The sequence below is a fragment of the Juglans microcarpa x Juglans regia genome, chromosome 3S, assembly GCF_004785595.1.
Source record: "Juglans microcarpa x Juglans regia isolate MS1-56 chromosome 3S, Jm3101_v1.0, whole genome shotgun sequence".
Lineage (NCBI taxonomy): Eukaryota > Viridiplantae > Streptophyta > Magnoliopsida > Fagales > Juglandaceae > Juglans > Juglans microcarpa x Juglans regia.
Window position 1 is genome coordinate 10,961,295 of NC_054599.1, and position 60,948 is coordinate 11,022,242.

General features: G+C 37.9%; 1 protein-coding gene across 2 annotated transcripts; it reads right to left on the bottom strand.

Annotated features, from left to right (window-relative positions):
- Positions 1 to 24,881: 24,881 nt before the first annotated feature.
- Positions 24,882 to 54,335, bottom strand: LOC121258195 (NADH dehydrogenase [ubiquinone] 1 beta subcomplex subunit 7-like). Of its 2 annotated transcripts, XR_005939358.1 has the most exons (3): positions 54,326 to 54,335; positions 40,096 to 40,554; positions 24,882 to 25,124 (listed from the first exon to the last, which is right to left on the bottom strand). XR_005939358.1 is itself a non-coding variant. In XM_041159588.1 (2 exons), the coding sequence occupies exon 1, from the start codon at positions 40,424 to 40,426 to the stop codon at positions 40,115 to 40,117; it is 312 nt and encodes a 103-aa protein (XP_041015522.1). In that variant the 5' UTR covers positions 40,427 to 40,550; the 3' UTR covers positions 24,882 to 25,124; positions 40,096 to 40,114. The 2 variants fall into 2 exon arrangements, 1 of the variants encoding a protein (XP_041015522.1); XM_041159588.1 differs by lacking the exon at positions 54,326 to 54,335 and having other exon boundaries at positions 40,096 to 40,550.
- Between the last annotated feature and the right edge of the window lie 6,613 nt (positions 54,336 to 60,948).

The window sequence follows — 60,948 nt, forward strand, 5'->3', positions numbered from 1 at the left end:
CATACTAAGTACGACTCTCAAATAAGCACTTGCACCCTCAGGCACTTATCCCACTACGATCATCACACCTTACTAAAACTTCCTACTCTTGTTCTCCAGTTGAACCATCAAAATTATCTGAAAAAATATAGAGATAAGGGATGAGTTATCAACAACTCAATAAGTAGATGACATATACTAGTGTGTAAATAAGAGCATTTACAGAGTTCAGAATGCAGAAACAAAATATTTTCTTTCAGAATGCAAAATCAGAATAATATTTTCATAATGCAGCGTCAGAACATGTTATAAAAAATATTAGAGCGAAAGTTCGAAAATATTCATAATCAAAATCTCTTTGGCATAGGATAAACTGAAACATCACATCTTATCTTATCATATCAGAACAAATACCATGTTTAACCCCTGTGATAGGGTTGTGCAAACCCCGGTAGCTAACCGAGCAGAAACAGAATGTAAATCTTCCCCTTATTCATTCTCGGAGCCTCGAGTGTGCAGATAGGAAAGACCATGCAGAAAACCACTTTATTTCCAAAGTGGGTACACCAAAAACAGAGAAGTTGGTACCAACCCGAATAGAGGCCACAGTTTTACACCCATGGTAAGGTTATAATGGAACAGAAACAGAAACAGAATGTTATGCCAGAGGTTTTCAGAAATTACATCAGATCATATCAGAATACAAAAAATCTTCAGAACAGAACAAAATCATATCACAACATAATTTATGCACAAAATTTCATATTCGTTCTCTTTTCAAAGTTCAGAAACAGAATGTCAAAAAATAAGCTCATGTCTACACCAGTCATGACAGAAAATAATTTCTTCTTAAACAGAATTTCATGAGTAGTGCAGCACAAATAACTGAGGTAGTTCAAATTTCTTCTCATAATCAAATATGTATATTTTCTAAAAATAACATCAGCTCATTTTATTTTAATGCAAAGTCTAGCATAGGAACCCCGTTTACCTGGACTTCTTAGCTTTCTCGAAATTTTCCTCAAAATTTTGAACAATAATTAATCGTCACCTATAAAATAATCACTTAATTTTCGTAAATTTTCAATTAATCACACATTTCGATATTTAAGCATAAGCTTCTAAAATAACCTATTTTAATCCTTCAATACCTAAAAATCCTCATAACCTTAAAATACCATCATTTTCTAAGACCATCAATATCCACTTAATCGAATTCGTACTAAAGAAGAAAATTTATCGAATAAGTATTATGATAATTATAGAACTCAGTAAAAATTAATATTCAAAATATCTAAAATACCAACAATATTTTATAAATAAAAAGAATACATTGGTTACTAAAATTTCCATAAAATAAGTCATGAAAAACTCATCTCTTAAGAAAAATAGGTTTATTTCCTTTGACTAACAATATTATCAAAATACAATATAATATTTATTGAAACTTAAAGCAAAATCCCATTTAAATATAAACCCAAAAAAAAAAAAAAAACTTCGCACCCGAAAACATTAGGTTAAAACTACCTTCCATATATATATATATGTACGTATGTATGTATATTAGGTTAAAACTAGTAAGTACCCAAGTTAAAACTTTACTTATATATATATATATGTACAAATATATATATATATATATATATATATAAATACCCTTATGAAGAAAACTAACGATGAACATACACATGAATAATAGAAATGCAGCGGCGACAGGGACTCACAGAGAAGGTAATGTGCGACGGGACTGGCTAGAGAGACTGTGTGGCGCGGCTGAGGAGCAGGAGTGCGGCAGAGATGCTGTCGAGTTGGGCTGAGCACGAGAGAAAGAAAGAGAGAGCAACCGAGAGGGAGTGAGAGAGTGCTGAGACAGAAAGAGAGAGTGATAAGCAAAAGAGAAAGTGATGGGGGAACGGAGAGAGAGTGATCACGGCATGAGAAAGAAGATAATACCGAGAAGAAGATAGGGTTGTACGATGGCGACGTGTAGTGGCTCCGGACGAGAAGAACAATGAGATGTTGATGCTCTGCTTTCGAGAGCTAAAACAGAGTATGCCTTGTGTGTTCCTCCTTCAACGGCTGGGTGACGGTGGTTGGCTTTCCGTGGTGGTGAGGACGGCTGGAGGGTGGTGCGTTGTTGCACAAAGGAGTTGTTGTCCCCGAGTTCGTGTGGTAGGGCAGCAGCCTCCCAGAGAATCAACTCGGTTGCGTTACGGGCTTGGCCAGCTTGTGGCAATGGAGTGGTGGTTGAAGACGGTAGCAGTGCCTGGAACTTGGTAGAGGGTTTGACGGAGGCTGAGCCGCAGTGTAAGCATGCTACGAACTTATGTGCGTGGTGGAGGCATTGGGCTGATTTTCGGACGGTGAGAAGAAACTGAGTTATGGTGTTGCGGTATATATATATATAAAGGTTATTGAACGTAAAAAGAAAACCCTAGAGCCGTAGGAGACGTGCAAGTGCAAGGGAGTGAAAAAAATACCTTAGATACGTGCATGGCAATTGGCATGGAGCCATCGTGCTTGACATGGGGCCTATTCTTGGTTATCAAGGGCTTGGGTCCGATAAAAACACTGGGCCATTTCAAATATTTGGCCATGTTTTGTAGTGAAAAAAAATAAATTAATAAATAAACTATTAATAAATGGGTTGCTCTTGAAGTTTTGGGCTTCGACTGATCTTAAAAAATATAAATATACCTAATAAATTCCTCAACCCTTAAAAAAATTTTCCATTCGACCCTAAAAATAATACTCAAAAATTACTGGGCTCTTTCTACGTATAAATCTAAAAACCAAAAATTTTTGAATTGCTGGACTCGGATGTTACACCTTGAGCCCCTTCTATTTTGCTTTCCTTCCTTTTGTAACCGGGCTCTCATGTAAAAATTGGCTTGAAATTTGAAAAAATTGAATTATTTTTTATGTTTTGGTTGGAAGTTTAAAAAAATTGTAATGATTAGATGAAAAAATCTAAAATTTAAAATTGAAAAAGATTTGTATTTGAATGGTTTTTTTTATGTTAAGATGAAATCAGATAAAATGGGATGAGTTGAAACTATTGTATGTTAAATATTTTTTTTAATCTTATTACTATTCACAAATTTTTCATTTCATTTCATCGCATTTGTATAACCAAATGAGGCCTAAGTATTCATTGTCTTATATGAGAGTGTCACGTGAGTTATAAATCTCTTATAATAAACTAGTTTGTATTCCTAGAACGAGAATTACAATGAGTAGGAAAACCTATGTTGTTGCTTTTTTATATCAAAGCTATGCTTGGATTCAAAAAATATATCAGTTCATTTCATTTAATTATTATAATTTTTTTAAATTTTTAAATAAAATATAATAAATAATTTAATTTTTTTAAATCTCAAAATAAAAATAATATTATAATAATATTTTATTCAATTTTTAACTTTTATTTTATCTCTTCTCAATTCATTATACTAAGTTCTCCTAAATATATAGCGTAGTGCACAAAAATCAAGGAGAAGCATAAAAAAGGTTCAACGATATTTTTTTTCTCAATACAAGAATATAAAGTTACTATTTATATACAATTTAGGCATTTACAAATTACTTTTTTTTTAAAATCATTTTGATGTGTTTGAATTAAAATGAAAAACTATTAGTATATTAATACACGTTGTGTACAAATTATAACCGTATTATTGTTCTTAATAAATGCAGGAAGTGGAAAGTATTTGCCAACCCAAAAGTAAGGAACTTTTAAACAATAAAGGATCGAGTCCCAGACAAGTTTTTAGAATGACCCATCAAAATCTGAGGGAAGAGGGAGAGCGATCAATGGATGAAACAAACAACAACTTCTGGTTTAGTGGCTGCCAGCCTAATTGTTACTGTTATGTTTACAGCAGCATTTACTTATCCAGGTGGCAGTGACAACAAAACAGGCTTTCCTATCCTCCCAAAGGAACCACAATTTAAGAATTTTATGGTCACTATTTTCTTGTCGCTCTTTTCTACCTCAATTTCAGTATTAATGTTTCTGAAAATCTTCGCGTCACATTACGAGGAAGAAGACTTTCTAATATCATTATTCAAAAGTATAATATTATATACAGTCATAAAATACGTAAATGCCGTCCAATCATTTTAAAAAAGAGTGAAGTTTATTATTAAAAAATTAATTTTTTTTTTCATGTAGATCTCTTATTTATTAACTTTTTTCAAATTGATTGTACTGTTCTTGTACGTTCATTACTGCAACTATTATTTCTTTTTTAGCAAACTTATGTTGCATATTTTGTCATTTTTTCTATTTTAGATTTATGTTCATTCGGGTTATATTATTTTATCGTTCTTTGTTTTATATAATTTAGATAGTTATATACTTTGGCAAAGGAAAAACGATTGAATTTCCCTGAGATCTTATCTAAACTCAGGAAAAAAGAGATGAATGAAACATGTCTCAATTTTTCTAGTAGTGATATTACAAAATCAACTTTATCTATCTTCTTCTACTCTAAAAATGCAAACCCAAGAATATAATATGTCCAAATGCAATAATTACTCTGGGAGTACTTTAAATTGTTCTAGAAGACTGGAACTGTGTATGCATCTAGGATGGATTCGATTGGGGTCTTTTTGGTAACAAGAAATTCTCAGAAATTCTTTCTTTTATGCATCTTTTATACATAAAAAAATTAAAAATAAAATAAAATCTTTTATAGATATTAGGCCACTCTTAGGAGCAAAACGTCCCAAATTATGATTAGTCTCGTTTGGTTACACAGAGGAAATAAGTTAAAAGTTAAAAGTTGAATAAAATATTATTAGAATATAATTTTTTTAATATAATTTTTATTTTAAGAATTGAAAAAGTTCAATTGTCTATTATATTTTATATAGGAGTTTAGGAATGTTGTAATAATTATATGATATGAGATTAGATACACTCATCTACCAAACCAAACAAGGTCACATGCACCCACCTGATAGTATTGAGCCACCATGGGATACTTTGCTAGATTCATGAATCACACCATGTTGGCCAAGCTAGCTAGTAGTAATATTATTTTTGTTCTGATTTTCTGTCGTTGTTTTCTTCCTCAACTTCAATATTGATGTTTTTGGGAATTCTCAACTCGCGTTATGCAAAAGAAGACTTTCTTAGATCTTTGCCCAAAAAAATGATAATAGGCCTTTTCGCTCTTCCTTCTAATCTATTACAACTATGATGATAGCCTTTTTTGGTGCTTGATTACTTATGTTACATGGATAATCATGGATCGTCACTCCTATTATTGGTTTGGTTGGTGTTCCTATTTTTCTATATATATTGATGCAATTCCGCCTTCTTGTTGACATGCTTGATTCAACCTATGGACTGAGCATCTGCAATAGAAAAATGCGGCCATGGCTTTAACCATTTACCTTATTTGTTGTAATGTTGTATTAATATATGGCATGCTAAACAGAGGATGATTATTTTTCATTGGGATAGATAGCTGAACTTATGTCGCATACTTTTTTATTCCTATTTTACAATGAAGACATGAATTAGGTCTCAACTTCTTTGATATGATTAAAGACTCAATAAATATTATAAGATTAGTTTTATGTGTTTATTCCTCTCCCATTCCAATTCTTAAAATTTATGTAGGAAGTATAAAAACATTGTTTGGTTATACAATTCAGATGAGATGAGATGAGATATTTTGTTGAAAGTTGAATAAAATATTATTATAATATTATTTTTTAATATTATTCTTGTTTTGAGATTTGAAAAAGTTAAATTTTTATTATATCTTGTGTGAGAGTTTGAGAAAGCTATAATGATTATATGAGATAAGATGAGATAGTTTGTTTTTGTATAACCAAACCAGTCATCAATCCAATAATATAATTAATATCCCAATGCAATAGATCAATCTAGGATTTTAACTATATTGAGCTAACCATCTCACATGGGATCCTCCCCTCATTAGCATCCAGCCCTTTTAGCGCTTTCGATGTGGCAATTAGAAATTCAAGATGTATAGCAATTGCAATGCATAGATCATCCACAGGAGAACTTATCTTTGTTATTACTGAAAAAATCAACAGCACAAATCCTAACTTTGGAGAAGTTACAATGGCTAAATTAGCTCTTGAAGAAGCTCATGCATGGGGATTAAAATATATCATACACCGAAGGAGACCCCAAGGTGGTGATGATTTCAGCCATCAACAAGCCCTTGTTAACCGCAGATTGGAAGACCAACTTGGTATTGACTAATACCAGATTCTTTCTAAACTTTTTTGACAATTGGAGTGACTGAAAAATGCATCGATCTCAAAATTAATGTGCCCATAATGTTGCACAAATATATTCGGATGCATACCCCTTCACTACAAGAAAATTGATTTTTTGGGATGAAACTTTTTAGGGACGATGTGATGCCCTTAACTTCTGCTTGGGATAGAACAGAGACTTAGAGCATTGTGACATGTAACATAAGGTTACATACCCCTGCTCAAGACAGTTAATATTCAATGCATCCTATAAATGTATCTAGTAGTATGCAATAACTGCAATGGAATAAGGGTGACTAAATAAAACTTATGCTAGAATAAACTAAAACATTCCAATTTCATTCATAACCATCATTAGTTCAAATAATAAGGTAGCATAATCTTAGGACAATTATTCTTGTTAAGAAGTCTCCATGACTGTGGCGCCCCCAGCCCTCGCTTGAGATTGGACGGTGACTAAAATGCCGGGACATATAACACACGGCTACACACCTCTCGTATATGACAGGTAAAAATGCATTGCATCGAAGTACACTAGCAGTATGCAATGAAAATTGCAGTAGAAAATAATAAAAGTCAGATAATTTAAGAAATGTGATAAGCAATTGCGAAGCACATGGCACCATTATTAACAAAATAACCCAACATTGTCAATTTCCCATAAACATGCATCATATAAAGATATAGTATTCCAAAAACATAGAGTAATTTTAAACTTCCAAAACACGGGACTTTCTCAAAACATTGTTCCTCAAAAGTTGAGACTTAAGTCATAAGTTTTTCTCACAAAATATCTTAGGTCCCCATCCTTTTCCCTTTTTTTTTCAAGAGGGCTCGGGCTTCATGTGCTTCTCTAAGATCCTATCCTTATCTCGATTGTTGCGCCGTTTGAATTCTTCAATAAAATTGAGTATTCAGGTAATCTCCTGGTCGATGACCTCGACTCACTCTAGGATGGAGGGCTCAGGCCAACTTATATCCATCTTAGGCACGATCCTCTCCAGAGGAGGTGCTGTTCTCTTCCGCTTGGCCACAGATGTCGTCTTCTAATCCTGTAACAACTTCTACCATTCTAGTTGGGAAATTAGTGGAAATTACCACAATGAGATTTCAAGAAATCTCAGCAAGTAAACACATAATATACAATAGTTAACACAAACATACAAGAGTTATATCATGAAATTTGTGCATGGACATGTACTTGACCTATGACTTGACTTATACATTTGACCATTTTTCAAAGGACTTGTAACAGAGATATTGACATTTTCAGAAAACATCTTTAACTTTCCTCTTTTCGTTGAACTTAATCAGAACTTGCCTTATCAGAACATATCACAAGATTCTCATCAAGTGATCCATAACATATGAGCTCTTATTCTTGTTTAGAAGGTGGACACAATACGGTTCCCCTTTGCACCGCATGTTCCTGCTGGTTACCGCACCATCAACGATCTGTACACCGTGATGAATACGTCATAAACAGAGTCATTTCATACTAACTCGACAGTACTCCATTGGGTTATATGCCTTATGCATCTACTAGCGTTAGGCCCTTCCTTGCTCCGGAATTCTTTAAAAGGAATCCATTCGAGGCTAGTCGACAGTTCTTTGTCGACTCATGGGTTACCACTATATTCTTAAGCACTCCAAAGTGGACATAGGAGTTCCACTAGGACATTCTCCCGCCTTAGCACTTGCAGGTGTGACAAAACTTTTAGACTGTTTTCTTAGAAAACACTTTTTGAAAACACTTCTCCCCAAATGCATGTGACTTGAGACTTAAGACATACATTCTTATACTTGACATATGACATATGAAATGCCGTGTATGAAATAATCGAGCATAACATGTTTAATTTATGGCATGATAACATAGATCATATGAACTATCAAAACACATACATTGAACTATGAAAAAGGGCCTTGGCCGAAACATATAAGTGTATAAACATAAAGAATCATCACTTAAACATGCTTCAACTTCAAACATATTGCTTAGAAATCAAAGCATAATGAAATAAAACATAAAATCATGGTGTTTGGCTAAGATCCGAAACTTCTAAGATATGGTATAGCCTTATCATCAAGTATCACAAATTAACAACATTGTTTTCCTTAGAACTGAAACATGCAAAGACATTTTTGCCATTTTCATCTTAAACCGAATCATACCATTCATATCATATTCATATTCCAAGATCATATAATATAAGCATATTCAAGCAAGAAAATAAGAAATAGTAATCAAAACAACCATAACAACAACAGGATTTACACAAATATATACAAGTATTAATTGAGAGCAAGTTGAGTGTGTACTTATAAAAATCCACGAAATGAAATATTAGCAAGTTGTAATCCAAAATGTATTACATTAGAAAGAGTGTCTAAAAACCTTATTTCAGGTTCTTGAGTGTGGGAGGGTTTCTAGGGCATCACTTGATCTTAAACTGTTAAGCTTTTAGGGTTTTTAGGTAAAAACTCCCTTCACTTCACTCATGTTTTTATACAAAACTCAAAGTAGGGTAAGAACACATGGTGGAGGTCAAAAACATGAGGATGAACACCTCCCACCATTTGGCTTCAAGGGCTTCTTGAAAATCTTAAATCGTTTTTTCATGAAAACGTATTGTGTTTCACCACTCTCAAATTCCTTTGAGATTTGAATCTCATTTTGAGTTGAAAAAGTGATATGTGTGTGTAGGAACTAAGAGAAAACCGAGTCTTACCTTCTCTCTCTCTGAAGGTGGCAAAATCTTCTCTTGAAAAGAAGTCTTCTTTGTTTGGTTGGAAAAAAAATGCGAGAAGGCGTGAGAATCTTCAAGTGAGTATGTGAGAGTTGTGTGGAGACAGTGAGGGTTCATGCAAATTCTGAAAAAATGGCAAGGGAAAAACCCATAGGTGTGTACTCCCTCCTTTTTATAGTGGTCTCCTCACTTCCCCCTTGGTTACCTCCAAAACCCTTGCATGAGTGACAAGTTGCAAGTGTTTCTTCTTCCTCCTTCTCTTTTGCCAAAAAGACTCTTAGAATCCCACTTTGGATTGCATTGGGAAGGGACATGCATGGGTGGCGTGAAGGGCTTCCTCTCCCTTGGCCGAAACCCTCATTTTTCCCTTTATGCCCATCTTTTTTCTTAAGCAAATGAATATTTCCTCAATGGTCCTTTTGTAAAACGTCTCATGCCTCTTCCTTTTCTGAACAAACAACCTTTGGCATGAGTGACAAGTGGCATAGGCATGTGCCTTGTCCATTACCGCGCCTTCTACTCCTTCCCTCTTTGTTGCTTCATCTTCCATTTGCTCATTCCCAAGGTGACTCCTCATGTGTCATTGGTCTATTTTGTAACCTAAATGACAAGTGGCAAGTGAAAGGGTGCTTGGGAGTGTAGTGGCTGAAATCCTAAGGGTATATTAGTCATCTGATGCAAATGTCTCTTCATCAATTCTTCTAAAAGCTTATTGTATGGTTGACACTTGGCAAAATCTGACAAATTTCAAAATCCTTTGTGTCCCTTCAGTTTCCCATGCAAATCTCCTAGAAAAACCACATTTCTCTTCCCTAGGCTCCCCTTTCCAAGAATATCTAAATTAAAACTCTAAATTGGGGCAAAACAATGGGTCTAGAAGTGTGGGAAAGGGTTGGCCGAAAATCCTTTAGTTTCCCTAGGTCCATTTTGTCCCTTTATTCTTCTAGAAGGCTTCTAGCATGCTTGACAAGTGACAATCCTCTAGGGTAGGCATGCAAGCCATTTCTTCGTTTCCCTACACTTCTCTCTCTACCCTTAGTCCACTATCAAGACTAGATTCATAGTGCAACACATGTATGACACATGGCACTAGTGACTAGGGTTTGGGTCATGGGCTTAGGGCCATTGGGCCTGTGTTTCTAAATAGGGCCGAAATTATACAAGACATTCTAGGGTTACTCATTTCTTGGGCTCAAGTTACTAAATCAAAGATTTTAAGATCTTTCCTTTAACTAAAAAAAAAACTAAGGCCCTTAAAATACTATGGCAACTAGGAATTAAATCTATGAACCATGCTTAGTCAAGCTCGGGTTATCACAATGACTAAATCAATTGCTTCATGCATTCTAAAGCACGAAGGGTTAGGGCTATAAACATCAAGATGAGGTTCAATCTTTGGTCAAGGGCCGCCTCCTCCTCAATCAGTCGGATCCACTGGTCCATCTTCGTCAAGTCCAGACACAACTTCTATTATTCCGAATAGAATGATAGTGGCCACAAGAGGTGAGATTTACTTGAAATCTCAGTAAGTTAGACAACCAACGTGCACAAAGATAATTTCATCACATCATTTTTAGCATTTCACATTAAATCATAACATTAATATCATAACGTATGATATTGTCACAGTTCTCCATATGTACTATGATTACCTGCTGGTGACCATAGTACAACTCATGTTGAAACTACCTTGTCTGTAGACTCATTCTCAATACATTGGTAACATAACATAACATCATTATATCATAACATGTACACCCATTAGCCTTGGGTGTCATAATACTTGACTTCACTCCGACATTCTTTAAAAAAAATCCATTCAAAGTCCGTTGACTATTCTTTTATCAACCTAGGGGTTATTACTCAATTTTTACTCACTCCAGAGTGGAGATAGGAGTTCTACTAGGATAATTATTCATCCTAACCTTTGGGGCTATAACAAAAATTATTTTCATGCTATGCTTGAAAAATCTAGTTCATGACATGTGCATATGTAGTAAGTTTTCATATGAAAATGACATTTATATGCAATATGCTAAAATGGAGAAAATGTCACATGTCATGTAGGCAAGTAGTCATGTACTCAATGTATCATATAACATGATGTTTCATGCTCAAAATGATAATTATAACATGAATGTGACATTTATCAATAAATCATAAATAACTTATCAATGTATAAGTTAGAGGCCAACTTACAAACTGCTTGAGTTTGGAAAAATGTAGCAACTGTAATCGAAGTTGTACTAAGTTAAGATTTGAACTACTACGGAAGATGTTCATAATCAAAAGGTTTAAAATAAGTATTTACAAAAATGTCCCTAAACTTTTCAAAAATTGCCACTAAGGCACTAATTTTCAGCTATTTGCAAACGAATTTCAAATTCAACCAAACTTCATAAACCCTATATTTTCGATATTTTAAACCATCTATACCCTTAGAATTCCAACGACCAAAGTGGAACTAGTCCAAAAATACTCAACACGTGGCATGCACTCTAGTTGATGCCTAAGTGTAATTTCAACTATTGATCTATGACACCCCCAGCCCCACCGCTTGGGATTGGACGGTGACTAAAGTATCGGGACATATAACTCAAGGCTATATACCCATACATGACAGTTAAGATGCAATGCATCTATTATATTCTAGCAGTATGCAACAAATTGCAGCAGAATGAGTCATTTAAATGTTGTACCAGAATAAAATTAATATCCCAACTTTTTCATTCATAGCTTTAAACCTCACTTCTTAGTAATGGAGTACCAAACTCCTTATTTACACTTTAACATAACAAATATTGTCTAAAAAGACCTTAATAAAAAAATCATTAAAACATCTTTCTAATCTCAGCTATCTCCAAGTAGGTCATGACTAAATTTGTTCTTTTCTACGGGTTGAACTCATCCTTAGCCTTCATCATCATCCTGACTCGTTACTCCTGGTCCTGCTAAAGGATTTACCATTCCAAGTTGAGAATAGTAGTGGAAACTACCATGGTGAGATTTCGAGAAATCTTAGTAAGTAAACAAATAATATACAACAGATAACATAAACATACAATGGTAAACCATGACATGAATGCATGGACATGTACTTGATGTAAAACTTGACTTATGCAACTTGACCTTTTTCGGGACATGAAACAAAGATCCTTAAGACTTTTCAGAAAAACATCTTTGATATCATTTTCGTGTTGATTTTTAAACATTCATATCATATCATCATGTGAGCTCATATCATAAAAGCTCATTGCCTTATTCTTATAACACGTGATAAATACAACATGGCTCCCCTGAGCACCGCGTGTTTTTGCTAGTTACTGCACCACCAATGATCCTTACATCGTGGAGTATACATCTTATTCATATTCATTATAACACGACAATACTCTGTCGAGTTATTTGCCTTAGTCATGGCACCCACTAGCTTTAGGTGCTATCTCGCTTTGGCATCCTTTTTAAAAAGATCCATTCGAGATACGCTGACTGTTCTTTGTCGATCCAGGGGTTACCACGCCATTCTTAAGCACTCTAGAGTGGACAGAGAAGTTCCACTAAGACATTCCCCCGTCCTAACAGTTGGGGTCGTGATAAAATATGTACTGACTCCTCATTCGAAAAATATCATTTACCCAAATGCATGTTATATGAGACTTGAGACATTCTTTTCTTTTCATAAAACATGTGACATATGAGATGCCATGTATGCATGAAAACAAGCATAGCACATTTCGGTTTATAGCTTTACAACAATAGAACTTTCATATGCATAACATGTTACATAGGCAAACACTTAAAACATATCATAAACGAAATAACAATGATCAATCCAAACATTTACACATAGATGTGGCCGAAAATTTTAAGACTTGCAAAAGCATATTGTAAATCATCATCTTAACATAAAAGGAAATCGGAAACATCATAGACCATTGATCATGGCAAAGTCATCATATAAAACTGAAACATTATACACATTTGATCATGGCATGGTCTTCATATAAATCCAAAACATCATACACATTGGAACATGAAATAAAGAGCATACACAATAGCAACAAAAGATGCAAAGTTTACACAACATATACAAATATTATCCGAGGTAAGTTGAGGGTCTGCTTACAAACTTTTCCTTGCTTACAAAGGGAATAATCTTCATGGGCTGAAATAAAAGTGTACTATCATTAGAGAGTTCCTCAATTGAAAAATAAACTTATAAAATCTAGCAAGAGTTTCATTTTAACCCCTTGACTCTAAAACATTAAACATTAAGTTCTAAACCTTCAACATCATCGTCAAATCCTAAATTTCTCCATGCTTAACAACTTTGTTTAGTATCCATTCTAGACCCGTTTCCAACCTCAAAATATGTTTCCTCAGTCATCTTACCATAGAAAATACCTCATTAGGAAAAACCAAAAATCATTCACTGTATTTGGCCTAATGTCATACTTGAAACCACCTTACCTGAAATTAAATACTCAATCTAATTCTAGGACAGAACTCCAAAGTCTGTTCATCCTTTTGATTCACGCGACATATGACCAAATCTAAGAGAAAACACCATTCAACACATATTTGGTCATCAAACCTTAAAAATTGGGACTTTTATTTTAAGGTATCTTGCTTCCTTTGTACTTGTAATTCTTAAAACATCGAAGCATCTAAAGTTCTTCTAAACATGGTCATGATCAAGATCACATTCTAAGATATCGAATCCACATAAATCAACATACCTTAGTGAGAAAACTCAAGACATGCATTTTGACAGTTTTGAACGTATGAAATTCTTACATCTTGTTTTCCTCATAGATCATAACCAAGCAATTCATTTCCAAGTCTATTCTAAGTCCTGAAGCATCACATCATTCAAAAAATTTGATCATTAGGAGATCAACTTCAAATCAATATTCAACCATCAAGATATTAACTATGACATGTATTATTGATTCTAGATGGCATTATAAACCCTAATACCCTTGAATTTCGTTCAAGAACCTTTCATCCAACCAACAATTTTGTTCTAAGCTTATACAAGATTTGTATACACCATGGAAGTCATAAAAATTCAACTTTTGTCAAGCTTAAACTTGGCTAGCAACACCAAATACATTGTTGTCACCTGAAACTCATAGCCATCGACACCATGAATCGACTTCTTTCTTTTAGAAAAAGCTTCCACTAGAACACTAACACAACTCTCTAACATCTATTAAGAAAATATACAGAGGAAGATTACTCACCAAGTCAAAAATCTTGAAGAGGAGGCTCGGTTTGAACTGCTCTAACCAACAACTCATGCTTTTCACCATAGTTGTGTGTTATGCTCTTGATTCAAATGTGATGCAACCAAAGCTTTAGAGTGTGCATGAATAGAGAGGAAAAGAAGAGAAGAGTGAGTGATTTTCATGTAAACTCCCAAATCAGAAGATAAATGGGTGTTTTTATACTAAAAATAACCCAAACTCTCTTTCTTCTTACTCTAGCTTTATTGTCAAGTGGATGGCCTTAGATTTTGACTATTGCATGTTGGACAAATGGCATTTAGCTAATACATGTGGGACAAGTGGCGCACTAGTTAATGCATGTGGGACAAGTGGCGCACTAGCTAATGCATGTTGGACAAGTGGTGCACTAGCTGATGCATGTGGGACAAGTGGCGCACTAGGCTAGGATATAGGGTACACAAATTTCAAAAAGTGTTCTTGAAAAGAATTATCTTGCCAAGTGGCGTGGGTACTTGAAAATTTGAAATCCTCTTCACCTACCCCATAATTGCTTTCCTAGAAAACCTAAGAACATTTTGCATGTGTGCCAAGTGTCCATTATTGCAAGGGATAGGGATTTTCGGAATCCCCTTTGCCCTAATTTTCGAAACCCTCTCATCATTGCTTTAGACATTGGGAACCAAAGGGATCTAGGTGCATGGATGCCATGTGGCACAAAGCTTTTTGCTTTGGCCGAAACTTCCCCCCTTCTCTTCATCATTGCCCTATTTTTGGAAATGTCACAAGCTCTTATGTATGAGCGACACATGGCACAAAGTCTTGCCTTAACACGAAACCCTAATGTCCTTGGCGTGTTCCCCATACGATCTAGGTTCAATGAACCTTCAAGGGTAGGTTAGTCTTTTAGTCAAAACCTTGAGTGGGGATCTTGGTGTCTTAGGCTTTGGGCGTGTGCATGGTTGCCATTTGGCACTGGCGTGCATGTGGTTCTTGCCCTAGCCGACCCTTTCTCTCTTCCTCTTGTCTTCACTTTTCACTAAGATTCTTCTAGAATCCTCAAAAGTCGTGTGTGCCATTTTCCAAAGCCCTCTCTTCCTTTTTCTCATGATTACTCCCTTCTAGAGACTCTCGTACTTAGCGCATGCATGACAAGTGGCAAAAGTAGTGGTTGCAATTTATGATTGGGCATGTAGACCCGTTGGTTGAAACCCTAGAGTCTTCTTTAGACTTGATTTTTTTGATTCTGTTTTGTCCCATGTGCCTCTTCCCATTTTCTCATGATTGCACTTTTTTAAAACTCCCACACTCCATGCATGCGTGACATATGGCAACAATGGTTGTTGGCTCTTCATAGCTAGGTGTGTAATCCTTTTTCCAAACCCTAGAGCCCCTTATAACCTTGTGCTTCTGATTTTGCACCTTCTCTAAGCACCCCACATCATTGTATCTTCTACGAACTCACACACAAGTGCATGCATGTGTCATGTGGCTCTTAGCCTCTTCTCTCTCTCCCACTTCTTCCACTTTCATGTCCAGGTTCAAAGTACCCTGGATGTAGGTTTGCATGTTGGCCATGTGGCAGGTGGGTAGGTGACATGGGCGTGTGCCCTAGGTGTGTGCCGAACCCTACATCCTCTTCCATCTCCTTAGCTTCTTCTAGAAACCTTCAAGCATGTTTGCCAACTGGCATCAATGTGCTAACCAATGTGCTAAAAGCCTTTTCCTCTTTCAAGTAGTCGCCTCCCATGCCAAAACCCTAATTAGGGTTTTTCCCTAAACCCAAGGCCCTTAGTGGCCGACTTTCACTAGCCCGTGATGGGCCTCTTAATGGGCTTGGGCACCTCTTCTCTAAGATGGCAAGGCCCTTGATGCTTTCTATATTCTCTACATGCCAAAACTTGGACAAATCTCTAAGTGGGTTAAAATAAAAATAATGAAAAGTAATAGACGAGGACTTGGCTAAGTCCGGGTTGTCACATGATCCCTATGAATTCATGCATATTCAATTTTATTTAGTTAAAAATAATCACTATAATCCTTAAATACATGTTAAAATCTTAATTTTGAGTGAACAAGTTCATCCCAACACTTAATCATGGCTAAAAACCTTAATCTCTATTAAACTAGTCCTTAAGCATGCATGATATCTCTTAATCTTTTTTATCAAGAAAAGTTTTAAAAACTGAAATTAAACATGCATTTCCCTTCTTATCCTGATCACAAGGTTTTCTAAATGCTTATAAATCAAGCCTAAGTGAAATAAATCAAAACTCCATAAGTTAAGCATGAGTTAATCAAATTGTGCATGCATTGATGATCAACACAAGATAGAATAAAAACTTATCATGGAATGCTTCTAATCTCAAAATAAAACCTTCAATGATCATTCTAAGACATTAATACATCATATCAAAATATGCTAAGACATACCATAGCTAAAATTTCTACTTAAAACAATTTAAACACTTAATCCATCTTTAATGAACCCGATTTTGAATTAAGCATGGTAACCTTTTCTAAACTAAATCAAAATTCACTTCAACACTTAAAAGTACAACTTGCCATGAAAACTAAGATCTAGGGTAAGAAAACTTACAATTTTCATGGCCCTCTAAAGCTCTCAACACAAGAATCTCTCAACAACTTCCCAAGAACACTCAAAGACACTCGGTTTACACTCTCTTGCACACTAAGGGGAGAATAGCTCTCAATAAATCAAGAGGAGCTTGGAGAAGAGGTGTGGAGGAAGTGAGGGAGTGGAGGGGGGGGGGGGGTTTATAGTGCTCAAGAGGGGAGGGGATGCCAGCCATGGTTCAAGGTGATTAGGTGAAGTGGGCGGTGGGTAATAAGTGCCACCAATCCGGTTGTGTGTCATCCTTGTGTAGTGAATAGTACTCTAAAATCACCATGATTTCATCAAGTAAGGTGCTGCAAGGAGGCTAGGGGTGCAGGTCTGAATAAATAAATAAATAAAAACCAAGTCATGATGCCATGCCATGATGCGCTAGGTAGGGGTTTAAAAAAAGTTGGGCAGATTTTACTATTACCTTGTCTCATCTTCTTGGATTTGTTTTGTAGGTCAAGAGTCTATGGATTTTTAGGTGAAGGAGTGATGCTTGGTTGGCTACCAAGTGATCATGAAGTGGCAGCTCAAAGAAGGGGGTCAAATGGAGGTGGTTGTCGAGTGGTGTTTTGCATAAAAGGCCAATTGATTTGGCTCTATTTGGGGTGGTTTGGAGTCAAAGATCACCATGGTGATGGGAGGGGCTCTTGGGGATTGAAGGAGAAGGGAGGTGGTGTGTGGTGGTGGCTCAGCCATGAGCAGAAGTGCAACAAAAAATCAAGCCATTCGATTTCCATCCAACTAGTGTTTAGGTGCATTCAGTTTGGGGTTTTTGGTTTGGTTCTTGGAGCCAATTTCGTCCACCACTAGGTCTACCTTGAGAAGGGTATGTTGAAGTGTTAAAAGACAATAATGCCCTTGAGAAAAAGGCACAAAAAGTTTGGGCTAGGGGATGTTTAGTCAATTGCACACATGGGTGCCGATTGGTGTGGATTTAGGGTTTTGACATGTCATTACCCTTAATGACATGTGCGGAGTTTATCTAGGTTTCTAATATGATTTAAGAATGATGAAATTGAATAATAAACAAGAAAATTTCAGATAAAAAAGGTGAGAAATAAGGAAATTAAGTTTAAAACCATGAAATGTTTATTGAATTTTTGGGTTAGATCCATGTTTTAGTTTGAAGATCCATGTTTTATTGAGTTAGGCCGAAGATTTGATGTTTTTGGGTTAGATCCATGTTTTATTGAGTTTTAGCCATGTGATTTTAAGTTTGATGGTTGGATCTTCTTTAGGACACATTTTTAAACCATGAAATGTTTTAGTTTGAAGATCACATGTCTTTAAGTCATGGATCAAGAGATTGATCAAAGTTAGCTGAGAGAAAAGTTTATGTTTTTGGACCAAGTGTAAAACCAAAAACTTGATGATTTAAACCGTGGTTGATCTTAGGATGATGTTATGAATATGTTAGAAGTAAGATTTGATTTTTTTTGGAATTCTTGGAGATATTTTTATTAAGGTCAAAACTTGTGATTTAATGGATTACTTTTTGTTAAAAAGTTTGGGTCTTTTTACACAAAGTTTGGTGTTGATGATTAGTTTTTCTTAATGGATATTTTAAGTGTATTTTCAAACTTAGGATAGGAAGATCCTTATTACAAAATTTTGGTTTAATCATGTGTTTTGAAAATAGAAGAACTGCAACCAAATCAAGAGAAATGGCCTATGTATGTTTTGGACATAGTGAGTTTTCCATACTTGTAAATGGTTTTAAATTTTTCTGAATTGGTATTTGAGTCTAGGACAAAATTTACATGAGGAATGTAAATTTTGGTAATTTTTAGAGTTGGGATGTGAAATCCTTAAGTTAGGGGTAAAATGGTCATTTTACCATATGTATAGAGTAAAAAAAGTTGTCTCTTTTCACATTTCTAATTTTTAGTTAAATTAATTTCTAATTTTTAGAATACCCTCTTATCTATTATACGAATTATTCTGTAGCGAAATATTTATCTGTTACACAATATATTCTATCTCATGTTACTATCTATTGCAAATATGTCACATTACGTATGCCATCTATTATACGTATGTCATGTCACGTAATATTCACTGTCACATGTTATGCTATGTCACAAAATGTTGTCTGTTACATGTTATGCCATGTTACAATATATTGTCTGTTACATGTATGCCATATTATGAAATGTTGTCTGTTACATTTATATCTCAAAGTATGTCATGTTTGTCATCTTTCGTTCATGTCAAGTTGCGCTATGTCAAGACTTTTGTCTTTTCGTAGTCATATCATCCCGTCTCGAATACTGTTTGTGTATCTTGAGAACAGTCTTGTTAAGTTATTCATGTCAATTACGACGCTAAGCACTAGGATGGGGTAATATCCTAGTGGAACTCCTTTGTTCACGCTGGAGTGTCTAAATAGGTGTGAAATTCACTAGGTTGACGAACTACAGTCAACAGGTTGCGAATGGGGCCTAACTAGCTAGTCACCGGAGCGCGCCAAGCACTAACACAGATGGAGCCACACTTTATTTTATGTATGTCCACAGCAAGTGTGGTACAAACAATTCATAGGGCCACAACAACTGTGGAGCATACACTACGTGAGACACAACAATTGTGACACGTAGAATACGTGGGGCCACAACAACTGTGGAGTACGTATTAACGCACTCATTGCTGGTATAGACACTTGCATTGTGATGCGGTAATGGCAGGAACACACAGCTCAAGGGAACCCATGTAGCATCCATATGGTGACTTTATTAATTAAGTCTATTGAATAAGATTCCAAGTTTATGTATTTCACATTCAAGTCATGCTTCACGTTATGTTATGTTAAAGTTTACGTTCATGTCAAGTTTCAAATTCATGTCAATCATGATAACCCCATGAGATAAGAACACCCCATGAGATAAGAATATGCAATCATGGTAACCCCATGAGATAAGATTACGCAATCATGGTAACTCCATGTGATCAGAATTCGCAATCATAGTAATCTCATGATATAAGGTTACGTAATCATGTTAATCCCATTAGATAAGAATACACAATCATAGTAACTACATGAGATAAGATTACGCAATCATGGTAACCTCATGAGATAAGACTACTCCATCATGGTGACCCCATGAGACAAGAATATGTTTCAATTTCATCTTTATGTCATGTTATATTCATGTTCATGTTGTGTTCAAGTTCACATTCATGTTATGTCATGTTCATGTTCATGTTGTGTTCAAGTTCACATTCATGTTATGTCATGTTCATGTTCACGTTATGTTTTAAGTTCATGTTTATGTTATGTTGTGCTCAAGTTCAGGTTATGTTCAAGTTCATGTCCAAATTATGTATGTTCACGTTCATGCTATGTTTCAAGTCCATGTTATGTTTCAAGTTCACGTTCATGCTATGTTACTAGTCCATGTTATGTTTTAAGTTTATGTACATGCCATGTCACGTCAAGCTAAGTTTCTGTTTCAGTTCAAGTTATGTCATTTATGCCATGCTATATGTCAAGTTATGTTATGCTTACTTATGACTTTGATTATACATTCATGCTTTTACTGCCATGCATGCATCATTAACCTGTGTGGAAGTTTCCTGTTAACTTGTTGAAATTTGTAATCAAATCTAACCGTGGTAGTTCCAACTACCATTCCTCCCGAATGGTAGGCAATGTGTTAGGATCAGAGCAGGAAGCAGATACTGGCAGACTGGAGGAGGTTGACTAGACGCTGTAGACACAACACGGAACTTGCAGCCTCCATAGTTAGGTCTTTGGATAGTATTCTGACATCGTTAGTTGAGTTACGCGAGTTACTCAATGAACTAGCCCAATAGTGTATTTTGGCAATGTAATTATGGAGTCAGGTCTCCGTTGTTTTGAGATTACAGTCTCTTGTGACCCATGTTGTAATCGTGGATGCTTTAAGTAGGCATGGTTTATGTTTTAACTATTTGAAATATTATAAGTTTGGTGCATAGTATTGTTAAAAACAAATTATCCGCTGCGAATATTGCATAATGCTACATGCATGTTAGGAACATTGCATCTTATATGTCATGAACCAGGACAAGTAACCATGTGTTGCATGTCCCGACGCTTCGATTATCCGTCCGATCCCAAGCAGAATCTATGGGCGTCACAACAGAAGAATTAAAGAAAATCCTTACCCTATATCTAGAGTCAGAGATAAGTCAGAAATGACATCTGACAATCCCACCCTATTTAAAGGACCTAAACATGGGACGAGATCTCACTTTTGAGACTTTATTCACCAAGAGCTTTTGAAGTCATCTGCTTTGGAAAGAAATGAGCATAGAGGCGACGAAAGAACTTCCAACGTAGGAATGTAGGTTAGCTTCTAAAATAGTGATGGGTAATGTGGGATGAATGTTGTGAGTAAGAGACATTGCATTATCTCTATAACTTCTCTCTTCCATTTTACAAGCATGAATAAATATTTCAATCATTATGTTTATACTTAATATTTACGTACAAATTTCCAATGTTTTGAATGTTTCAATGTTTTAATTGTTTTCAATACATGACTTTGAATCCCTGTGTGGGAACCCATTATTCCTATGTGAGAATGTCTTTCTCTGTGTGAGAAGTCGGTATCGTGAATCTGCATTAATGGGACAGGACGGAGAATTCTCGAACCATTTCATGAAGTGTTGCAACATTCCTCACACGAGAATGAGAATGCCTCGTGGAGATTAGGGTGGAACGGTGTCAAGTTTGGCAACACCTGATAGTCAGGATGTGGAGATCCCCTAGCATATCATGTGGCGGTGTCCTCGAGTTGGTCGATTGGGTAGAAGCATCCCCAGTGCTAGGGGTGTACAGGAACCGTCGGAACCAGTCGTGAACCGATCAGACTGACCACCAGAGCCGGCAAAGAACTTGTTGGTGAGCAAGAGGAATTAAGGGAAAACCGATATTAGCAATTCAATGCCAGTTTGAACCCCTGGGAAACCGCTGAACCGGCCAACCCATTCTATTTATATATATTTTTTAATATATGTATATAAAACGACGTCGTTTTAAGACCTGGAAGTTAAAAAAATATATATAATAGAATGCCAAACGGCGTTGTTTCAAAATGAATTAATAACCCCCCAACCCCTCTTCTTCTTTCCTTCCTCGCGTTGTCTTCTTCCTCCCTGCAACTTTCTTCTTCTTCCATGGCAGACGACGGCGCGATGCTTCTTCCTTCCACCTCAGTTCCTCCTCCTTCACAGAAGATGCCGATGGTAGACTGAAGACCACACAGACGCACGTCGAGACCGATATGCTCGGTTTTCTCTCCCCAAACCCACGATTTCGGCCAGGTCAATAGACTCATGGCAGACGTCAGTAGTGTCTCGGTTTTTCGCCGAACCCATCAGTGTATAGCCTTACCCGGTACAACAAGTATCTCTAAGTGAGAAGTCTGTGTGACAAATATCTGCCGGTGTGGCAAATACGTGCATGTGTAGTGAATATCTATGTGATAAGCACCTGTGTGGTGGGAAAATGTTATTGGAGCTAAAACAGGCCAAATATTGGTTTTTACATGTTTTATACTTATATTGGAGATGGATCATTCCTCGCCATACTATTACTAATGTGTTTCCATATTTTGCATAAAGAAAGGGCAACGTCCCGAGAGGATGCTACCTTGTCATGCCTATATATGTACATGTATTAACTGAGAGGGTAATTCCTCATTGTGTTTGAGGATGCAAATAACTATAAGAGTGAGGATGATTCCTTGCCACCCATATGTATTTGTCTAGTATTTTCATGAAAAGTGTTCATAGCATCTTCAATTGCATTATCTCATTAGCAATCTTATCATAGATGCCTAATCTACCTATGGTTTCGTTATTGGGGCCTTAGATTTTGATGTAGGATCAGACTCAGAATGACGCCTGAGGAAGAGGTGTCAATCCCCCCAAGTCTTAAGTATTGAGACTAGTACCTGCCTTAGTGCCAGTACTTGTAGCTACCTTGTGCCTTCTATTAGGATATATAGTATTAAGTTTAGTGACTACATGTAATTATTCTGTCACCTTATGACGACTAACCTTATATAAATTTGGATGGTGCAATATTTGAGATATAATGAAGGGTGAGAAGCCCCTTTTTGTCTTGAAGTTTAGTACTCTGGCACTTAACACTTAAAGATGTTACCACAACGCATTATGCTTAAATCTCCATTACGATGTCATAGACAAATGTCGTACACGTGTACATTCCTCTCGAAAATTACACGCCTATTTCATTTCCCTCTTGGGTGTTGATTGTTGGCCAGAATCCTTGGCATCACGAATCCTCGCCTAGACCTTCATGAGGAACCGAGCGCCACAGGGAAAAACTATGGATCGCAAAAATCTCCAACCCTAACACATAGGGGTTAACAGTGTATAACAAAGAAGGGATGAACCAAATCCCCCTACATATCTTAATGAGTGGAAATGAATGAATTGCTAGTCCTTGACCATAGGAGGTTAAGGATGGTACCATGAGGTTGGGATGGATGGCAACATCAAAATGCATAACTGGCAATGCACCTAGGGATGACCCATTCCTGAGGTTTCAATTCTTAAGCCGATTGCTCCGTGAAGAATTATTGGTCGAAATCTCCAATCCTAACACACAGGGGTTACTAGTGTGTAATAGAGAAGGGATGAACAAAATCCCCCAACTTATCTTAATTACTGGAAATGAATGAATTGCTCGTCCCTGGCCATACGAGGTTTAAGGATGGTACCATGATGTTGGGATAGATGACAATGTCGGAATGCATCACTGGTGGTGCACCTAGTGATAACTCATTTTTGAGGTTTCAATTCTTTAATCGATCGCTCTAGGAAGAACTATTGATAGCAAATAACACGGGAGTTAACAATATGTAACAAAGAAGGGAAGAACAAAAATCCCCCAACTTATATTAATGACTAGAAATGGATGTATTGCTAGTCCCTGCGCCCCCCCTCCCAAATAAAATAACCAAGATAAATGCTAGGAGCTGTTATCTGGTTTTGTCGAGTTGAGCCACTAATGTTAGGGGTAGGCGAAAGCCCCTCCTAAATTTTGTTAACTTAGTAATATATAGACTTGTTCATCCAAATGCAAATTCGGATACTTGACTATACTCGTATCTACTTTCGAGTTTGCATATACACTCCAGGTACCAACTAGTTTAGTTTTAGGCTCAGTGGATACTCAGTCTTACCAAATCAACCGAGTTTAGTTACAAGAAGCTATGTTAAATTTGATGTTTTTGCCTAGAAGTACGAGTTTCTATAATAGAAAACGAAAGGAATTGTTGAGCTAAGAGTTCGTATATATTTCTTCCCACGGGAGTAAATCGGTTATTGGTTATTTAAATTAAGAGGATTTCAAAAATTTCTTTAGCATTGCTACTGGGAAGTGCATCCTCGTTCGAACACCGACTTGCAATGTACGCTTATTGGTGCTATTCTTCCTTGAGTTCTTCTATTTCCTGGCTTTATTCACCCTGAAAAAGGTATACGGAGGGTTCTAGATTTTGACGTCTCTCTCGGTTGCTCAAATATGTGAAATGTCTAGATGATCCTGGCCTTTGTTTTAAGCAAGCATGCAAGTCTGAACAGGAAATATATAAAGCTCAGCCTAGCTGAAGTATTTGCCTCCTAAAAAAAAAAAAAAAAACTAGATCCGGGCCTACTTGATATTTTTTTCTGCTTAATGATACATCTGAGGAAATTTATTTTTTATTTTTAAAAACCAAAATGGTGTCGTTTCATGCACAAAGTAAATTTTCTTTTAAAATAAAAAACTGGGTTGCGGTTATCGGGTTTAAAAATCCGATACCCACATTCCTTAACCATACCCGTCCCCTGGAATGGGCAGGTAGGAAATCTGGTCATCCGTCTGGATAAAACCCGAGGAGATGACTGCCTGTGTGAACCAGGTTATCCAGGCTCTAGATCGAACCGAGAAAAAACCCAGCCCAGACGAAGTGTCACAACAACTAAAACATATCATTCCTAACCTGAATAGAAGTCCAATGCCAATACCATGCGGATGCAAAGCTTAAACATAGTATTACCCCTTTCCAAGTTACGGAAGAAATGGAGAACAGCGGCCAAATATACATCACAAATATCATTGTGATAAATTTTATTCCATATGTTGACAAAGGGTTGCAAACTCAAAAAGAAGCAGCAAAAAATAAGTCACGTACTTGTTTCCGAACAACCAGTTTCAGTTAACTTCAAATCAATACCGGTGAAAATGATTGGAGCATCCATGTCTGAACAGTTTCAAAGCTCCTGCAAGAAATTAGCAGTGTTATGCAGGAAAAAAAAATGTGGTAAACCCCTAGAAGAAAGGGAAAAAACAAGGGAAAAAACAAACCAAAACAGTAGACAACCAGAGGAATGGTTAACAGTATTTAGGTGCAAGGAAATGAATTAGTCAAGAAACAGCTTCCCCGTTTTCCTTTTACTTTGCTCTATGCCGAGACAATTAGAAAAATGGGAACGCAAAAAGATGGGTTCGAAAGAGTGAGGGAGAAGTCTCTTCTTCGCGCATTCAAAAAAGTTTATAACTAAAACAATCATTGTCAATGTAATAGCATCGAGCTAGGAAAATTAAATTTTGGAGTAAACAAAAAATGGTAGTGTGCCTCCACGTGCTTTATTTATTTATTTTTTTTTTGGGGGGGGGGGGGGGGGGGGGGGGGGGGGGGGGGGGGGGGGGGGGGGGGGGCTGGTTTTCAGGCAAGATGATATTACCAATAAAACCAAAAAATACACCTGAAGGAGGTTTGGGCTCCAATGAACACTCCGAACATAAATTATATGTTGAGAAGAAAAACAGTATATGACATAGATGAAATGTAAAATCTGAGTAAAATTAGATTCTGACTGACAAATGTCTTATCAGTAGCCTAACAGAACATATCAAACACAGAGAAAGCATTGTGTCTAATTGTCACCCTCAAGCATTGGATTCAAAGTTTGGGCTGACCTTCAACTATAACCCATGGTCAGATTTGTCGTATTTGATTAAATATCTATGATTTAATTTTTATATATTGCTATTGTTTGATTTTATAGATATTTGGGCTTCTAATTATGCATAATATTGAGTGTGTTGGGTTAGTTGGCTTGCTGTCCAGCCCACTGGGCAGCTTGTGCCACCAGCTTGGTGCCCAAGTTAATTGTGTATACTTGACACATATTTATGGAATTTCCCCAACTCAAAATGTCAGATTTTGTACATATTTACAGGGCTGCTAACAGCCCTAAACTCTCAAGACTTTTCTTACGTAATTTTTTTTTTTTGATAAGTAACAAAGATTTTATTCATATGAATGAAATAAGCCTGTGTACACAGGAAGTATATAAAAGAAAACACCTAATTACATTCTAGCTAAGAAAAGAAACTCATGGACATTGTTTCCGTCAAGTACAATGGCTGAAAACCATAACATTAAAGTGCGCATAAAAAAATTCTGAAGCTCCTCCATTGTGCGTTCCCTATCTTCAAAACATCTCTCATTCCTCTCGAACCATGTGCACCACATGATACACAACGGGATCATCTTCCACACTGCCGCCACTTGGGGACTACCTTGAAGCTCCTTCCAACAGGCCAATAAATCCACCACCCGCGGAGGCATTACCCAAGTAATATCCGTTCTTTGAAAGATCTCATTCCAAAACCCCCTTGTGACCTCAAAATGCAAAAGTAAGTGATCTACAGATTCTTCCTTTTTTTGCACAAATAGCATCAATCCATCACTATGATTCCCCTCTTTCTTAGATTGTCCGTAGTCAAGATCTTCCCAAGAGCGGCAGTCCATACAAAGAAAGCTACCTTAGTTGGCACCCGTGATCTCCAAATCCTCTTCCATGGAAATGATACATGGCCTAGAGTTGACAAATCCTGGATTCGGTGCTGATTGCTAATGAGTGCTTGGATCATTGGTTGCGGGAAGGAGTCCCAGGTATTCTTCGCAAACTTGACACGGTAAAGGCTTATGACCATGTGAATTGCGATTTCCTTCTATACTTGCTTGGTAGGTGTGGTTTTGGTGACAAGTGGATTTCTTGGATCCGTTGTTGTATATCTACCGTCCGCTTTTCAGTATTAGTTAATGGTACTTCTGCTGGGTTCTTTAACAGCTTAAATGGTTTGAGGCAGGGGGATTCCTTGTCTCATCTCTTGTTTGTCATTGTCATGGAGGCACTGGGGCGGTTGGTGAAGGCTGCTGTTGGTGGAGGTTTTTATCCGGTTTTTCGGTGGGTAATGGCACAAATGGTACTACTTCACTCTCTCATCTTTTATTTTTAGATTATACACTCTTATTTTGTGATGCGGATCCTGGTCAGATTCAATCTCTACGAGCTCTCTTGCTATGCTTTGAAGCAATGTTGGGACTTAAGGTTAATCTTAGTAAATCCGAGATGGTTGCGGTGGGTGCGGTGCCTAATATTAACAACTTGGCACGGTTGATGGATTGCAAGGTGTCGTCCTTGCCTATGAATTATTTGGGTCTTCCGCTGGGGGCCAATTTTAAGGCTCGAGCCATTTGGGATGGGGTGGTGGAGAAAGTAGAGAGGAAGCTTGCTGGGTGGAAATGGATGTATCTATCGAAAGGGGGTTGACTTACTTAAATTAAAAGTTCATTAACCAATCTCCCAATTTTTTTCCTTTCGCTCTTTCCTTTGACTACAAGGGTGGCGACTAGAATTGAGAGATTATTCCAGTCTTCTTTTTTGTGGGGGGGAATGGGGGAGGAAACCAAATTCCATTTAGTTAACTGGAATAAGGTTTGTTCTCCTATTTCAAATGGAGGCTTGGGGATTTTCAATTTGTGAACGTTCAATAAAACTTTATTGGGCAAATGGTTATGGAGGTACCACTTAGAGGGGAACACACTATGGAAGGAGATTATTGATTCTAGACATGGGAAGGGATGGGGAGGATGGTGCTCTAAGGAAGTAAGAGGGAGACATGGTGTGGGCTTATGAAAATTTATTAGGAAAGGTTGGCAGGGCTTCGAAAGTCACATAAGATTTGTGGTGGGAGATGGTTCCAGAATTAGATTTTGGCATGATGTTTGGTGTGGAGAGTGTGCTTTATACAAGAGATTTCCAGCACTCTAGCATTGCAACTAACAGAGAGGCCTCTGTTATAGATATGAGGGTATTCTCCCATGGATCTTACCAGTGGAATATTCTTTTTAATAGAAATATTCATGATTGGGAACCGCAGGCTGTCTCTGATTTCTTTGGGTTATTCTATTCTATGGGAAATATTACGGCTCAAGAGGATAGGTTGCAATGGAGGGCTAATATAAATAAGGAAGGTATTATGTGATTGCTAGAAATATAACCTGGAGAGTTTCCAAATCTGTTGGGCAAGGATTTCAAATTTCCTAAAAGCATTAGGCAAGATTTTATTCTTATTAGCATAGGAATAAATTAGGGAAGAGGCTACCAAGATTTTAGGACTAACTAGGAAGGAAGTTGACTCTTGAAATAGCTATCCAGCCAGCAATTAAAAGCTCCAGCAATCAATCCCCACCCATTATAGCAAGTATAGGAGATCTTTCCTTATTCAACTCACATGGAAATTTCTAGAATTGAGGGATCGGCAGCCACATTAGAAACCCAATATTACTCGATCAAAATTCGTAAAGGGAAAGCCAGGATTATGCCAATATCCCCTATGCCAATATCCCCTATGCCCATACCACCCCTTAGGTCTAGAAACCCTAAATCATTTTGTACCTAAGCAAAACCCTAACCCCAGCAGCCTCCTAAGCCTATTAGCAAACAAGAGGCAGCCCCATACACACACTTGTGCTGCCCCTCTTCCTTAAGAGTAAACTCTAGACACTCCACTAAGTTTCACATCATCAAAGTGTTAAAAGGATTCTCAAGGCTGTTAGCACCATTGTGTCACCACTCTCTACCACCCTAAGCTGCTAGAATCAGGAATATGCCATTAAGCCACCTATCAAATAGGCACGATAATAGCAATTTCAAGTGAGTATTTCTTACTCTCATTAGGTAATTCCAATCCTAAGCTATCTCTCATAGTATTTGCCTATTCACAGCCCAATTTCTCAAGTTCTCTACACCAAAACACTTAAATGCCGTTTGGATAGTGAGTTGAGATGAAAGTTGAAAGTTAAATACAATATTGTTAGAATATTATTTTTTAATATTATTATTGTTTTGGGATTTGAAAAAATTGAATTGTTTATTATATTTTGTATGGAAATTTAAAAAATTTGTAATGATGAGATGAGATGAGATGAAACACTTTTACTATCCAAACGGGGCCTTGGAGAGAATCTTCTAAACTCTGCTGCACTATAGGTAAGGACTTCTCTTCCATAAATCAAAACTTCCATGTCCTAAGCATTAGAAATTTCCCTATGTTATATTATGGAAGTTTGGACTTAAACTCACACCTTAGTGGCATTGAAAGGACATAGCCACTAATGGGGCAGCCAAGTGTTTCCTCCAACTCCATGTCGGGTTGGGAAATGTGAGAACCACCCAACTTCTAGAAGCACTGAGAATCTAGGTTGCTGCCGGCAGCAACCTAGACAGCACCTAGAACCCTACCCTTACCTAGTATTTCATGTAGAAGGGCTTATAAGCATGCATAACCAATTCCTATGCATGCAATGTGACACCATGGGCAGGACACAAACAAAACACATGCTGTCAGGAGGCTCACAGCAACATCACACAGCTAGTAAAGTCATGGATTTTCATGTTCCACTTGTCTAGAGATTAAGGGATACACTTAGCACATGCATTACACTTTCTCACAGCATGTAAAGTGTCTTTAGGTATGTTTTGTAGCGCATAATTCAGACTTTTTAAGAAGGTAGAAATTTTAGCATATAGAGCATAAGCATGAACAAGCATTCATCAAGCTATGATTCCTTGCATATTTGACATATTGCATTTAATTTTTAGTCACTGTTATATGATGCACAGCATAAAGAGACCAGAGAAGGGAATTTTTTGAAAACCACATGGCATACCGAAATATGGCATGCATGATTTTTTAAAGTTTGTCAAAATCTCTCTAAAGCTTTAAAAAAGGGGTTGCTGAACAACCCCCAATGACTCTAGAAGCCACATTTGAGCATGTTGGCATCTGATTTCGTCTATTATAACAATGGGTTTCAAAAGGTGCCATCTAGAATGGAACTAAACATATCTTAAGGATCCCTAGGATATCCTGTCAAACAACTAGTATCTTGTCTTTTGCATTTTTTTTTCTCCATCGGAAAACAAAATTTCATTGATCATAAGAATAGCCAAGTACACAGAACATATAGAAGAGCAACACCTAAGCGTGCTAGTTTATGATACAAGAAATTCATGAAAAATCATGCCATGAAAATCATTACAATTAACCAATGGAGTAAAGTATTGGAAAAGAAGTCTTAATCTTCAAAGTTTCTTTCATTCCTCTCCATCCAAATGCGCCACCATAAACATATTGGAGCCATCTTCCATATTGTTGCAATTTGAGAGTGCCCCGAATGCCTCTCCAAGAAGCTAGGAGGTTGATTATCCTTCATGGCATCACCCAAGCTAATCTTGTCATAGCAAAGACTTCATTCCACAGAGTCATGGCAAACCCCTCCGCACTTTTTGCACATACAACACCAATCCATGACTATAATTTGGCATATCCGTAAGTTGTCTAGAGTGAGGATCTTCCCCAGTGAATCCATCCATACAAGAAATATGGACTTAGGGGTTCCTTTGTCTTCCAAATACTCTTCCATGGGAATGTGTTCATATTGTGCGTTGTCATGCCTTGATAGAAAGAGTGGATTGTGAACTTCCCTTTCTTAGAAGGGCACCAAAAAATCTTGTCTTCTACTCCCCCATCAAACAGGGAAAGTACACTAGGTCATAGAAATCCGTAGCATCAACTTCCCAATCTTGTCATCTAAGATGAATGTAACATTCTATTGGGGAGTATCCTTGGATAGGATTAAAAGATCCGCAATCAAGACTTCTTTCATTCTTGCTACACCCAAAGGGAGGCCCAAATATTTCATAGGAAGCAAAGATATCTTGCATCCCCAAATGGAAGTCATGCTCTCCGCATTAGGAACGCCCCCCCACCAAAACTACTTCTGCTTTAGCCAAGTTCACCTTCAACCCGAAGCAGCTTCAAAGCATAAAAGGAGAGCCCTCCAAGCTAGAATTTGATCATGGCTAGCCCCACAAGAGATTAGGGTATCATAGGTAAAAGAATAGATTAGATATGTTAGAGAGTGCTGGTATTTGCCTCCCCACTGAGAATTTGGACCATTAGGCCCAAACCCACTAGGCCCATGTAAGGATGAGCAAGCCCAAGTATTATCCTTGCCACGCCCATAGATAGCCCATGAAAGTGAGCCTACATAGGTTATACCCGAAACCTACTTGCACTACACTTCTAGTCACAAGCACAAGTCTAATTCTAATCCAACTACAAGTCACCTATTCCTACTCCAACCACAGCTCCTAAGGCTCCTAAGGCAACCACAACACCTAGGGCAACTATGACTCCAAATCACATTCAAACTCTCCACTAAACCCACAACATTAGGACTACCACACCCCTTGGACTCTACATATGGTCATTGTGAGAAAGATGTTGCAGGATGGGACTTGACTCAGAGAGGCAAATCAGAGGCCTGCACAGTTTATGAGATATTTAGTTTTATGCTTTCAGTCATTAAATTTATTTTGATAAGCACGTGAGACTTGAATGATTTTCATTAAGGGCTTCCATAGACTCTCTTTTATATTTTAAGTATTTAGAAAACAATAACATTGTTTTACTTTATGGAATCTTTTATACCTGGTGCTTCCTTAAGAAGAAAATTTTAAAGTCAATGTTAGTAGCACATCGGTCCCTCTATTTTCTAAAAATGACATTGTTCTTAACCCTAGGGGGACAGGGTGTTACACAAGCATTCGTTGGCAATAAGCACCGAGTCAAGAATTAGCCTAACTTAGACATTTTGAGGCTTTGATATTAACTTCTCCATCATCATGCTCAATCTATTCGCCAAAACTTTGGAGAGAATGTTCTACATCCCATCCCGCTCACCAAACCAATGGAACAATAATTTTTTTACCTCTACAACTCCAAGTTGTTTTGGCATGAGCGCAATAAAAGTTGCATCAAGGCTTTTTCCAAACCTTCAATTTTCATGAAATTCATAAAAGACGCCTAATTATATCTTCTTTGAGCACTTCCTAACATGTTTGGAAAAAAGCCATAGAGAAGCCATCCAGACTTAGAGTTTTGTCAATCACCATGTTTTTTAGCGCTTTTCTAATCATTGTCTCTTTAAACATCCTTTCGAGTTGTTCTACTTGTGAATCAAGAGAGTCAAAAGTAAGACCATCTAAGCTCAATCTCTAAGAAAATTGTTTGGAGAGCACATTCTTATAATATTGACAATGTGATCAGTGATCTCGGATTGGTTGGAGGAAGCCACCCCATCAATTATCAACGTCTCTATGGCATCGTTTCTTCTATTTGAGTTAGCTACTCAATGGAAGAACTTGGTGCATTTATCCCCTTCATTCAACCCATGCTCTCGAGTTTTGTCTCCAAGATATTTCTTCCAACAAAGAGAGACTTTCAATATTCGATCCCTGTCCTCTTTAGATAATTCTCTCTCCTCCACTCCCTCCAATCACTTGATTCGCCAAAAGGGAGTATTCTTTTGACCTTCCACATCGCCTAACACCTGCTCATTCCAAACCTTCAAATCTTTCTTAAGAGACTTCTATTTACATGCCAAGATATAGCTTGGGTTTCCATAGAATTGGTTAGAAGACCACCACTGCCAGACTTTGTCGAAAAACCCTTTTGACTTTAACCACATATTTTCAAACATAAGGTATTGGGCCTCCATGAAGACCTCCACAATCAAGAAGGATAGGAAAGTGATGTTAACAAAACCGGGACAGTCACTTTTGAAAAAAATCTGGGTGATGTGCTTTTCATTCTAGTGATTCCAGAAATCTACTGATCCTTGACCAAGAGGGGTGTTCTCGATTGCTTTGGCAAGTGAAGGAGGCACCTGCAAGAGGAATATCCGGTAAATCTTGTTGAAGTTACGATTGTTGGGTTAAAGCTAGAGCCACCCGATCTTTCACTTGGGAACTAGGTGATGTTGAAGTCGCCACCAATACACAATTGTAAGTCCCATATGCTGCTTAGTCCTACCAACTCATCCCATAATAAACTTCTTGCACGATCTAGATTAGGACCACAAACTCTTATGAAGGCCCAATAATATATATCTACAACATTCTTGAATCACTATAAAGCCCCCCAAACAATCCACTATCTTTTCCTCCACACTTTTATCCCTCATCATTAAAATGCATCTCAATGCTCCATTAGATGGTAAATAATACCACCCCACTTGATTAAAACCCCACAAACCCTAATAATGTAGAGGAGATAAATTCCAATTCAATTTCTTGCAAGCATACGATGTCTATTTTCCATTTACGTATTTGATTTCTAACTTTGAGGCGCTTTTCCTTCTCATTCAGCCCCCCTTCCAAGAAACAATTTATGGTTTCAAAAAACAACCTCCATTACCCTTCCCTTCGATCCTCCACGATTACGGCTCCTCTCTCTTGGTCCATCATTGACTGTCCAATTAAGCCTTTTTAATTCTCTAGTTCTTTTCTTAGCTGAATTGACCTCACTGGGTGAGCTAGAATGGGTCTATCCAGCCTCTATGCTGCAAGGAGAGCTATGAATTGGTCCTCAAAACTGTCACACAAGATCCCCACACAATGTTGAATCTCCTTTGCTTTGTGTAAGACCCATTCTAAGACCTGGATATTGTTGTTGTTGCTTGGGTGTAGAGAAAATAGTATAGTAGGTTCTTCCATGTATACCACTTCACTGACCATAGGACTTGTTTGTACATCACCCATCTAGTCTAATAAGACAAAACACAACACCTGCCAATACAATACCTCAACCCCATTCGAGTCAAACTCTACCAACACATTGTCTAGAATTTCCCTTTCCCCCGTGATACACACTTCACAAATCCCTTCCTCAATTTTCACATTTCCCAAACTCAATATACCTTCTATTTCCAAAGACGGCACTTTCTATCTGAAACCAATGTATTATCGTCGATTTCGACAGCCTAGGCAATGATTTTTACGTAAAAAACCAGCCCAGCTTCTATTGTTCTTGTTGTTGGCACTGTTGCCACCACCCCATCGACCAAGATACCGGCCATAGGCTCACCTTCATCCGGTGTAACGTGGGCTCCGATGGTTTTTTTTGCAATTCTGAAGGAGGACCCAATTTCAAAGATTGAGTTACCCGAGTGTTTGACCCACCATCGCCGGGCAAGATGGCCTATTAGGTTATGGGCTTTTGTGATAATCCGGACCTAGTTAGATTTCATCGGTATTATTTTTCGTTGCCTTAATATTATCTTAGGGCCATGAAAATTAGGTCTAGATTGATAAAGGCCTTGGACCTATAGTTTAACATCCAAAGCCCAAGAGAAAGGGCAACTCAAACCCTAGCATTTTCGGCCAACTCAGTGGGCTTGAGCCCAAAAACCCTAGAAAAGCCATAGGGACATGCCCAAACCATGATACTTGAGCCATTTGTCACGCATGTAAGGCCCATGAATCTAGACATGATAGTGGGCTTAGGGGAGAGAGAGAAGAGTGTTTGGGAAGCCAAGGGAGGCATGCACACCTACCCTAGTGACAAGTCATTGGGCTTGCCACATGTCACTCATGCATGGAGGCTTCTAGAAGGGAAATCATGAAATTCACCTAGAGGAGGCCAAGGGCCACTCGGCCAACGCGCCCCACATCCACCAAGAACCCCATCTCACGCCACTTGTCAATTGTAGAGAGTTCCAAGAGATCTTACATGGGGAATGACACTTTGGGAAGACCAAGAGTTGATTTCCTAAGGATTTGCATGGAGAACAACAAGAGACTTTCAGATCCCTAAGCCACACGACCACTCAAAGGGTATTTTCAGACATTGTGCCATTTGTCATTCATGCATTGGTGAAGGAAAGATTCTAGAAGAAGCATCACACGAAAATTACTATTGTAACCCTAGGGTTTCGGCCACCACATCCAATCACTTGCCACATGTCATGTTTAGAGTTTCTAAGAGGCATAGGAAAGTGGGAGTCACCTATGGAATATGCATAGGAAGAAGAAGGTTCTTACTTGGGGGAGAGTACGGGTCACGCATGGGGAAGGGGAGAGGCACCATGGGGAAGAGGAAAGATCCTCATGAGGAAAAGAGAGGGGGACGGCACTTTGAGGGACTCCACACACCAATGCCACTTGGCATGCATGCAACACCCACTTTCTTGGGAAGATGAAGAGGCTTTGAGGTAAATTACACAATTGCACATAGGATTCATTGAACCTGGATGTTGGAGAGGGGCTTAGAGGGCATTAGGGTTTCAGCCAAGGGAAGAAAAGGAAGAGTCATGCCACATGTCCAACATGCATTGGCTCTTGATTGACCAATTGGCTTCAATGAGGTAGGCTATATAAAGACCACATGCCATACAACCACCCCTTTTCTTCTTGTTCATTTTTGGATTTCTAAAGCATTCTCTCTACTCCATCTCTCTCACGCCACTTAGAGAATTCTCCAAGTCCAAGCACCATTTTCCCACACTTTCCTTCCAACCAAACAACGACCATACACTCTCTACACTCGAGGGAAGGCCACAGTTTTAGGAGAAAATCCACAGTAAGAACATTACACTTCGATTCCTTTCTTCTCACAATCACACACGCCTATTCCAAGGCATAGAAGATCTCAAAGTGACTTTGAGATTTCGAAGAACACACTCACACACACGGGTTTAATGGGCCATTTCATCTTTAAAATGACCTAAGGTTTCCAAGGAAGGGAGACCGAAAGTTTGAGGATCCAAATCCTCAAACCAATCGGCCATATCACTTGAACATCTATTATGAGTTCGTGACCTAGCAAGGGTCAAGTAAACTCAAAGGTTTCATCTTCTAGAAACCTATGGACAGAATATTTGAAACAGGCACTTCGGGCGAAATGACCAACCCTAGTTGTCCCTTGACACACGCACACACGGATTAGGGTTAAACCCTTGTTCTAACAAGTTGTATCGTCCATCACAGCTTGCTAGCATTTTCTTTGAAGGACTTTTGTAAGTAAACTCTCAACCTAGTTTCGGTTAACATATGTATATGTTTGTATGAATCCTTTCTTTGATTAATAATGCATTGTTTGTTATTCTATGATTATTTGATCGAATATTTTGTTGTGAGTTGTATAAGAACATGCAAAGACTATGTGTTTCAGCTTGCACGTTTGTATTGCCATGATTTACATGTGTATATGTTTTAGAGTGCATGATGCCACATTAGGGTTATATGTGTAACAATGTTTCGGCATTTCATGATGAGTTGCCATGATTTCATGCTCCGATTATCTTTGCCATGATCTTAGGTTATTATGCTTCGAATTTGGTTCATGTTAAGATTGAATTTTTACATGTTAATATGCCCTATGAGTTTCAGCCAAGCCTTGTTTGTCTATGCTTGGATGGTTTGTTTTTGTATTTTATCATGCCATGATTCGAATGTGTTACGCTTGATTATTACATGCACGACATTTCATACGTCACATGTCAAGTGTAAGAAAGAGTATGTTTTAAGTCTCATGTCGCATGCATTAGGGTAAATGATTTCTTCAAAGTGTCTAAAAATGTTTTATCACGGCCCCAAATGCTAGGAAGGGAGAATGTCCTGGTGAAATTCCTATGTCCACTCTGGAGTGCTTAAGAATGGAGTAGTAACCTCTAGATATAACCCTAACTCGCTAGGGTTAACAGTGGGTACCGGCCTACGACAAGTGAAAGACAAGTTAATGCATTTCATGTACAGATCAGGTTCATGTTCATTTTAGTTACGTATGCATTTATGAGTATGCATATTTTTTACGAAACCTTATGTTTATTATGTTTATTGTATGATGTGTTGTTTATTGAGTATTCGACTCATTTTTGTATATTTTTATATTTAACCACCTCAGGTGATGATCTTTATGAGAATGAGACTGCAGGATAGTACTTGACCCAGGGAGGTGAGGTAGACGCTTAGACAGTTTATGTCATGCTCAATTTTAATGATTTAAAGTTTAATAAGTTATTTTGATGAGTACATGAGACTTTATTGATTTTAAATAAGTGCTTCCATAGACTCTCTTTTGTATTTTAAGTATTTAATAAAGATTGGCTTGTTTATTTATGGAATCTTTCGTATATGGTGCTTCATTAAGAAGAAAAATTTTAACTCAAAGTTTAGTAGCACACCAATTTCCCAAGAACCCAAAAAACTAACTTCATTGGGGAGCGGGGTGTTACAGAGAGAGAGTGAGAGAAACCCAAGGGTTGCTAAAGGTGTATATAGGTGCCTTAAAGTGAAGAGCATTGCAGATAAAAATTTTTCTTACACATAAAGGACATGTTTTTTTTAATATGAAAACCTGTAAAGGACATGTAACCTAGTGCACCTAAAACACGAAAAGTACACGCTTTTTTCAAAGCGCTAAGTATTGAAATGCACCATTTAAATAATGAAACTCCTTTCGTAATTGCTCAACGTGTAGAGCACCAGAGGAAAAATGCTTCCTAGCCATGAAGCAAAGCACATGTAGTTAAGTTGACTTAAAGCACAAGGTCGTCTATGGCATGCTAAGAACAAAGATCCTTGTGAGCTTTTGCGAAATAATGCTTTGGGTTTTCTCATAGAATTATGTAGAACCCTAAAATCCAGTCTCAATTTTCCTACTAGAATTGCAGAAGTTCCATCATTTATGGTTTCAGATTACCTTGTCCATAATATGTCCAAATGCAATTGCAAAAACCTTCAAATTGAGACAGGGTTGGGGTGTTAGAAGGCCAATTTGAATGATGATCTAAACTCTCCTTGAAACCACAAAATAAATTTCGAAGTTGTACATGGACAAAAGTAAGAAAAACAAACTTGCTATCTACTACCATGAAACATTGACCTTTCAATATAAAATGATCCTCAAATTGGGTCGTTAACAATGGCATCGCATTATCAAATGGCATTAACCATGAATTATGAATGTTAGAATTCATGGATAATGGAATCGCAAAAATATGAAATGATGCAAAACTTATCAAATGTCACTACCCATGGATTACAAAAATTAGAATTCATGGACAATGAAATAACATAAATGAGAATTGTAAGACCAAGATATAGAAACTCAATCCCCATTGACATAACTTATACCCTCAACTTATGCCCAAATGGGGGGCATGCTTTTGTATGCATCACTAAACGCTATTTTTGACAATATGATTTCATACCACCTAACATCTCCTACTCAAACATGCTCCACCCTGACATTTCTCCAGCATGCTGATAGAAAGAGTGGTAGCACCACCAGCACTTTCTACCCTATACAACCGTGATCTGACAATTAACAAAAATAATGGCTGGAGATAAAAAGGGTGGTTTTTGTAAGAATACCTAGTCAACCTGCCCCTAGTGGTGTACTTACACAGAGTGGAGGAAGATTTTAGTGCTAGAGGTAGGTGGGTTGGGGCTGGATCTTCAAAGACAGGAGAGGGGGGGGGGGGGGGGGGGGGGGGGGGGGGGGGGGGGGGGGGGGGGGGGGGGGGGGATGGACCATCTATTTTGACCAAAAAATGAGATTGATGTAGTGATTCTTTCCTAAAGAGAAACATTCAGCATTTGTTCCTTCTAAGGTACCCTTGTTGTCCATAATAATAACCCATTTCTGTGGCAGAATATTTGGCAAACAGGTTCTCTTGAGAGCAGACTTCTTTGCTTCAATGGCCCCTTTAGCAAAGATTCTTACTATGGAAAATTTAAAGAAGATACATCATGTTGATTGTTTAGTGCTATATGGGTAACAAAAGTGGGTAGTCCGTCAATCTTCTGCTTCATTGTGCAACTGCAACTGCAATGTGGAATAACTTTTTAAGGCAAATTGGTTTGACTTGGGTCACACCCAGAACAGTTGTGGATCTATTTTATGCCTAAAGAGGGTTAAAAGTGGCAACCTCCAGACAGCAATTGTGTGGAAGATGGTTCCTACATGCCTCATTTGGTGCACTTGTGGATCAATTTCATGGCCTAAATCTAAACAAACTTTCTTGTTTTATTTTCTTCTTCTAGATATGTCTCTTTTGTATACTTCCTATCTGCTTGTTTTGCACACAACAATGAAGAATTATTATTTACAATAAATCATTCCTAAAACGAGGTTAATAAAATGAGGTTAATCTTCAGTCCAGCAAGTTTGGGCAGTTTTTTAAACAGAACAGACTTTGGGGGACGACCAGCCATTCAGGTAGCAGTTGAACCAGGCCATTCTGTTGTTTGGAACCAGCTGAAACAATCAGTGTAATCAACAAAAGCAAAAACTTTTAGGCCAATTAATCAATTCCTATCTTCAATGCTTTTGTTAAATACCCAACCATTGATCCAAAAGCCCTAGGACTGTTGGATATTAATTTGGTTAAACCTTTAACCCTCAAGATCATAACATTCTATCACGCTTCCGAATCTGACGTCCACGGCAGTCCACTCTATCAACATTGACTTGGTGGTAGCCCTTTCCTTTTTGGCAACTTCACTCATCTATCAATATTCAATGACTTAACACTATGCTCATACATAGCACCAAAGCATTTTAATACAACCTATAGGTCGCCCCCTCCTGGACTTGAACTCATGATGCGATCCCTACTCTGATACCAATTGTTAAAGACCCAATCATTGATCCAAAAGTCCTAGGATTGTTAAATATTAATTTGGTTAAACATTTAACCCTCAGGATCATAACAGCTTTGAATAACATTACCTTAATTATCAAATAAAAAAAATTAACACACAAAACCTAGACTAAACACGAATCACCATTAAGAACACGACAGCGTAACCATCAAAATCTTAATCAATCAATCGGTTTCTCACAAAAGATAACAACAGAATCCAACAATAAATCACCCACAACAACTCCCTATATAAGCCAAAAACCCATTAATTAGTAGACTCCATATACAAAAACACCTGAATTTCCACAACCAAACCCTAGATTACAAACCTATGAATTGAAAATGTGTAAAAAGACATATGGAGAAGACAACAAAGTATTGTAGGATTCAGATTTACTAACCCATTTCGGATATTCTAGTCTAAGAAGCCTGGGCAGTTTTGGGAATGAGAGGAAACGGCTGTTTCTTCGTCTGCTGTTGCTTCAACTTGGCCTCTTCTTCACGGATCTTCTGCATCTTGAGCATCCGCTCCATGACGAGTTCGTACTCGCACTTCTCGTAGGAGTGGCGCTCGGTCTCGCACTTCCAGGGTAGGTATAACTCGGATTGCCTGCACTTGTTGAGTGGGATCAGAAGGTGGGCGCATTGGTCTCTGTATGGAAGCGGGACCTTCGCCTCCACCATCTCAGCCTGCGTTGCGATCATTTTCTTCGAAGATCCCTCCACTTCCATGGCTTTGCTAAATTGTTTCTGTTTGTTTGGGTGCTCTGGGAATTGTTACTTCGCAGTTCGCTGTATGCTTCGGCTACTCCTGTTCGAGGCTTTTCTACCGAATGGGCGCTTCGCTGGTGGCCTTTGGGCTTGTTTTGGGCTTTGGCTTTTGGTAAAGAGTTACACCGTGCCGCCCTTGGTTTTATTTTTTTTTTATATTTTTTTAATATATTTAAATATTTTTAAAAAATAAAAAAAATATACTAATATATTTAAAATCACTTCTTTAATCACTAAGTAAAGAAAAAAAAATTTGACCAGCGATCAAATTGAGCAGTCATAGTGGGGCGGCATAGTAGACTTTCTCTTTGATAAATATGCCGTTTATTACCATATTAGCAGTGGGATTACGTGCGAGATACGTTTGTTCCATATTATTATAAAATAAATTACTCTAAAATATAAATATTCAGTATAGAAGATGAAAATTTAATAATAAGGTCTATAAAGATAATATAGCTCATTTCAGTTAAAAACTACTAATTCAAACAACAATAAGTTTAACCAATCTATGACTCAAACCCAGAACCTTCAATCTCATGAAGTATTGATTAAACTGAATCATTGCATATTTTATACATCTAGAACCAATATATTTCAATTATTTCATGACATTATTATTGGTTTTAGATAGAAAAAATAGTTAAGAGGCATAAATCCGAGTTGTGAATTAAATTGGTTAATAGTATGATTTATGCTTAATTTTATAACTTGTGATTTAATTGAATAATGTTTCTTCACATGCACAACACATATTTGATATTCTATTCTTCATTTTTATTTTTTTTCAGGTTTCTATTCTTTTTTAGGCCAATAAATGCACAACATTAACAGACCAAAAATGGAAAAGCAACGTCTTTACAAACAAATGAAGGACCCCTTCAATCCCATTGTGCACGTTTTACCCATTCAACATTTCTAGATGCCTACCAATAAACTATTCTGCAGTATAATTCAAGAGAAGCTCAAATAGATGAAGTATATGGGTTGCAAAATATAAAAGTAAAAAGAAGAGTGGGCTGGCCAAAAAAAAGCAGCAACTTTACTTGAAAAAAGCAGAGTTTTGCGCAGGGGTATTGATGGAAAACATAAGTGTCAAACATAAAATAATGTTTATTACAGTTATATATCTATAGCCTCTTTTAAGTATAAGGAAATATTTGTTTCAATTATTCTCTTCTACTTACTATTTAGAAAAAAAAAAATTGGAAGTTCATGTAAAAAATATATGCTTCCCTTCTCATATTTTACACTTCTCTTCTAAAAAAGCGCCTTAATCGTATCAAATACAAGAAGTATTCATTGTTTGCATACTCTATACTATCTGAGCCCGGCACCCTAATGTACACTGCAAAACTATTTTTTTTAGGGCTCTATTTTGTGGGATGTGGATGAGTTTTCATCTTTATATTTGTATGTACAATGTTATCCCTGGTTGCATTTTGGCATGGGGGTTTTGCAACGAATAATAATCTTCATAGTTAGCTAATTTTGTCACTTTGAATATTGCATATGCAAAGAAGATCCAACAACCTTAGGTTTGTCTTACAATGTATAATGATTGGGGTGCATTCCTTGTTGCATGCTATGATTGATAAAGATTGTCAGGCTAAAAGATTCACTAGCACTAAGTAAAAATTTGAAAACCTGATTCCGAATCTGATTTTGCTCTAACTCCAACATAATGGAGTCGGAATCAGAGTCGGAGTTGAATGTGTTGTTAGGCCAACTCTGACTCTAATATGATCTGACTTTATGCTCAAACTCCAACTCCGACTTTGCCCTCTAACTAAATTTGGAAACTTGATTTCGAATCTAATTTTGCTCTAACTCCAACATAATGGAGTCGGAATCAGAGTTGAAGGTGCTGTTGGGCCAACTCCGACTCCGATATTGTACATATATTATAAAAATATGTGCTTATCTATATATTTATCATATATACTATTATAGTTATATAGTTATATAATTAGATTTTATATAGTTAAATTCAATAATATACTAGTATGAGCTAGTTATTATAAAATAATATACTTATACTATAAAAAATAGACTAATAATAGTTTAGTATATGTAAACATCATAATATTATAACTATATATAATCAAGTATATAAATAAGTTAGACATTAATACTGAAATAAGTCTAATATACTAAGCTAATAACAAATAATACTAATTTATTAAAATATAATAACATGTAATTAGATACTAGAAATAAGTCTAGTATAAAAATAAGTTAAATACTAGTATAATATAATAACATGTAATATTATAGTATAGAAATAAGTCTAATATAATAAGTTAATAATATAATATTATAGTATAGAAATAAGTCTAATATAAGAAGTTAATAATATATAATAATTATAATAACATGTATTTAGACACTAGAAATAATACGAAATACTATAGTATTATAACATGTAATTAAAACTATAGTACTATAAGCCTAGTACAAAAATAAGTTAAGTATTAGTATAGAACTAAATCAACTGTAAATGATTTAGTTTTAGTTTTTAATTTTTGAAAAAATTAAAATTTGAAAGCTAACAAAAAATTATTTTTTAAAAATGAGATAAATATGAAGCTAAAAAAATCTTAAAAAATCCCATATTCGACTCTACGTTAACTCCGTTCTGAAAAGTTAGAGCCGATCGAAGTCTACACAAATCGATGTCATAGTTAGAGTCAGAGTTCAGATTTAAACTCCGACTAAATCCGTGCTCACCCCTAAGATCCACCATGAGATAAGAGCTCTTGTGGCATTGACAAGGAAATATTAATAAGTTTCTCTTATGTAAATATTGAATTCTACTTATTATGAACGTGTTTTGCACCGCTGCTAATAGACTCAGTCAACCTGCACTACAAGAAACGTAAGGGCTCAGTGGGTAGTGTAACAACCCGATCCTAAATTAGGCCATAAAATTAATTTTATGTATTTTCATATTATTTTAATAATTATATTATTGTTATTATTATACAATGATCAGTTTATCAAATTCTATGTCTTTAATAAGTTGTTCATTTTTAATCTGGATTATTATTACTATTATGATTATTATTATTTATTAATAAGATAAATGTAGTTAGATGCTTTAAATTATCGTCATATTCTCTATCTCTTCTCTGATCTATAACCAACTCTAAGTAAGCACGTTGATCACCCTCTCTCATCTTTAAATTTCCTATTCTCCCTCGATAGCAGTATCCACGCAACAACCTTCATGAAACTGCCCAACAACCAAACCAACAATGTTACAATAGCCGACCCGCAAACCACCACCTAACGCTGTCGAGCCCTCTTCTGCACCACAAAAACCACCACATTTGGCGTTACCCATGAACCCAGCTCATTCCATGTTGGCGGAAGACATCAACATTACAAACCAAGTTACACAACAACAACCAGTTGGACCTGCAACCCAACAGAGTGACCAAGAACTCAATCAGCTACCTGACACGGCCCCTCCACCTCCTCGAACTGCCCAGCATCATTGCACCCACTCTAGAGCAACATCTCTCACATCAGATCTCAGTCGTCGTCACACCAACTGCTCCACACAGATGTGAAGCTTGAAGCTGAGTTTTGCCAACCCCATGCCTACATTTAGCATGCAACAAACCTCCCACCGCCACCCAACCACCGTGAACCTCCCTTACACCCACACCACAACGATGCCAAACACCATGGAAACCACCCCCAAAAGCCACACTCACAGCCATATTTATCCACCCAAAAATAGAGCAAGCAACTCGTCCTCCTCCACTATGAATGCACTACTGTGAGGCCACCTAGATCCATTGCATCTCAATCTCTACCACGTGCCACAAAGGAACTCGAATAGCTCCTAAGTCTCGACACAGGGCACCATACCCATCGTGTATCCCACCACCACGCCACGGAGCACGTCGATAGCCGGCCGTCGTAATCCTCAACTTAGCCACCTAGGCTCTATCACTCTCTACCCCTATCTTGGTAAGCCACGCCGATCTCTCTCTCCTTCTTCCTCCACCAATTTTCTTGACCTAATAGGTCACTCTGCTACCCATAAATTTGTAGACTCAGATCCACTGTCGTATGGCGTTCCTTTCTTCCTCGGTGAGTCACACACCTCTCTGTCGCACAACCCTCTCCTCTGGAGAATTCTCTATTGTTCTTAGAAGCTTTGGTTGCCTTTTTATTTGGTCTTCCCTTAGTATAAATTTATAACCATAGGTGTAGAGTTATTAATGAATATGTCATTAAACCCTTTGTCACGTGGTATTTCCGGAAAGCACCTGGGAGTCCTTTTTAAATGATTTTAAGTTATTGCCCTTAGTATGTAAGTCATGGCAAAATACATTTTGGCTTGGGTTGGGCTTGACTTTTAATTAAGCTTATGTTTTGAATTGGGTTGGGCTTGATTATGCTTTTATAGAAAATCATTGTATATTGTTTTACATGACCTTGATTTTACTTGGAAAAATCATTATGTTTTCAAGTATTAATTTATACAACCAAATTACAATAGTAATTCATAAGAGTTTAATTATATTTTAACAATAAAATTATGATTAAGCCTATTTACAAAACGAGTTTTCCACCGTTATTTAATAAATTTAGATAAAATATAATTTCCATTAAATTATATATTTTAAAGGTAAAGATGTGTTATTATTATTTATATAATATTATTATTTATTAATTTTAGTGTATGACAGAATATTTATTAAATTATTCTCCCTAGTATGAATTTAATTAAGTAGAATATTACAACACGTTTTTCTAAAAACGCTAGTGACGATTCGTACTTCGTATAGGTTATGAACTACGAAGTAAAATTCAGAAAGCAATGCAACGATATAAATAGCTTGATCATAAATTAGGATTAACATATGTTAGTTAGTTTAGATAGATTATTATTAAAGTACTTTGTTGGAAGCCACTTTTTATATACCACGCATGTCATGATTTATACAAGCATGTCATTCGTCATAGTACATGATCATGTTAACTCTATACCATGTTTGGTCCAATATTTTATAATCATGTACGTATTATGTATGTCATACATCTCACGTTGCATAAGACACAGAAGCTTTCTTATGTATAAGTGCAAGATCAGTTAATAAGATGACCATTCAGATGTATGGTACCAATGTGATTCATGGGTAGATGTGTAAACTATGGACTTAAGTGTGCTCCACCATAGTATGCCAGATGTACCAGCCACCAAAAAACTCAATGGATGAATTTCTTTAGACCTTAGTAATGTCACGAAATCCCAAAAGGATTTCACAAATCAAGCGACCGATTCGGTTTTAGTAGTCAGCATAGTCGGATCCTGGCCTACTATGGTGACAAAGTTTTCTTTTTATTTATTGAAGGCACTTAGGAGTATATTTTGGTAAAACGAATTGCACCATTAGTTTCAGATGAATATTTAAGATTTTATGGTGTAATAGTACCCTTCCTGTTTTCTAGATGAATAGTATTCGGGAGTGCCTTTTGATTTAATCAACACAGTTAGGAGTCAAATTTTGCGAAACAAATTGCACTACTAAACTCATATGATTATTTAGGATTCTATGGTTGTGACCAACCACTCATTTTCTCTCTATTGGTCACGAGTCTTGCCTTTGAGTTTTAGATCTTGAAGTTGTGTTTTAAATTGGCAGTTGATTTTTAAATGGAACCCAGTATTTTAAAGTCTTTGAAATATTTTAAATGTCCAAAATCATTTTAAATGGGATAAATTTTAATATTATTGAACCAAACCAAATTTTTAAGTAAGCATCTTTATATTTTGGAGCCCCGAAAATAATATAGTTTTAGAAAATCATTTTATTTAAGTGATTTTAGTTCTTTAAGAGTATTATTTAATATTCATTATTTTATTTTATGTTAAAAACTCTACTAATCTAGATGATTTTACTTCTCTTAAAAATATTTAGTAAACTTCATTATTTTATTTTATGATGAAAAATATTATTTTGGGATTAAGAAAACAAAGTTGGATTTTAAATTTAGTTCCATTGCATTTCTATTTCTTTTCCTTTTATTTAGTTAGTTTATTGTCCATGTTTAATCTCCACCGTTGGATCTAGGTTAGAAATCCTAAGATGTAGGGCCTAGATTAAATCTCCAAAAACCCTAACTTTTCCCCACTCTCTCTCTCTCTCTCTCTCTCTCTCTCCAGCTGACACCCCGTAGCCCTCTCTCTTCTCTCATAGCTCCTTCCCTCACGACACATGCCCACTGCCGCCACCATGATCTCCAGCCACGACATTGCCGTCGCCAGCCGACTAGCCTTTCCTCCCTTTCTTCCCCATGCCTTCTCACCCTGTAGATCCCCCTCTCTCTCCATCTCCCAATGACTCTTCTCCCCCTCACAGCCCCTTCTCACGGCAAGAACATCAATGACTCTCTCCTTCGATTTCTCTTTGTTCCCACCATCATCACGCCACAAGCAACTCACGGATGCAGCTGAAGCAGAGGAAGCAACGACAACACCAAAAGCCACAAATCCACCGTGAACAACAACAATTGCGAGTAGCAACACCGCCCATTAGAAGCCACCCCACGGTCACTCCTCCCATGTCTCATAGCTAGCCACCTGAAATCGAGGTCTACCCCTAGAACCCAATGCCTCGAGCTCCATTTCTCAGCCACTCAGTTTTAGTATACCTCTCCTCTTTGTTTAAATTAAATTATGTTATTAGTTGCGATTGAGGATTAAGTATAGATGTGTATGGTGTTGTGTAGAGTACTTGGGCAGATTTATATTTAATTTATTTATCGAATGTGTTGGATGTGGTAGAGTGAGGAGAACGAGATATGGTTTGTGAAGTTGTGAAATTGTGTGAAGTGCTAGAAGCAAGTGTGTGCCTGTGCTGAAGGTGTTGGATGTGTGGTTTCTGAATGTTGAGTGGATTGATTTATGCATATTGAATGTAATGTGAAGTTTATATGATTATTTGGTTGTGTGATTGATTTGTGTTGTGCTCAAGTGATAGATGGATGGAGTATGTGTATCTTTGTATCAATTGAATATATGGACAGATTTTAAGTTTAGTCTTTAGTTTCACTTATATTGGATGTGTGAGCACAGGAGTAATTTCTAAATGCATGATTATGTTTGAATTGGACTATATTTATAATTGGATTGTGTTGAGATGCTTGTGGTGAATATATGAAGTTGGATGGATTGTCTTGAAGTGTTGGGATGAGATGATGGAATTGTAATGGAGTTGAAAAGCATGATGATGATGTTGGTTGTTAAATGGACCTATTTGTTTATATTAAATGTATTGAGTATAGATGGAGCTTGTTAAAACAAATTAGTGATTTAAATCGATTGTATATTGATTTTAGGTGATAAAAATGGTAGAAAATTGATTGGTATAATATATTGGACATATTTGTATACTTTGAATGTATTATGTATGGATGACATTTGTGAAAATAAGTGGATACCTAGATGGATAATATGTTGATCTTAGGTGATAAAGGGGTATGACACAAGTATGTTTGGTGGATCGCATGTGTGTATTTGGTGGATTGTATTGGTATGATTAGTTGGCTTGTGTTATGCATTTGGATGTGAGGAAGTGAATTGGGATTTGGGTTAATGTGGATTGGATTAGGTACGAGAGAAGGGTATTGTTTAAGAACTGGTATTGTGACTGCATTTGGGTTTTATGGTAAAGTGAGATTAAGTTGTAGGCTCGTGAATAATGGTTGGAGATTAAAAAGAAGCATGGAAGCTCAATTTATTAGTTAGAAAATGAAGTCGGGATTTCAGATTCATAGTTAGGCTTAAAATGTATGGCAAGGGTTATACTTCAAGGATTGGATGATGACATGTGTAAGTGAAATGAGATGGATATTTTGAATACCTAGAGGTGTAAGTTTGTACAATTAGGAATCTTATGGAGGGGTATGCAAGTAAAGAGATAATGGAGGTTATTTGGACAATGATTAGTCTAAGAGGGAGATGTCTAAGTAAAGAACCAGTTGGAGGTTAAAGCCAAGAGGGAGAGAATGGACTAAGAGTTAAGGATAGTTTTATTATGGAAGTTCTACATTTAGTGTTCTTGTAAATGAAAAGGAAATGACGAAAGATTGTGAATGCATGTAGGTTACCATCTGACATGCACATGAACGAACTAGATAAAATGTGCATAGCATTGAGTCCAGGTAAGTATTACGTTCATGCTCTTCTAGAGTTTTCTAACGATATGAAAATAAAAAAGAAATGTTTTATTTATGAAAATGAAATAAATGCTTTTATGAGAAAATCATTCTTTTGTGAAATGAAAGAAAAGAAATGTTTCTTAGAATGGAAATGATTTATGAATCTATGCTAAGGTATTAAGGTTTCAGTATACGTATGTAATGACCTTCTTTGGTAGCCCATTTTTATGCACCCCAAAAATAGTTGTATGCATGTGAATGGATGCTATATGTAGTATGTATTGTATGTATCTTCCACAAAATGAATGATGAGGTTTTATGCTTTATGATTATGAAAAGTTATTTTATGAAATGAAATGAACTTAAGAAAAGGAAAGGAAAGAAAATGACTAAAAAGAAATGAATGTTTTAATGTATGAAACATAGTTCCATAGTTGTTTTATGTTTAATAAGATATTCTAACCTTTATAAATATCTCGTTTTAGTTCACACTATTTCACGCTACTTTTTATGTCATGCGCAATCAATGTAAGTTAACCTCTAACTTACTTCCGTTGTATTTATGTATTTGTCGTAGTATGACTCCATTACATTATTGTCACTCATGATTATTATAAATTATTATAACATGTCATGCCATGTCATTTATCACAGTTCATACTTAACTATTACATGCCATGATGTGACGTGTCATCTGTTACAAATTCATTGTCACATATCATGAATACCATATCATTTGTTACAAGTTTATTTGTCACATGCCATGAATGTCACATGATGAGTGTATAAAAGTGCACTCTAAATACCTTATTATTGTACTAAAATACTAAAATGTGAATAGAAATCATAAGAATTAATATATATTCTTAAATTGAGTTTCTATTTACTTTGGGATACTCCTAAGCAAATAAGGATAATGATGGAGTTTGAGATTAATTCGGATTGGAGTCCAAAATGCGCTAAGAGACAGCTTGGATATACTTTAATATTTTGATCGTAACTTTCCACTCACAAATCGGATTAATGCGATTCTTGATACGTTGAAAAACTATCTCAAAGGGTTACAAATTTTTCTCAAATAAGGATTTCTAAATTTGAACTCTTGAAGCAGATCAATGGCTACCAAGATGAGTCCTAAAATTTAATTTATTTGTTTATGCGGGAATCATGAAGACATTAGGGTTTCTTTCATACCCTATATAAGCATATCATTAGCACGAAATTGTGGAGTTTTTGAGAGGAGGAGACACACTTCTAGAGAAGAAAAAAATAACATTTTTATTATTTAGTTCTTCTATGGAGAACTAAATCTAGGGTAAAGTGTAGGGCAAAAATTGATCGGTGAAAAGATTTTGATTTTATTTCAATTCATAAATTAAGCTTTATTGTTTAAGAATTTAGGACTCAATTCTCTATTTTTTTTCGATATTATAAGTTTGAGATAATTATATTAAATCTTGCTATAGTTTAATTTTGTTGAGCTATAGGATTATGAATATATGATTGTGACTTAAATAGGCTTTTCATGCCATTGATGTGATCTTTTTCTGCATTATTCTTTGTGAACATAGTGTCGTCTCTAGATCTGATATTCATTTTTATATATGAAAATTGTGGTTTATAAATGGAGAATAGATTCTAGAATTAAATTTGAAAAAGTAGATGAATATAATGTCATATCTTCTAATTAAGAATTTGGTGCTATAATTCTTAATTGTGTATATTGTTTGGATTGAAAAAGTTAGAGTATTGGATCCGGTTGATGGAAGCCCAAAGCTTTACTTGTCTTTTTATCCGTGGCCTAATCTCATTTTAATTACGTGTTTTAGGTAGAATTTTCAGATTAATATCATATTATAATTTAATCTTTTCTTTTAAACTTACGTCTTATTGTGTTTCTTTCGACTCTTGTGAATCGACACTCTGAACTATACTATAATACCACGTACTATTTTGGGCGTAATCATCACATTATCTGTTACACATTTACCTTTTACATATCATGAATGCTATATCATTTTTATTGTACATGTTTATCTATTACATGTCATAGTTACATATCATGAGTCACACGAGTCCATTATGAAATATTCTCCAAGCCTAGTCATGTTACGTCCACGTACAGTCAAGTTATTTTTTAAATCATTATTAAAAAGTCATGGTAATCCCCTGAGACAAAACTACACTATCATGGTAACCCCATGAGACAAGAACATTGTGGTAACTCCATGAGATAAGACCATTGTGGCTACTCCAAGAGACAAGGACATCCTGGTAATTTCATGAGACAAGAATACATTTTCACGTTAATTTAGTATGAGTCACTTTATCTTTAAAGTCAGATAATGTCACGTCATTTTTGTTCATGTCATGATGCATCCACACCATTTTACTATTGTGCATGATTATGTATACTGTTGGTAGCTTGGTAATTTACTTTTTTTATAAATCTCACTTGGTAGTCTCAACTACTATTTTTCCTGGAATGATAGACAATGTGTCAGGATCTCGAGGAACCATGCCTGGCAGACTGTACATGCTAAGTTGTCCAAAGTGAGATGATGAGGAACTGATAACTACAATTATTTGCTTTTTTTGGACACAATCTTCGAGATCATAGCTGAGCTACTCACGCAGCTCAACAATTTAGTACAATAGATTTTATTTTGAGACTATATTTATGGTGCACTGTCTCTAGTACTTATATGTTACATAACTTTTAGGCAAGTGTTGTAACCGTTTGAATATCTGTTTTATCATGTAAAATTATGAAGTACGGTTATGTTTTTGGGATATATTATTTATGGTACATAGTATTGCTCAAAGAAAAAATGTATCCACTCCAAATATTGTATGCTAGTTTCATTTTTTAACTGTCATGAATGAGATTATATAACCTTGTGTTGTATGTCCTAATGCTTCAAACTCCATCAAATCCCAAGTGGAATTTAGGGCCATCACACCATAATATTATTAGCGGCTCCTCTTATAGCCAAGGGATGTGGGACCGATGCACAACCTTGCACACATAGTTAAGTGTATTGGCCAGCCAGATAATTCAAATAAGTCAGATAATTCAAGGCAAGCCATGCATAGCATGAGCATATATATGAATGATCATGATTTTAAGTTCTCAGCATGAAATGTTTTATGAGACAATCCTATGTTTATTATCTTTACTTGAGATGGGTTTCTTACAGAGTCTTCGATTCGTTTTAGTTTTATTTCATGTTTTTAACCATTTAGGTGAGGATGATGATGAGTACGAGAATGCAAGCCAGGCTTAGATGGAGCATTTTGATTTAATTCTAGGCTCATTAGATTAATTTATTTATTTTATTAAATTATGAAATATCTTACATGGCTTATTTATGAAACCACGTGACATCCCTAGCTTGAGGGAATGGGGTTTTATAGGTAGGAAGCACTTTCGATGCCTAAGTCAGTATTTAGAATGGTGCAATATGGATTCAATAGGGTTGTACGGAGTTACCTCAAATCACCAGTTGATGTAAGTTATGTAAGCAATTATCCAACTGATAAGGATTGTACAACCACATGATATGCTTCGTTGATTTTGCGATGGTGTGATGTATATCTGACTTCGGTAAGGCAATAACTGTACAAGGAGACATTGTTACCGGTGACAATCTCATATACCTATCCTTAATAGGAAGGCCCAGGATTCCCTCAATAGTACTTGATTTGTGGGCCCTTGCAAGGTGGAATGGGCCTAGTCTGATTGGGGAAATATTTGTCCCTCTAATTACCTTGTAGATTCTTACCATATGAGTATGGTGAGAATTTTCTTTCCTACCCCGCAACGCTCCAGTGACCCGTGTTCATTGTTTGCAGCAATACACGTTCCCATGCTAAGCTTCCACGTCTCTTCACGTAGGGGATCGTGGGATTTGCCCCCAACATTTCCTCTCTGGTGACACTTGTCACTTTCCTACTAAGAGTTGTCCAATAGACACTTTCCTCCTATTTAAATCCCAAATCCTGACTTTTGTCATTTCTTTCCTACTGCTTTCTACTCGTTTCTTGCCTCTTCTTTGAAAACCCTAACTTTTATTTCTCCAATCTTTCTTTTTGTTGCTAATGGAACAAAAGAACACTTCCCATTTATCGTCTCAAGGCTCGCGTTCGTAACATCCCGAGGGGTCTCCCAGAAACCCTAGGGCCTCTAGCCAGAACAACCCTCAGTATTTCAAAGGGTACCATTAGTCTGCAACCACCACCTCGTCGGACTTAGACGCGGTGGAATTCTTATAGAATGCTTGACTCCATCGTCTAGAGCTCGCTGAGGTGCTGTCGGCTCAGAGGGATATGTAGAAAAGGTCGCGTTTTATCCTTCTATGTTTTTTAATAGATTGCAATTTCCATTCTGCCATCCCATTCAGGATGTTCTAGATTATCTTGAGTTGGCCTTTTTGTAGCTCCATCCTAACGCGAAGAGGATTCTCCTATCATGTTACATTGTTTGGTGTCTGGTTCTGGGAGTTGACGATGAGGAGTACCCTGACCTGACCGCCTGGGAGTATGTTTATACCCACAAGATACGATGTTTATACCCACAAGATACGGTGCCATGATGGCAACTTTTGTGGTTTTTGGTCTTGCACCAAATACTGGGTAGGCCACTTGGAACCCCGATTCTCTTGTACTAGGGACTGGTTTAAAAGCTTCTTTTTTTTTTTTTTGGTCAGATTGTGGTTGGGAATTTCCTACTAGCGAGGTTGACTATCAAGAGTTTGTCATCTGAGTCGTGTAGGGGGTCGTTCCTGATGACAAAGAGTTTTATTTGAATTCGTCCGACCAGGAGGGCTCGCTTAAAGAAGGTCTACTCTTGGGTCAAGTGACGCTAGGAAAAAGTTTGGACTGACGCTCTTTTGACTAGAGTCAACATCGACCAGTACTTGGTGATGCTTGATCGATCACGTGTTAGTGGTCGCCACTTTCTGATGGAGTCGTTTGCCTTTTGTTGCCAGAAGAGGCCTTCTAGCACTCCAATGGTGGGGAAGGGGAAGAAACCTCACATTGAGGAAGACGTGGTTTATGCGTCAACCTGAGTTTACAGTCCCCTAGGGTTTGAGTGGGGAGTTCCCCTTCCATTTAGTGGCCCTGGCCACATTTCGCTGGCTTCGTCATTATTGGGGGCTAGTGGATCGATTTGGCATGAACCACCCAGCCCAAACAACATTGATAATATCCTAGACTAGGCGGAGGTCGATTTTGCAATGGTTATGGGTTTTTGAATGTCCTTCACCCGATCCGTGCTCTGCTCCGTCACCCTCATTGGTTCTACATTTTACCCCGCCAGGTGATCAAAGGCTTGCTGAGGACTTTTATTAGGATGAGAAAGAACTTGAGATGACCTTTTTCTCAAGTTCCCCTTCCATTTAGTGGCCTTGGCCACATTTCATGGGCTTCGTCATCATCGGGGGCTAGTGGATTGATTTGGCGTGAACCACCCAGCCCAAACAACAATAATAATATCCTAGACTAGGCGGAGGTTGATTTTACGATGGTGATGGGTTTTGAATGTCCTTCACCCAATCCGCACTTTGCTTCGTCATCCTCATTGGTTCTACATTCTACCTTGCCAGGTGATCAAGGGCTTGCTGAGGACTTCAATCAGCATGAGAAAGAACTTGAGATGGCCTTTTTCTCATGAACCCATTTTGGGTGTGCCCTTTGAAGACATTGTGGAGGTGCCCGCTTCTCTAGATGATGACAACGGGGCATGCACGACCACTTCTTGGGTACTCCCTGAATCCGTTATGGATGCATCATTAGGCGGTGTTAATGGTGGTACCCACAGTCCTTGCTCTATACCCTCCATAGTTTCTACTGGTGAGACGCCAACTCTTCCCTTTGACCCTTGGGGTTTGTCCTAAGACAATCCCATGATCTTGGATCCGAGTAAGGATAAGGTCTCGTTACCTTCATCCCCTTTCAGCACCTCCTCAGAGCTGGAGGTTGCTTTGTTGGTGGTAGTGGAGGAAACCGTGCCATCAACTCCTCACATGGGTGATGTAAAAGCTTTGGGTGAGTAGATGATGGACATGGATCTTCTGCCCCTCCTTTTCCCCCTTCCTCCTACCAGCTTGGGCAGTTGGGAGGCTTGAGCCTGGCCTCTCTGAGAGAAAGGCATGTCTCCTCAGGATTGCCCTAACCCTTTAGATCCAGTCCTTCTGGGTCTGGTCTAGGTGTCAATAATGCCAGGGCTGAGTTTGTTCGCGATACAACTGACAAGTTTAGAAGAATCTTGACCTTAATAAGCTTTATCATTGCTAGTCTTTGGTTTGTTTTCTTTTATCACCCTTCCATTAATCAATTTGTGTTGGTTCATTAGGGAGTTGACTCATTGGCAACTTGGATTGTCAATGAGAGTTCCAAGCTAGAAGAAGAGGTCTGCGCACTGCGGTCTTTTGTTGTTCAAGCCCATTGGGAGGTCATCAAGGTGTGGGTTGAGACAAATGAGGCAGAGGTTGCCTTTGCTCATGTGGACGCCTACTCCCGCTCATTATAGAGGAATGTCTCTGCTCTCTGTGAGGATGTGACCAACCTTTATAATGATTTGTTGAAAGTGAAGAAGGAGATAGCTCGCTACTACCTTGAGGCCAAGCTATTGGAGGAAGAGAGGGATACTGGTTGGGATCAGCTAGCCCACCTGGAGGTGGAGTTGGAGGAGACAAGGAGCAGTGATGCAGGTATGTGGCTACAACAGACGCAGTGGAAGGATCTTGTCCGGACCTGAGCATGGACCTCGACCACCTTCAAGGCAAAATGGAGAATTTCAAGGCTTAACATGAGGTTTCCCATAGGGGTTGAAGAGGATGAGGACAAGTACGTCAAGCTCAATGACTCTTGGCAAAGCACCAAGAACAAGGTTAGATCCCGCAATCAGCATATTACGACTTTGGAATCCAAGATGGTTTTTGCTAGGGAAAAACTAGTTCCCCGGAATCAAATAGCCTCTCTAGAACTTGAGTTGATTTCTTCCAAGGAACACTTGGTCAAACATTCTCCTCAACTATCAGTGACCAAGGTAGCTCGTAACAAGGCTTGGGGCTATGGGTATAAGTAGGGCTTGGAGAGGGTGAGAGACCATTTGATTTGAATACCCTCAGACTAACTTTAATACCCTTGATTTGAAGACCCTCAAGCCCAACCACCAATCCCTTGAATTCCTTGATTCCCTAGGCAGAGATCTTATGCTCGATGCCTTTCTAACTCTGGCCCTGAATCCTTGACTTGTATAGATATATATATATATATATATATATATATATATTGTATCTTTTTTTTGCCAATACGAACAATGTTTCTATGAATGTGATTTTCTCACGTTTTTGGTTCTGCATTGCTTGTCCTGTTTCTTTTATGTGTCCTTTACTTTGTTTATTTAGTTGGGTTTCGTCAAGTGTGAATGCCTTGGGCAGTTTGGGCCTTCATGGCTTTGTTTGCTTGCTCGGGCACAACCGCTCTACGTGGTGAGGAGGGGAATGCCTAAGGAAACCATTTCCTTCTTTGGATGCCGGTGCGAGTGCGAAGCTTAGCTTTTAGAGTTAGGCGGGAGATGGGCTCAACCGTGCTAGGTGGTGAGGAGAGAAACACTTAAGGAAGCTATTTTCTCCCTTTGATCATTATGCGAGTACGGAGCTCGGTTTTGAGAGCTAGGCAGGAAATGGGCTCCATTGCGCTAGGGAGTGAGGAGAGAAATGTTTAAGGAAGCTGATGGGCTCGACCACACTAGAGGGCGAGGAGGAAAATGGTTAAGGAAGTTGTTTTCCCCCTTTGGTCTTCGTGCAAGTGCAAAGCTCGACTTGGAGAGCTAGGCTGGAGATGGACTCGACTATGCTAAGGATCGAGGAGGGAAATGCTTAAGGAAACTATTTTCTCCCTTTAGTCATCGTACGAGCGCAGAGCTCGACTTTGAGAGCTAGGTGGGAGATGACCTCGTCCACATTAGGGGGTGAGGAGAGAAACACTTAAGGAAGTTGTTTTCTCCCTTTAGTCGTTGTGCAAGCATGGAGCTCACCTTTAAGAGTTAGGTGGGAGTCGACCACGCAAGGGGGCAATGAGGGAAATGCTTAAGGATGTTGTTTTCCCCCGTTGGTCATCGTGCAAGCATGAAGCTTGGCTTTGGGAGTGTGCTTTTAGTACAATAATAAATATTAAGTCATGATCGGACATAGAATAGTTTTGTTGAAAAGGCGGGCTTACATGATGCACCTGAAATGTTCTTACATGAGGGGTTTTTAAGTAAAATACTTCTTGAGATGCTTTGCATTCCATGGGTGCTACAACTTTTTCCTCTCGGCATTCTTTAGCCACAAGGCTCCAAGTTGATGGCAGGCTTTGACCACGTATGGTCCCTCCCAATTTGGCCCGAGCCTCCATTCCTCTTGATAGGTCACTCTGGTTTCCTTCAGCACCAGATCCCCCACTTTGAACAACCTGGGCCTCACTCTCCCATTGAAGTATTGTAATATTTTCTTTTTGTTTTCCCCGTCTTTATTTCTGCTTCTTCTCTTTTTTCCTCTACTAAATCCCTCTCATGTAGCATCTCTTCATTCATTCAATCTTTCATCAAAGTACTGGACTCTGTAGCTCGGCATCCCTACCTGTACTAGGATCACTACTTCATTTTCGTAAGTTAGGGTGAAGGGGGTTTTCTCAGTTTGGGTTTGAACGGTGGTTCGATACACCCACAAAACCCCTAGGAGTTCTTTTGCCTTTGCTCCCTTTTTGGCCTCCAGTATTTTCTTCAAGATCCCTACTAGAGTTTGATTGGTCGCTTCGACTTGCCCATTGGCTTGGGGTGCCTTGGGGAGGAATATCTTATCTTTATGCCCAGCCCTACACACCACAATCTTAGTATTGGTCGAGTCAAATTGTCACCTGTTATCCACAATGATGATCCGAGGTATGCCAAACCGGCATACTATAGCCTTCCACAAAAACTTGGTGATGCTGGTGGCCGTTATTGTCGCGAAGGGCTCTACTTCCACCAACTTCGTGAAGTAGTCCACCACATACTACTTCATGTATCTCTATCATTACATACTCGGCTTCTTCCAAGGAGACACACCTCCGGATGGAATAGGAGAATCCTTGTTTGTACAGTGTTCCATTCTTCACCTTCCTCGCCTCTTCTTTTTTGCTTGGCAGCTCCCCAATGGTTAAGATTTGGGTTATCTCATGTGCCCATTCGGGTACTCCCTCCCCCACCTCTAAGACTTTTAGCCCAATGGTTGTGGTCTCAACTATTTTGGTGATCACTACCCATGGCAACGCTGTGTTGTCCATATCTGATGCAGCCCATGCTAATTTGTTTGCCTTCCAGTTGTCTTTTTGGGGAATTTGTTCGATGACAAAATTTCCAAAACAGTCATGCTCTCCCCACACTCATCGTAAGTAGAGCTGGATTCTTTTGCCTTTCACCACATACTCCCCTTTGACTTGATTTATCATGACTTGGGAGTCTGCCTTTACTTCCACTTATGTTTCTCCCAATGCCTTTATTATGGCAAGTCCTGCTAGTAGAGCTTCATATTCCTCTTCGTTGTTGGTAGTTTTGAATTCGAGTCTAACCGGGTAATAGGCCTCTTCTCCCGAGCTTGATATTACATATACTCTTATGCCCCCACCCAAGAGGCAAGATGAGCTATCGACATAGACTTGCCAGTGATTCCCAGGGGGCAGGGATGGTACATCTTTGGTAGGATTAGTTAGCTCGACAACAAAATCCGACAGTTCTTACCCTTTGATGGTTGTCTAAGGGGGGTAGTTAATGTCGAACTCGCTAAATTCGATTCACCAATTTACTAAATGCCCAGATTTGTCGGGCCGTTGCAGCACTTTCTTGAGAGGGTCCTCTGTCAAGACCCTTATCGGGTGTTTTTGAAAATAAGGTCTTAACAGGCGAGCAACTACTACCAATGCAAACGCTAGTAGTTTCATTGATGGGTATCTAGTTTCGGCTCCCCTCAATGCCTGATTGGTGTACTAAACTGGCCTTTGTGCCTTATTTCCTTCTTGTACCAATGCTACTGACACAACCTCCACTGTAACGGACAGATACAGGTATAAGACCTCTCCTTACACGGTTTGACTCAGAAGGTGAGGGTTAGACAGGTATTCTTTGAGCTGAGTGAATGCTTCTTTGCATTCTTCGTTCCACTCGAGGACCTCTTGTACCACTTGAAAAAATGGTAGGCAATGTTCCATCGACTTGGAACGAATCTATTAAGCACTGCAATACTCACTGCCAACTTTTGTACCTCATTGAGGGTCATTGGAGACTTCATGTTGATAATGGTTTGAATCTTCTTAGGATTGGCCTCAATGCCTTTTTCTGAGACCATGAAGCCGAGGAATTTCCCTGACTCTACTCCAAAGGCACATTTCGTGGGGTTGAGCTTCATTTTGTACTTTTGGAGGACCGTGAAGGCTTTTCATAAGTCGTTGGCGTGTTGTTTTGGCTCTTTGCTCTTGATGAGTAAGTCTTCTACATAAATTTCCTTGTTACACCCCATTTATTCCTTAAATATCTGGTTCACCAACCATTGATAGGCTGCCCCAACATTTTTTAGTCTAAAAGACATTACTCGGTAGCTGCATAGTCTTCAATCTGTCATGAAAGGGGTTTTTTCTTCATCGCCAGGACTCATCCGGATTTGGTTGTATCTAGAGTAGGCATCCATAAAGCTCAACATTCTGTGCCCATCCATTGAATCCACAATCAAGTCAATAAGCGGTAATGGAAAGTTGTCCTTGGGGCGTGCTTTGTTCAAGTCGGTAAAGTCGATGCATATTCTCCATTTGCGATTTGACTTCCAAATTAGGACCACATTATAAAGCCACTTTGGGTAGTGGGTCTCCCTAATGAACCCTGCGGTGAGTAGTTGGTCCACCTCCTTAGCTATTGTGGCGTACTTCTCGATACTGAAGCTCCTACATTTCTGCCGAATCTTCTTGGCGTCGGGGTTTATAGTCAAATGGTGTTTGATCACACATATATCATTCCTGAGCATGTTTTCATGACTCCAAGTGAAGACATCCTTGTGCTCGATGAGTAGTTGTATCAACTGTGGTCTCACCTTGGGCTCCATCCTTCTGCCTATTCTCACCCTCCTCTCTAAGTGTGCATTATCCAACACTACTAGCTCCAAAGGATCATTGACCTCTCCCTACTTTAGATTTTGCTTGTCTCAAGTTTCCACTTCGTGCTCGATGAGTTCAAGAGGTGGAGGTGAAGCTCGTGGCCCAGTTACAAGCGGTTTTGCCATATGCACCTCTTTCCCTATCTTTAAGTACCTGCACATAGCATTCTCTCGCTAGTACTTGCTCACCTTGCACTTCTCCTATGCCTGCTTTCTTCAGAAATCTCATCTTCAGGTGGTACTTAGAAGTTACAACCCTCAGGTTGTATAGGGTCTGTCACTTGATGATCATGTTATAGGAAGAGCGAGTTTTGACCACTAGGAAGTCCATCATAGTGGTAGCTGCGCATGTTTCTGACCCGACTATTGGGCAACTAGTCATTTCAAATGATGAAAGTCCTATGTCTGGTGTCCTTCCTCGTTTTATAAGTGCAATATATGCGAGTCCTTCGGCTGTGATTGCCACCTCCCCGAGGTTGTTCCTCGATTCTTGCTTGAGCATTCATGCTTGAGTGTGTTTTCTTGGATGGCACTCTGTTGTCCTTCCTCCTATCGTATTGTCCTTTTCTCTTCTTTGGCTCCTTTTCCCGAATTCTCTCCTTAGTGGTTCCCTTGGATCTACTCTCCACATGCTCCAGTTCAAACTTCCTCGGAGCGATCAAGGCACAAAGGGTATCCTCTACATTAACAAAGTCATCGCCCAGGTCCATGAATTCTTGTAGTGTTGTGAGGGCCTTTCTAGTCAATTTTGCCATGAAGGGACTTCAGGGCCAGATGCTACCCAAGAGAGCTGCTAGTGTAATATTCGAATCCTGGTCATTCATGGTCATGCGTTCCTGGTTGAAACAGGAAGGGCAAGACTTCAAGCTTTCATCCTCCCATTGTTTTACTCTGAGGAGGTAGGCGTCTAGTAGCCCTTCTCATGCTGGTCATGAATTGTGTAAGGCTGCTTGCCCAACTCCTTGAAACTATCAATGGTGCCCGACTATAGGGCCCTGAACCATCCCCTGGCTAGCCGCTTAAGTGTTAGGGAAAAGCTTGACAAGCAATCTCCCCAGAAAAGCCGTGGAGCATCATTTGAGCTTTAAATGTCTCTAAGTGCTCGACTGGGTCTTTTGACCTGTTGGA

Excerpts from the sequence above, each read along its gene's own strand:
- LOC121258195 (XM_041159588.1), bottom strand. The coding sequence starts at position 40,426 with ATGGAAGTGGAGGGATCTTCGAAGAAAATGATCGCAACGCAGGCTGAG.